Source organism: Esox lucius, chromosome 11 (genome assembly GCF_011004845.1).
Source record: "Esox lucius isolate fEsoLuc1 chromosome 11, fEsoLuc1.pri, whole genome shotgun sequence".
Taxonomy (NCBI): domain Eukaryota; kingdom Metazoa; phylum Chordata; class Actinopteri; order Esociformes; family Esocidae; genus Esox; species Esox lucius.
In genome coordinates, this window is record NC_047579.1 from 9464783 (window position 1) to 9536871 (window position 72089).

General features: G+C 44.4%; 1 protein-coding gene and 2 long non-coding RNA genes across 3 annotated transcripts in view; 1 reads left to right on the forward strand and 2 right to left on the reverse strand.

The window, feature by feature from the left end:
• Positions 1 to 19457: 19457 nt before the first annotated feature.
• LOC117595317 lies at positions 19458 to 55819 on the reverse strand. Its single transcript, XR_004576528.1, has 3 exons — positions 55675 to 55819; positions 19605 to 19723; positions 19458 to 19512 (listed from the first exon to the last, which is right to left on the reverse strand). It is a non-coding gene; the product is annotated as an uncharacterized LOC117595317 (long non-coding RNA).
• On the forward strand, positions 41037 to 41379 carry LOC117595325. Its single transcript, XR_004576536.1, has 3 exons — positions 41037 to 41075; positions 41178 to 41255; positions 41343 to 41379. It is a non-coding gene; the product is annotated as an uncharacterized LOC117595325 (long non-coding RNA).
• Positions 55820 to 67217: 11398 nt separating the features above from the next.
• The window catches only part of LOC109616257 (NLR family CARD domain-containing protein 3-like), a 54892-nt gene continuing 50020 nt past the window's right edge, over positions 67218 to 72089 (reverse strand). The window contains exon 8 of the mRNA XM_034295457.1: positions 67218 to 67508. Coding sequence (XP_034151348.1) covers positions 67477 to 67508 — 32 coding nt within the window. The 3' untranslated portion in view covers positions 67218 to 67476. The remainder of the gene's footprint in view (positions 67509 to 72089) is intronic.

Consider the following 72089-nt stretch of genomic DNA (forward strand, 5'->3'; position numbering starts at 1 on the left):
TCATGACCATAGGTGAGAGTAGGAACGTAGATTGACCGGTAAATCGAGAGCTTCGCCTTACGGCTCAGCTCTTTCTTCACCACGACAGACCGATACATCGACCGCATTACTGCAGAAGCTGCACCGATCCGTCTGTCAATCTCCCGTTCCATCCTTCCCTCACTCGTGAACAAGACCCCTAGATACTTAAACTCCTCCACTTGAGGCAGGCACTCTCCACCAACCTGAAGTGGGCAAGCCACCCTTTTCCGACTGATGACCATGGCCTCGGATTTGGAGGTACTGATTTTCATCCCCACCGCTTCACACTCGGCTGCAAACCGTCCAAGTGCATGCTGAAGGTCCTGGCTTGAAGGGGCCAACACGACAACATCATCCGCAAAGAGCAGAGACGAAATCGTGTGGTCCCCAAACCTGACACCCTCCGGCCCCTGGCTGCGCCTAGAAATTCTGTCCATAAAAATTACGAACAGAAACGGTGACAAAGGGCAGCCCTGCCGGAGTCCAACATGCACAGGGAACAAGTCTGACTTACTGCCGGCAATGCGGACCAAGCTCCTGCTTCGGTCGTACAGGGACCTGACAGCCCTTAGCAAAGGACCCAGGACCCCATATTCCCGAAGCACCCTCCACAGGATGCCACGAGGGACACAGTCGAATGCCTTCTCCAAATCCACAAAACACATGTGGACTGGTTGGGCAAACTCCCATGAACCCTCCATCACCCTGTAGAGGGTATAGAGCTGGTCCAGTGTTCCGCGGCCTGGACGAAAACCACACTGTTCCTCCTGAATCCGAGGTTCTACTATCGGCCGTATTCTCCTCTCCAGAACCCTGGCATAGACTTTCCCGGGGAGGCTGAGAAGTGTGATCCCCCTATAGTTGGAACACACCCTCCGGTCCCCCTTCTTATAAAGAGGGACCACCACCCCGGTCTGCCATCCCAGAGGCACTGTCCCCGACTGCCACGCGATGTTGCACAGGCGTGTCAGCCAAGACAGCCCCACAACATCCAGAGACTTGAGGTACTCAGGGCGGATCTCATCCACCCCCGGTGCCTTGCCACCGAGGAGTTTCTTAACCACCTCGGTGACTTCAGCCCGGGTGATGGACGAGTCCACCTCTGAGCCCTCATCCTCTGCTTCCTCAATGGAAGACGTGACGGCGGGATTGAGGAGATCCTCGAAGTATTCCTTCCACCGCCCGACGACATCCTCAGTTGAGGTCAACAGCTGCCCACCTCTACTGTAAACAGCGTTGGTAGGGCACTGTTTCCCTCTCCTGAGGCGCCGGATGGTTTGCCAGAATCTCTTCGAGGCCAGCCGATAGTCCTTCTCCATGGCCTCACCGAACTCCTCCCAGGCCCGAGTTTTTGCCTCCACAACCACCCGGGCTGCAGCCCGCTTGGCCTGTCGGTACCCGTCAGCTGCGTCAGGAGTCCCACAAGCCAACCAGGCCTGATAGGACTCCTTCTTCAGCTTGACGGCATCCCTTACTTCCGGTGTCCACCACCGGGTTCGGGGATTGCCGCCTCGACAGGCACCGGAGACCTTACGGCCACAGCTCCGAGCGGCCGCTTCGACAATGGCGGTGGAGAACATGGTCCACTCGGACTCAATATCTCCAACCTCCCTCGGGATCCAGTCGAAGCTCTGCCGGAGGTGGGAGTTAAAGATCTCTCTGACAGGAGACTCGGCCAGACGTTCCCAGCAGACCCTTACAGTACGCTTGGGCCTGCCGAGTCTGTCCAGCTTTCTCCCCCGCCATCGGATCCAACTCACCACCAGGTGGTGATCAGTTGACAGCTCCGCCCCTCTCTTCACCCGAGTGTCCAAGACATACGGCCGCAGGTCAGATGAGACGACAACAAAGTCGATCATCGACCTGCGGCCTAGGGTGTCCTGGTGCCACGTGCACTGATGGACACCCTTATGCTTGAACATGGTGTTCGTTATGGACAAACTGTGACTAGCACAGAAGTCCAATAACTGAACACCACTCGGGTTCAGATCAGGGGGGCCGTTCCTCCCAATCACGCCCCTCCAGGTGTCACTGTCGTTGCCCACGTGGGCGTTGAAGTCCCCCAGTAGAACAATAGAGTCCCCAGTCGGAGCACTTTCCAGCACCCCTCCCAGAGACTCCAAGAAGGTCGGGTACTCTGCACTGCCGTTCGGCCCGTAGGCACAAACAACAGTGAGAGACCTATCCCCGACCCGTAGGCGCAGGGAAACGACCCTCTCGTTCACCGGGGTAAACTCCAACACATGGCGGCAGAGCTGGGGAGCTATAAGCAAACCCACACCAGCCCGCCGCCTCTCACCATGGGCAACTCCAGAGTGGTGAAGAGTCCATCCTCTCTCAAGGAGTGTGGTTCCAGAGCCCAAGCCGTGCGTAGAGGTGATCCCGACTACCTCTAATCGGAACCTCTCAACCTCACGCACTAGCTCAGGCTCCTTCCCCGCCAGCGAGGTGACATTCCACGTCCCTAGAGCTAGTTTCCGTGTCCAGAGATCGGGTTGTCTAGGCCCCTGCCTTCGACTGCCGCCCGATCCTCTTCGCACCGGCCCCTTATGGTCCCTCCTGTGGGTGGTGAGCCCACGGGAGGGCGGCCCCACGTCGCCCGTTCGGGCTGAGCCCGGCCGGGCCCCATGGGGGAAGGCCCGGCCACCAGGCGCTCGCATACGAGCCCCAACCCCGGGCCTGGCTCCAGGGTGGGGCCCCGGCTGCGCCATACCGGGCGACGTCACGGTACTCAATATTTTTTTCATCATTAAGGGGGGTTTGACGGTAAATGTCTTGTTTTAACGGTAAATGTAATAAGACAGTGATCCGATAATCCAGGATTTTGGGGGTAAATTATTAGATCTACAATATCTATTTCTCGTGACAGGACTAAATCTAAGGTATGATTTTGGCAATGTGTTGGACCTGAGACATGTTGGATGAAACCCATTGAGTCAATTATGGCTTCAAAGGCTTTTTGAAGAGGATCATTGGAGTTTTCCATATGAATATTGAAATCGCCAAAAATTAGAATACTATCTGCCATGACTACAAGGTTAGACAAGAATTCTGGAAACTCATTGAGGAACAATGTGTATGGCCCGGGGGGCCTATAAATAGTAGCTATGTAAAATGATTTATCGGCCTGGTTAACTTTCATGAGTAAAACTTCGAAAGAATGAAACTCTGTGATATGTTTGAGAGTAAGTTTATATTTACTGTCATAAATATTAGCGACACCCCCTCCTTTTCGGGACGCACGAGGGATATGATCACTAGTATAGCCAGGAGGAGAGGCCTCATTTAAGGCAGTGAATTCATTAGGCTTTAGCCACGTTTCACATAAACCAATAGCATCTAGTTTATGATCAGAGATTAATTCATTTACTGCAACTGCCTTTGGAGCAAGAGATCTAATATTTAGGAGTCCCATTTTGAGATGCGAAGTGATACAATTATTTTTATTTTTGACCGAGGTGGAGGAAGGCTTTATCTTAATAAGGTTGTTTTTGTTAGCACTACCTTGTTTAACTTTTCTCAGCCTATAACGAGTCACAGTGGCAATAGGTAAAGCTGTACTAACTACTCTGGCTATGCTATTGACAGACTCCACTATGCTAGCAGGCTGGTTAACAGCCTGCAGCCTGACCTGCACCCTATCTCATGTTAAAGCTATAGGAGTGAGACTCCTGTCAATGTTCCTAGATAAAAGAAGAGCACCACTCCAGCTAGGATGGAGTCCGTCGCTCCTCAGCAGGTGAGGCCTGGCCCTATTTCTGGGAGAGTCCCAAAAAGAAGGCCAGTTATCTACAAACTCTACCTCCTGCGACAGGCAGAACTCCGTTTTCAGCCAGCAATTGAGTTGCGCAAGTCTGCTGTAGAGCTCGTCACCACCCCTAGCTGGGAGGGGGCCAGAGACAATTACTCGATGCCGACCATAGACTGTAAAAAAAATTGACGACGCCCTTTCGCTCTTTTCCATTGGTGAAAAATGAAGCCACCAGTGTCCTGATATGGCGCTGACATCTTGGACTTGCGTCTGCGCAGATAGCGATCTTGGGACCAGTTCTGCGCAGTAGCGAGCAGGAAGTAAAGCCGTAAAGCCGCGAAATCAACGGCCCCACCCCTGTGCCCCGCCCTCACTCTCCCTCGCAGAATGCGCATACCGTAATCAATCGCAAGTCCAAGTACAGTACAATCTTTGCTTGTTAAACCTAGGCGATATGTTATAGCCTAACTTACATCATGTTTAACCTTAATTTAGAATAGGCCTAATACAAAAATAATTGGTAACTTCTAGCTAACGATCACCTGCTAGCTATTAACATGGCTATTAACGAGGCTTGTTGTCTTTTAGCTAACGTTAGCTAGCCCATTACATGTATTTACTAATTAAATAGCTTATAAATGTAACTTACCGAAAAAAATTCAAAGATCGATTGGAAATGCCAGATCGGTTAGCACAATGTACTACTGAACAACCCATTATGTCCGTGTGAAATTATATCAATTATAGAAATTTAGAGATTAAATGTAAAGTTCCAATCTCCTCAGTCCTCCGAAGATTCAGTGGCTCCTCGGCTCAGATAGCTGTCAATCACAGCTGTGAATCACGACGTCACACCACCGTTTTTAGAGCATTAAATAACTAACTAAAAACAAACTTATTTTAAAAACAAACTCTTGAATTTACATTAGCGTGATACAAACTACAGTAAATGACAGAAACCAGCTTCGGAAAAAATATATTTGAAGGGTAATTTAATTGTTTAGTTGGTCTCGCATCCCATTGAATAACATGGGGAGGGCGGGGTTTATGACCTATACTGGGACCACTCACCAGGGGGCGATCGAGACGTTTTGGCTTCACTTTTCAGGGCTTGTGCGGCACGCTTGATGCCGACACATCTTTCTAGCTAATTTACACGCTGATGCTATGTTCTGCTTCGTAACCTCTGACTGTTTCATCCTAACATCGTTGGTGCGAACGTGGATAACAATATCTCTGTACTCTCTATACTTGCCAGTTTTAGACTTCGCTAGCACCAACCCCAGATTTGCGGCTACGTCGGTGGCTCTGCCCCCCGGTAAACAATGTACGATCGCCGGCTGATTCTTTAGTCTAATACTGCGTTTAATGGAATCACCAATGACTAAAGTTTTCAGTTTTTCAAGGCCACCGGTAGAACATGCCTGCCGATCATTCCCCACCGAAGACGGCTCGGGCCTTGACTCCAACTCCAGTGGGGAAAACCTGTTCAAAGTCTCAGTTGGTTTTAGCAACGATTCAGGTTTAACTGGTCGACGGCATTTCTTCCCAGTGACCAAGAGAAAGTTATTGCCCGGCTGCAGGAGCTGTGCCGGGGGGCTAACAAAACTATCGTTTCTACCTGGTGGCACTGACGCAGATTTTTCTATTTCTACACTAGCATAATCCTTGCCTGACATTTGCGTCAGAAGCCGAGCCTCTAACTCTGCTATCTTTAACTTAAGACGAACATTCTCCTCCGTGTTGTTGCTACAACAATTACAGTGATAAGGCATTGTAATGATACTTAGCCTCAGGTGTTCAGGGGTGAGTAGTTCTGTTAATTATGTCCAAAAAGAGTCCCGGTGTAGAAAAGTTGGGTAAGAGGTCAACAGATAAATATTGCGTTGGTAAAACTCTAAAATAGAATTTTGACCAATTAGTTTATATCGAGTAAATTCGAAAAAGTTTGGCAGGTTGCCAGGTAGGTAACAGCAAGCCGAGTACAGCACGTCAACAATCCCACAATGCAGTTCGAGCAAAAGTTCAGGAAGCAGGGAGATTAATGCAATGTCAAAAATTATTGTATAATGGCGACCCCTCGCACTGCCCGTATGTTTAATTGTTTAGACCACAGTATATATTCATGGAGGTGTTGCTTTGCAAGCCTTATATATCTACATTAGAAATATTTTAGGTTGTTCTTGCACCATGTTGTTTACGTTAAGGAAGAATTCTGTATCTTATAATTATGTTTAGCAATTGTGAATGTTGGGTATTGTTGCAGTGAATTTGCAGCAATTGATATTTGAACAGGCAGAGAGTGTTCTACTGCATTTAAGTTATATAACAAAACTATAATTGAATCTCTTGATTGGGTGTTCGTTTATTATATTCCTGCTAGGCATGTAATAACTATTTGGCATTTATATAGTCTTCATTTACTGATTTATGTCTGTATCACTGTTTTAGAACCACACACAAAATCCCGCTGAAACATTTATTCTAATAAATCATTTAAAAGGAACATCTTGTCTGCATTCTGATCGATGCCCCTTGATGGCCACAACCTTTTAAAGACCAGCAAAAATATACAGTCCTTCCCAGTCAACAAAACAGGATCATTATTAAAAACAAACCTGGAGATGATTGGTTATCAAAACAATACATAGAAACAGCATTGTGCTGTCTCTCTCTCACCTTGAAACTACTTTTCTGAACTCTATAGGTGGTTTCATGGACTGACAGACAGCTGGTGTCACGGTAAGGTGAGTATGTGTAAGACACGTTGTCGCGCACTTTTATTTCTATCAGTAAATAGTTATAGTTTTCTGTTCGTTGTTCGGTTTGCTTTCATAGTTTAATAAACCCACGAACGTGAGATATGCCTGCGCCTGGTTCCTTGCTCACGCAACACCACACTAGTGACAGAATGATCCACCGAAACCTGAGGAGGAGTGGCCTCTACCGCCTGAGCCTGAGGAGCAGTGGCCTCTACCGCCTCAGCCTGAAGAGGAGTGGCCTGCACTGCCTGAGCTTGCCGGGGTCTGGCCGCAACCGCCCTCTCTTGTCCCGGCCGCCCCGGCGCCCTCGCCTGTCCCGGCCGCCGCGGTGCCCTCTCCTGTCTTGGCCGCCCCGGCAACCTCCACCAGTCCGGCCCCTCCATCGGCTCTTCCGGCTACCGACGCTCCGTCGGCTCTCCCGGCTCCTGGTCCTCCGTCGGCTCTCCCGGCTCCTGGTCCTCTGCCGGCTCTGCCTCCCCGGCCTGTCCCGTCGGCTCCGCCACCCTGGTTAGTCTCTGCTGTTCCGACCCCTCGGCAGGTTTGTGCCGGTGGGGGTTCTGTACTGCCCTGCCCCCCCTCCCTTGGGCTGGGGTTCGTCCGGTGGCTGGGCCATTGGGGGGGGTCCTGTCACGGTAAGGTGAGGTGAGCAGCAGCGCCACCGTTCCGTCCATCTTCAATTTCCCATCACTTATGAACACATCCCGGACTTGTTTTGTCACATGTTTTAATAACGCACACCAGGTCCCTATCTGCTAATTTGTAAGTGTTTAAATGTTTCCCCTCTGCTCCCCAGTGTAGATCATTGTTGTTGTCATTTCGTTTGTTGGTGAGTGTTACGTTATATTGACTGTTTGAATATTGTATGTGTAAGACTTTTGCACACTTTTATTTCAGTTAATAGTTATAGTTTTCCGTTTGTTGTTCAGTTTGCTTTCATTGTTTAATAAACCCACAAACGTGAAATATGCCTGCACCTGGTTCCTTGCTCACGCAACACCACAGTGACAGCTGGGGGACCCAGAGTATATAAATAATACTGAAGGGACCCAGAGTGTATCATCATGCATTTTTTTTTTTTTGGACCCAGAGTGTTGTCTATATAAATAATACTGAAGGGACCCAGAGTGTTGTCTATATAAAAAATACTGAAGGGACCCAGAGTGTTTTGTATATAGTGGACTCATGATTGGTATTTGGATGAACTAAGAATCTCTGACACTTAACTGTCTTGTTTAAATGTGAAAATTAGAAATTTTTATTTTGTACAACTGAGGATGGAATTATTCTATTACATGCATCAATAATTAATACACACATGGAAGCCAATCTATATTATTTATTACTAAAACACCTATAGGATCAATATTAAAAACAAATCTGGAAATTATTGGTTAAATAAAACAATAAATAGAAACACCATTGCGCTGTCTCTCTCTCACCCTGAATCTACTTTTCTGAAACTGATAGGTCGGTCAATCACTGGTCCACAAGGCTGTGCTGGTCGCATTTGAGTTCATGTGGTTTCTTATTCTTTGATTGAGTTCTATATGCTTGTTTCAATTAGTGTCACCTTCCTTGTTTTTCTGAATATTGTGAACATTACCTTCCCCTGCATATTGCAATGCCTTGATCTGGAGGATATCTCTGAGGTATTCTTCCACAAAGAATCACTTACACTGACCGGTAATGTTACTTTTACCCTCCGTGCTTGGCTGTAAACAGTAGTTGCAGCTTACAAAGAAGCGCAGCTTGACGGGTGTAGCAACAGTAACTAGGATATGTGGGGATTTTGTGAAAGGTCAATTATGACTCGTACATACATTGTAAAAGTTTTTGTGAAATGTATGTACATTGTAAAGATTTGTTTTGCCTGTAATGTATTTTTTGTTAAATGTTGAACCCAAGAAGACAAGCTGTTGTTGTAGCATCAGATAATGGGAACAAAATAAATAAGAGACAATGTTGACAATCACTGACCATGACCCATGAGTTTTTATTACCTTTGATGTGTAGAAACGTCTCCCCCTCTGAAATCTATAGGTGGATTCATAGACCAGTCACTCTTCATGGACAGACAGCTGGGTACTGGAGAGTCTGGTTTATTTTTATGGTCCCTGGAAATAATACAGTTAAATGCAATTCAACAATGTTTTTGTTCATAGTGGACTGTCTTAGTAGTTTGTTGTATTTCAACACAGTGAGCCTCTCTTGCTGGACCCTTTAAATAATACTGAAGGGACCCAGAGTGTTGTGTATATAAATAATAATGAAGGGACCCAGAGTGTTGTCTATATAAATAATACTAAGGCAGGACCCAGAGTGTTGTGTATATAAATAATACTGAAGGGACCCAGAGTGTTGTCTATATAGTGGACTCATGATTGGTATTTGGACGAACTAAGAATCTCTGACACTTAACTGTCTTGTTTAAATGTGAAAATTAGTCAGCTACAAAAACAAACTGAGCATGGAATTATTGTATTAAATGCACCAATAATAAATGCACACATGGAAGCCAATCTATTTATTATTTATTAGTAAAACACCTATAGGATCAATATTAAAAACATACCTGGAAAATATTGGTTAACAAAACAATAAACAGAAACACCATTGCGCTGTCTCTCTCTCACCTTGAGTCTAATTTTCTGAAACTGATAGGGTTATCCATAGACCTGTCACTCTTCATGGACACACAGTTGGGTACAGGGGAGACTGGTCTCTTCTGCTGGATTACCCTTCAACACAACAGAGGGAAATATTCAGTAATCTTTGTACTCTGAACTCAGATGGGGAAAGCTATTCTAAAACCAAATTATAAAATGTTTACCTATTAGCTGTAATGTCATGTTCCCCAAAAATACTATTTTTAGAGGCAGTGTCCCCCTCCTCGCTCTCCCCAGAGAGACTCATTTTAGAGGCAGTACTCTTCAGTCTATCTTCTTAGACCTGTAAGCACATAAAGGAGAAAAACACACACTTCCTGGATCAAGACTCATACTGTAAAGAGTAGAAGACACAAGGTCTGAATCAGATACAAACTGAAGAATGACACAAATTACAGTACTATGATCAAATAAATAATATTCAGTAACAAACCTGGAATGAAATGATTCTTTGACTTCCCTTTACATAGATTTTATTGATAACACAGACCAACTGATTCACATCCTCTTTGAGAATGTGGGCTGACTGACTAAACTGAAGTAGCAGCACTTGATAATGACTTACTCCAAGTTGTTGTTCTCTCTGCTTTGTTCTTTGAATCATCAGTATGAAATCATTGGCTTTATTTTTTTTTGTTTAATGATTAAATGAAAATAGTACACCTCTCCGTCTGATCAAAATGGACCCTGTGCAGGGACCTGTGGTCGACATGCACAGAAATCCTCACAAACAGACGTAAGTTGTGGCATAGCTGTATTATACAATTCCACTAACAAATTAACTGAACTGTCATTTACCTCATTCTCCTCATTTGAATACATTGCTTTCAAAGCATCATGCTCCCTGACCACCATTCTTATATATCGTCCCCAAAACACAACGAATCATTTGTATCTGATCTAGCAGACCTACTCACAATCATTACTCCTTCCTCACCCCACCTACTCCTGCTCGGTGATATGAATATTCATGTTGACACACCAAACTCCAAACTTGCCTCTGATTTTATTGCTGTATTGGACTGTTTTAATATCACCCAGCACGTCCATTTCCCCACTCACATTAAGGGCCACACACTCGACCTTGTCTGCTCTGTCGGCCTTAACCTCTCAGATATTTCCCCTTCTGTTTTCCCCCTGTCTGATCACAAGATTTTACATTTTTCTTTCTCCTCCAAAATACCCCACAACACTGATAAGCGTCTAATCTCCTTCCGTAATATCAAAGCTGTCGACCCTCTCCATCTCTCCACTGCCATTTGCTCTGCACTACCCCTGGAACATGCTCCCAACAACCCTGATGATCTGGCAAATCAGTTCAACAGCGCTCTCTCTTCCTCCCTTAACACTCTGGCACCACTTAGAGCTAAGCATGTTTCATTCACCACCTCATCTCTCTGGTTTGCTCCTGAGCTCCGTTCTCTGAAGCAGGTTGGCAGACGCCTGGAACGCCTGGCTAGATCAACGGGGCTCACTATTCACACCGAAGCATACAAACATCACTTCTCTACATACAGAGATGCCCTCAGTACTGCTCGGTCCTCCTACTTCTGCAACATTATCAGTAGCTCTAATATGAACTCACATACCTTATTCTCAACAGTCAACAAGCTACTTCAGCCTCGCCATAACAACCATACCTCACATACTCTCCCTGCCAGCACTTTCCTTTCATTCTTCAAAGACAAAATCAAAAAAATCAATGCATCACTGTTAGGTCAGTTTCCCTGTTCCCTTTCTCCAACCGCTGATTACTCACTCTGTCCACCGCCTGTCCTTCGCACTCACGTTCATACATTCTCCCCAATTGACTCTGACTATATCACCAAAATTATACTCTCGTCCAAATCAACTTCCTGTTCCCTTGATCCCATTCCAGCCTCTCTCATTAAAGCCTGCCTGCCTGCACTCTGTCCCTACATCACACGCATCATTAACCTATCCCTCACCCATGGCATTGTCCCGTCCATCTATAAAACTGCTGCTGTCACTCCCATCTTAAAGAAGCCTGGACTAGATACCACCATCCTGAACAATTTCCGCCCGATATCCAACCTCCCCTTCCTTGCCAAAACCCTGGAAAGGACGGTTGCCTCTCAACTCCAACAACACCTGCTTCACAATGACCTGTTTGAACCCCTCCAGTCTGGTTTCCGCCCACTCCACAGCACAGAGACTGCACTACTCAAAGTTGTCAATGACCTCCTCATCTCTGCTGATGCTGGTTCCCTCAACATCCTGATTCTCCTGGATCTGAGTGCCGCATTTGACACCGTGAGCCACCAGATCCTCCTCACCAGGCTCAGGGGTCTGGGGTTGAGGGAACTGCACTCTCCTGGCTGCAAACCTACCTCACAAATCGAACCCATTACATCTCCCTCAGTCACCAAAAATCTGAAATATCTACAGTCACGCAGGGGGTCCCCCAGGGCTCTGTTCTGGGTCCCTTACTCTTCATTATTTACATCCTCCCCCTTGGTCAGATCCTCCGCCACTTCAACCTTAATTTCCACTGCTACGCTGATGACACACAGATTTATCTCAGCACCAAGTCTCTCACCAACCCACCTCTGGCCCATATTGAATCATGTCTCTCTGAAATAAAAATATGGATGCATCACAACTTCCTCAAACTCAACAGTGAAAAAACAGAACTTCTTCTCATTGGCACCAAATCCACCCTTAGTAAAACTGGCACATTCTCTCTCACCATTGACAACACTGTAGTTTCTCCTTCCCCCTGTGCTTGCAACCTTGGGGTCATCCTTGACTCCACCCTCTGTTTCGAGCAACATATTAAACAGACTGTCAAATCATCTTTCTTTCATCTTCGTAACATTGCAAAACTCAAATCCTCCCTCCCCCCACCTGCAGCTGAAACTCTGATTCATGCATTCATCTCCTCCCGTCTTGACTATTGTAACTCCCTCTTGTCCGGCATCAACTCCTCATACCTCCATAAGCTCCAAATGGTTCAAAACTCTGCTGCGAGGCTTCTTACTCATTCAAAGTCCTGGCAGCACATCACCCCCATCCTCTGTGAGCTTCACTGGCTCCCTGTCAAACAGCGCATTGAATACAAAAAACTCCTCCTGACTTACAAAGCCCTCCACAAACTTGCTCCCCCCTACCTCTCGGACCTTCTTCAACACTATCAACCTTCACGCTCACTCCGCTCTTGTACAGCAGGCCACCTCATCATCCCCAGATCCAAGCTACGGAGCTTTGGTGATAGGGCATTCTCCAGGGTTGCTCCCCGGATCTGGAACTCACTGCCACAATCCATCCTTGACTCTGACTCTCTTAACACCTTCCGACTCCGCCTTAAGCCATTTCTGTTTAAACAAGCCTTCCCATAGCCCCTTTGTTGTTGTATATTTTATTTCTCAGTGTTCTTTGTTTTGCTTGTTTTTGTAAAGCGTCTTTGGGTCATTGAAAAGCGCTATATAAATCCCATGTATTATTATTATTATTATTATTATTAAGTTAATATATGTATTATATTGTAATCCATACCAATGTCCTGACTAGTTTATGTCTTCCACCATGATGTCCTGACTAGTTTAATGTCTGCCACCATGATGTCCTGACTAGTTAAATGTCTGCCTCCATGATGTCCTGATCTTATCTATGACCCAGCTACAGATAACTCCAAGGTGAAGTTGCCTGTGTCTCCTCTGTTTCTTCCATTTTGGCAGGACAGAGACCATGACCAGCTCAGATCAGGAGGTCTGTTAACTCTGACCTAGAACTATGGTTGCCCTGACAGTGTAGGGCAGAAGGAAGCAGGTGTTCTTCCAGGATAACTTTGTACTTGGCTGGATTCATGCATCCTTCACAAAGACAAATCTGCCCAATTCTAGCCTTGCTACAGCATCCCCAGATCATTTCCGATCCTCCACCAAATGTCACAGTGGGTGCGAGACACTGTGGCTTGTAGGCCTCTCCAGGTCTGTCTAACCATTAGTTTGACTCGTCAGAGAAAATGACCTTACTCCATTCCTCTACGATCCAATCCTTATGGTCTTTTGCAAACTTCAGCCAGGTTCTTCTTTGCTTCTCATTGATGAAGGGCTTTTTTCTAGCTTTGCACAACTTCAGCCCTGCCCCTAGGAGCCTTTTTCGAACCCTCCTCACCGTGCACTTCACCCCAGCTGCTGTTTCACTTGATGTCATCCTACAGTTGTTGTGACATTTTAATGAGTTGACGGTCATCTCGGTCAGTGGACAGTCGTTTTCACCCTCTGCTAGTATGTAGCTTTGTTGTCTCCAATGTCTGTGGTTTGACCTTGTTCTTATGAACCGCCGTCTTTGAAACCTTCAGTATGGAAGCAACCTGATGCTCACTGTATCCCTCTGCCAGTAAAGCCAAAATTGAACCCTTCTTTTCCTCACTCAAAGCCTTTCTTTTGAACTTGTCATTCTGAATAGTTATTTCTTTATTCAGATTACCTATGAGGTACAACTTGCACTGTTTTTGCCATCCAGCTAGTCCTATTGCAAGAGCTTAGTGATGACCACAGCAGTGGTTATATGGTTCAGTTAATCACCTAATCAGTACCTCATTAGGTAAAATGAGGTGTGCCTGTGTTGGATTTTAACAGACACTGCAATGGAATGTCTGCCATACATTAGATAAAGATTAGGAGAGGTCTCTTGATTTTTTCCAGAGCTGTATATTGCCAATTATCCAAGAGTATTCAATCTTTTGAGCACAACTATAAATAATCATTAGGATAATTTAATCTGGTGTGTTAGTGCTGGGCAAGTACACAACTGTATAAACAATGTGCTTCCAGGACAAGCATTAGGAAACATGTAAACCTATTCTATTAGGTTGGTTGTTGGAGGTAAAAGCCTTGGCTTTGTTGTCAAAAATAAATGTACCTTTCAGGTACCTCAGCTTTAACCAATGTTAAGTTGTAGAAAACCACTTACTGTGAAAGGGTTATCAAATTTACTTCCAATCAGATCCTTTCTCCATCAACACTATAAAACTGCTACTTGTCTGCAACTATTAAAAACTGATCTACTTACTAGTAATTTATTTTGTTATGCTCTCTCCTATAGAATAGGTTCTGTTTCTGAAATACAAACTAATACATTACATTTTTCCAAGTATCTCCAGTTTAGAGCTCTTCATGGACACACAGTTGGGTACAGGGGAGACTGGTCTCTTCTGCTGGATTACCCTTCAACACAACAGAGGGAAATATTCAGTAATCTTTGTACTCTGAACTCAGATGGGGAAAGCTATTCTAAAACCAAATTATAAAATGTTTACCTATTAGCTGTAATGTCATGTTCCCCAAAAATACTATTTTTAGAGGCAGTGTCCCCCTCCTCGCTCTCCCCAGAGAGACTCATTTTAGAGGCAGTACTCTTCAGTCTATCTTCTTAGACCTGTAAGCACATAAAGGAGAAAAACACACACTTCCTGGATCAAGACTCATACTGTAAAGAGTAGAAGACACAAGGTCTGAATCAGATACAAACTGAAGAATGACACAAATTACAGTACTATGATCAAATAAATAATATTCAGTAACAAACCTGGAATGAAATGATTCTTTGACTTCCCTTTACATAGATTTTATTGATAACACAGACCAACTGATTCACATCCTCTTTGAGAATGTGGGCTGACTGACTAAACTGAAGTAGCAGCACTTGATAATGACTTACTCCAAGTTGTTGTTCTCTCTGCTTTGTTCTTTGAATCATCAGTATGAAATCATTGGCTTTATTTTTTTTTGTTTAATGATTAAATGAAAATAGTACACCTCTCCGTCTGATCAAAATGGACCCTGTGCAGGGACCTGTGGTCGACATGCACAGAAATCCTCACAAACAGACGTAAGTTGTGGCATAGCTGTATTATACAATTCCACTAACAAATTAACTGAACTGTCATTTACCTCATTCTCCTCATTTGAATACATTGCTTTCAAAGCATCATGCTCCCTGACCACCATTCTTATATATCGTCCCCAAAACACAACGAATCATTTGTATCTGATCTAGCAGACCTACTCACAATCATTACTCCTTCCTCACCCCACCTACTCCTGCTCGGTGATATGAATATTCATGTTGACACACCAAACTCCAAACTTGCCTCTGATTTTATTGCTGTATTGGACTGTTTTAATATCACCCAGCACGTCCATTTCCCCACTCACATTAAGGGCCACACACTCGACCTTGTCTGCTCTGTCGGCCTTAACCTCTCAGATATTTCCCCTTCTGTTTTCCCCCTGTCTGATCACAAGATTTTACATTTTTCTTTCTCCTCCAAAATACCCCACAACACTGATAAGCGTCTAATCTCCTTCCGTAATATCAAAGCTGTCGACCCTCTCCATCTCTCCACTGCCATTTGCTCTGCACTACCCCTGGAACATGCTCCCAACAACCCTGATGATCTGGCAAATCAGTTCAACAGCGCTCTCTCTTCCTCCCTTAACACTCTGGCACCACTTAGAGCTAAGCATGTTTCATTCACCACCTCATCTCTCTGGTTTGCTCCTGAGCTCCGTTCTCTGAAGCAGGTTGGCAGACGCCTGGAACGCCTGGCTAGATCAACGGGGCTCACTATTCACACCGAAGCATACAAACATCACTTCTCTACATACAGAGATGCCCTCAGTACTGCTCGGTCCTCCTACTTCTGCAACATTATCAGTAGCTCTAATATGAACTCACATACCTTATTCTCAACAGTCAACAAGCTACTTCAGCCTCGCCATAACAACCATACCTCACATACTCTCCCTGCCAGCACTTTCCTTTCATTCTTCAAAGACAAAATCAAAAAAATCAATGCATCACTGTTAGGTCAGTTTCCCTGTTCCCTTTCTCCAACCGCTGATTACTCACTCTGTCCACCGCCTGTCCTTCGCACTCACGTTCATACATTCTCCCCAATTGACTCTGACTATATCACCAAAATTATACTCTCGTCCAAATCAACTTCCTGTTCCCTTGATCCCATTCCAGCCTCTCTCATTAAAGCCTGCCTGCCTGCACTCTGTCCCTACATCACACGCATCATTAACCTATCCCTCACCCATGGCATTGTCCCGTCCATCTATAAAACTGCTGCTGTCACTCCCATCTTAAAGAAGCCTGGACTAGATACCACCATCCTGAACAATTTCCGCCCGATATCCAACCTCCCCTTCCTTGCCAAAACCCTGGAAAGGACGGTTGCCTCTCAACTCCAACAACACCTGCTTCACAATGACCTGTTTGAACCCCTCCAGTCTGGTTTCCGCCCACTCCACAGCACAGAGACTGCACTACTCAAAGTTGTCAATGACCTCCTCATCTCTGCTGATGCTGGTTCCCTCAACATCCTGATTCTCCTGGATCTGAGTGCCGCATTTGACACCGTGAGCCACCAGATCCTCCTCACCAGGCTCAGGGGTCTGGGGTTGAGGGAACTGCACTCTCCTGGCTGCAAACCTACCTCACAAATCGAACCCATTACATCTCCCTCAGTCACCAAAAATCTGAAATATCTACAGTCACGCAGGGGGTCCCCCAGGGCTCTGTTCTGGGTCCCTTACTCTTCATTATTTACATCCTCCCCCTTGGTCAGATCCTCCGCCACTTCAACCTTAATTTCCACTGCTACGCTGATGACACACAGATTTATCTCAGCACCAAGTCTCTCACCAACCCACCTCTGGCCCATATTGAATCATGTCTCTCTGAAATAAAAATATGGATGCATCACAACTTCCTCAAACTCAACAGTGAAAAAACAGAACTTCTTCTCATTGGCACCAAATCCACCCTTAGTAAAACTGGCACATTCTCTCTCACCATTGACAACACTGTAGTTTCTCCTTCCCCCTGTGCTTGCAACCTTGGGGTCATCCTTGACTCCACCCTCTGTTTCGAGCAACATATTAAACAGACTGTCAAATCATCTTTCTTTCATCTTCGTAACATTGCAAAACTCAAATCCTCCCTCCCCCCACCTGCAGCTGAAACTCTGATTCATGCATTCATCTCCTCCCGTCTTGACTATTGTAACTCCCTCTTGTCCGGCATCAACTCCTCATACCTCCATAAGCTCCAAATGGTTCAAAACTCTGCTGCGAGGCTTCTTACTCATTCAAAGTCCTGGCAGCACATCACCCCCATCCTCTGTGAGCTTCACTGGCTCCCTGTCAAACAGCGCATTGAATACAAAAAACTCCTCCTGACTTACAAAGCCCTCCACAAACTTGCTCCCCCCTACCTCTCGGACCTTCTTCAACACTATCAACCTTCACGCTCACTCCGCTCTTGTACAGCAGGCCACCTCATCATCCCCAGATCCAAGCTACGGAGCTTTGGTGATAGGGCATTCTCCAGGGTTGCTCCCCGGATCTGGAACTCACTGCCACAATCCATCCTTGACTCTGACTCTCTTAACACCTTCCGACTCCGCCTTAAGCCATTTCTGTTTAAACAAGCCTTCCCATAGCCCCTTTGTTGTTGTATATTTTATTTCTCAGTGTTCTTTGTTTTGCTTGTTTTTGTAAAGCGTCTTTGGGTCATTGAAAAGCGCTATATAAATCCCATGTATTATTATTATTATTATTATTATTAAGTTAATATATGTATTATATTGTAATCCATACCAATGTCCTGACTAGTTTATGTCTTCCACCATGATGTCCTGACTAGTTTAATGTCTGCCACCATGATGTCCTGACTAGTTAAATGTCTGCCTCCATGATGTCCTGATCTTATCTATGACCCAGCTACAGATAACTCCAAGGTGAAGTTGCCTGTGTCTCCTCTGTTTCTTCCATTTTGGCAGGACAGAGACCATGACCAGCTCAGATCAGGAGGTCTGTTAACTCTGACCTAGAACTATGGTTGCCCTGACAGTGTAGGGCAGAAGGAAGCAGGTGTTCTTCCAGGATAACTTTGTACTTGGCTGGATTCATGCATCCTTCACAAAGACAAATCTGCCCAATTCTAGCCTTGCTACAGCATCCCCAGATCATTTCCGATCCTCCACCAAATGTCACAGTGGGTGCGAGACACTGTGGCTTGTAGGCCTCTCCAGGTCTGTCTAACCATTAGTTTGACTCGTCAGAGAAAATGACCTTACTCCATTCCTCTACGATCCAATCCTTATGGTCTTTTGCAAACTTCAGCCAGGTTCTTCTTTGCTTCTCATTGATGAAGGGCTTTTTTCTAGCTTTGCACAACTTCAGCCCTGCCCCTAGGAGCCTTTTTCGAACCCTCCTCACCGTGCACTTCACCCCAGCTGCTGTTTCACTTGATGTCATCCTACAGTTGTTGTGACATTTTAATGAGTTGACGGTCATCTCGGTCAGTGGACAGTCGTTTTCACCCTCTGCTAGTATGTAGCTTTGTTGTCTCCAATGTCTGTGGTTTGACCTTGTTCTTATGAACCGCCGTCTTTGAAACCTTCAGTATGGAAGCAACCTGATGCTCACTGTATCCCTCTGCCAGTAAAGCCAAAATTGAACCCTTCTTTTCCTCACTCAAAGCCTTTCTTTTGAACTTGTCATTCTGAATAGTTATTTCTTTATTCAGATTACCTATGAGGTACAACTTGCACTGTTTTTGCCATCCAGCTAGTCCTATTGCAAGAGCTTAGTGATGACCACAGCAGTGGTTATATGGTTCAGTTAATCACCTAATCAGTACCTCATTAGGTAAAATGAGGTGTGCCTGTGTTGGATTTTAACAGACACTGCAATGGAATGTCTGCCATACATTAGATAAAGATTAGGAGAGGTCTCTTGATTTTTTCCAGAGCTGTATATTGCCAATTATCCAAGAGTATTCAATCTTTTGAGCACAACTATAAATAATCATTAGGATAATTTAATCTGGTGTGTTAGTGCTGGGCAAGTACACAACTGTATAAACAATGTGCTTCCAGGACAAGCATTAGGAAACATGTAAACCTATTCTATTAGGTTGGTTGTTGGAGGTAAAAGCCTTGGCTTTGTTGTCAAAAATAAATGTACCTTTCAGGTACCTCAGCTTTAACCAATGTTAAGTTGTAGAAAACCACTTACTGTGAAAGGGTTATCAAATTTACTTCCAATCAGATCCTTTCTCCATCAACACTATAAAACTGCTACTTGTCTGCAACTATTAAAAACTGATCTACTTACTAGTAATTTATTTTGTTATGCTCTCTCCTATAGAATAGGTTCTGTTTCTGAAATACAAACTAATACATTACATTTTTCCAAGTATCTCCAGTTTAGAGCTCTTCATGGACACACAGTTGGGTACAGGGGAGACTGGTCTCTTCTGCTGGATTACCCTTCAACACAACAGAGGGAAATATTCAGTAATCTTTGTACTCTGAACTCAGATGGGGAAAGCTATTCTAAAACCAAATTATAAAATGTTTACCTATTAGCTGTAATGTCATGTTCCCCAAAAATACTATTTTTAGAGGCAGTGTCCCCCTCCTCGCTCTCCCCAGAGAGACTCATTTTAGAGGCAGTACTCTTCAGTCTATCTTCTTAGACCTGTAAGCACATAAAGGAGAAAAACACACACTTCCTGGATCAAGACTCATACTGTAAAGAGTAGAAGACACAAGGTCTGAATCAGATACAAACTGAAGAATGACACAAATTACAGTACTATGATCAAATAAATAATATTCAGTAACAAACCTGGAATGAAATGATTCTTTGACTTCCCTTTACATAGATTTTATTGATAACACAGACCAACTGATTCACATCCTCTTTGAGAATGTGGGCTGACTGACTAAACTGAAGTAGCAGCACTTGATAATGACTTACTCCAAGTTGTTGTTCTCTCTGCTTTGTTCTTTGAATCATCAGTATGAAATCATTGGCTTTATTTTTTTTTGTTTAATGATTAAATGAAAATAGTACACCTCTCCGTCTGATCAAAATGGACCCTGTGCAGGGACCTGTGGTCGACATGCACAGAAATCCTCACAAACAGACGTAAGTTGTGGCATAGCTGTATTATACAATTCCACTAACAAATTAACTGAACTGTCATTTACCTCATTCTCCTCATTTGAATACATTGCTTTCAAAGCATCATGCTCCCTGACCACCATTCTTATATATCGTCCCCAAAACACAACGAATCATTTGTATCTGATCTAGCAGACCTACTCACAATCATTACTCCTTCCTCACCCCACCTACTCCTGCTCGGTGATATGAATATTCATGTTGACACACCAAACTCCAAACTTGCCTCTGATTTTATTGCTGTATTGGACTGTTTTAATATCACCCAGCACGTCCATTTCCCCACTCACATTAAGGGCCACACACTCGACCTTGTCTGCTCTGTCGGCCTTAACCTCTCAGATATTTCCCCTTCTGTTTTCCCCCTGTCTGATCACAAGATTTTACATTTTTCTTTCTCCTCCAAAATACCCCACAACACTGATAAGCGTCTAATCTCCTTCCGTAATATCAAAGCTGTCGACCCTCTCCATCTCTCCACTGCCATTTGCTCTGCACTACCCCTGGAACATGCTCCCAACAACCCTGATGATCTGGCAAATCAGTTCAACAGCGCTCTCTCTTCCTCCCTTAACACTCTGGCACCACTTAGAGCTAAGCATGTTTCATTCACCACCTCATCTCTCTGGTTTGCTCCTGAGCTCCGTTCTCTGAAGCAGGTTGGCAGACGCCTGGAACGCCTGGCTAGATCAACGGGGCTCACTATTCACACCGAAGCATACAAACATCACTTCTCTACATACAGAGATGCCCTCAGTACTGCTCGGTCCTCCTACTTCTGCAACATTATCAGTAGCTCTAATATGAACTCACATACCTTATTCTCAACAGTCAACAAGCTACTTCAGCCTCGCCATAACAACCATACCTCACATACTCTCCCTGCCAGCACTTTCCTTTCATTCTTCAAAGACAAAATCAAAAAAATCAATGCATCACTGTTAGGTCAGTTTCCCTGTTCCCTTTCTCCAACCGCTGATTACTCACTCTGTCCACCGCCTGTCCTTCGCACTCACGTTCATACATTCTCCCCAATTGACTCTGACTATATCACCAAAATTATACTCTCGTCCAAATCAACTTCCTGTTCCCTTGATCCCATTCCAGCCTCTCTCATTAAAGCCTGCCTGCCTGCACTCTGTCCCTACATCACACGCATCATTAACCTATCCCTCACCCATGGCATTGTCCCGTCCATCTATAAAACTGCTGCTGTCACTCCCATCTTAAAGAAGCCTGGACTAGATACCACCATCCTGAACAATTTCCGCCCGATATCCAACCTCCCCTTCCTTGCCAAAACCCTGGAAAGGACGGTTGCCTCTCAACTCCAACAACACCTGCTTCACAATGACCTGTTTGAACCCCTCCAGTCTGGTTTCCGCCCACTCCACAGCACAGAGACTGCACTACTCAAAGTTGTCAATGACCTCCTCATCTCTGCTGATGCTGGTTCCCTCAACATCCTGATTCTCCTGGATCTGAGTGCCGCATTTGACACCGTGAGCCACCAGATCCTCCTCACCAGGCTCAGGGGTCTGGGGTTGAGGGAACCGCACTCTCCTGGCTGCAAACCTACCTCACAAATCGAACCCATTACATCTCCCTCAGTCACCAAAAATCTGAAATATCTACAGTCACGCAGGGGGTCCCCCAGGGCTCTGTTCTGGGTCCCTTACTCTTCATTATTTACATCCTCCCCCTTGGTCAGATCCTCCGCCACTTCAACCTTAATTTCCACTGCTACGCTGATGACACACAGATTTATCTCAGCACCAAGTCTCTCACCAACCCACCTCTGGCCCATATTGAATCATGTCTCTCTGAAATAAAAATATGGATGCATCACAACTTCCTCAAACTCAACAGTGAAAAAACAGAACTTCTTCTCATTGGCACCAAATCCACCCTTAGTAAAACTGGCACATTCTCTCTCACCATTGACAACACTGTAGTTTCTCCTTCCCCCTGTGCTTGCAACCTTGGGGTCATCCTTGACTCCACCCTCTGTTTCGAGCAACATATTAAACAGACTGTCAAATCATCTTTCTTTCATCTTCGTAACATTGCAAAACTCAAATCCTCCCTCCCCCCACCTGCAGCTGAAACTCTGATTCATGCATTCATCTCCTCCCGTCTTGACTATTGTAACTCCCTCTTGTCCGGCATCAACTCCTCATACCTCCATAAGCTCCAAATGGTTCAAAACTCTGCTGCGAGGCTTCTTACTCATTCAAAGTCCTGGCAGCACATCACCCCCATCCTCTGTGAGCTTCACTGGCTCCCTGTCAAACAGCGCATTGAATACAAAAACTCCTCCTGACTTACAAAGCCCTCCACAAACTTGCTCCCCCCTACCTCTCGGACCTTCTTCAACACTATCAACCTTCACGCTCACTCCGCTCTTGTACAGCAGGCCACCTCATCATCCCCAGATCCAAGCTACGGAGCTTTGGTGATAGGGCATTCTCCAGGGTTGCTCCCCGGATCTGGAACTCACTGCCACAATCCATCCTTGACTCTGACTCTCTTAACACCTTCCGACTCCGCCTTAAGCCATTTCTGTTTAAACAAGCCTTCCCATAGCCCCTTTGTTGTTGTATATTTTATTTCTCAGTGTTCTTTGTTTTGCTTGTTTTTGTAAAGCGTCTTTGGGTCATTGAAAAGCGCTATATAAATCCCATGTATTATTATTATTATTATTATTAAGTTAATATATGTATTATATTGTAATCCATACCAATGTCCTGACTAGTTTATGTCTTCCACCATGATGTCCTGACTAGTTTAATGTCTGCCACCATGATGTCCTGACTAGTTAAATGTCTGCCTCCATGATGTCCTGATCTTATCTATGACCCAGCTACAGATAACTCCAAGGTGAAGTTGCCTGTGTCTCCTCTGTTTCTTCCATTTTGGCAGGACAGAGACCATGACCAGCTCAGATCAGGAGGTCTGTTAACTCTGACCTAGAACTATGGTTGCCCTGACAGTGTAGGGCAGAAGGAAGCAGGTGTTCTTCCAGGATAACTTTGTACTTGGCTGGATTCATGCATCCTTCACAAAGACAAATCTGCCCAATTCTAGCCTTGCTACAGCATCCCCAGATCATTTCCGATCCTCCACCAAATGTCACAGTGGGTGCGAGACACTGTGGCTTGTAGGCCTCTCCAGGTCTGTCTAACCATTAGTTTGACTCGTCAGAGAAAATGACCTTACTCCATTCCTCTACGATCCAATCCTTATGGTCTTTTGCAAACTTCAGCCAGGTTCTTCTTTGCTTCTCATTGATGAAGGGCTTTTTTCTAGCTTTGCACAACTTCAGCCCTGCCCCTAGGAGCCTTTTTCGAACCCTCCTCACCGTGCACTTCACCCCAGCTGCTGTTTCACTTGATGTCATCCTACAGTTGTTGTGACATTTTAATGAGTTGACGGTCATCTCGGTCAGTGGACAGTCGTTTTCACCCTCTGCTAGTATGTAGCTTTGTTGTCTCCAATGTCTGTGGTTTGACCTTGTTCTTATGAACCGCCGTCTTTGAAACCTTCAGTATGGAAGCAACCTGATGCTCACTGTATCCCTCTGCCAGTAAAGCCAAAATTGAACCCTTCTTTTCCTCACTCAAAGCCTTTCTTTTGAACTTGTCATTTTGAATAGTTATTTCTTTATTCAGATTACCTATGAGGTACAACTTGCACTGTTTTTGCCATCCAGCTAGTCCTATTGCAAGAGCTTAGTGATGACCACAGCAGTGGTTATATGGTTCAGTTAATCACCTAATCAGTACCTCATTAGGTAAAATGAGGTGTGCCTGTGTTGGATTTTAACAGACACTGCAATGGAATGTCTGCCATACATTAGATAAAGATTAGGAGAGGTCTCTTGATTTTTTCCAGAGCTGTATATTGCCAATTATCCAAGAGTATTCAATCTTTTGAGCACAACTATAAATAATCATTAGGATAATTTAATCTGGTGTGTTAGTGCTGGGCAAGTACACAACTGTATAAACAATGTGCTTCCAGGACAAGCATTAGGAAACATGTAAACCTATTCTATTAGGTTGGTTGTTGGAGGTAAAAGCCTTGGCTTTGTTGTCAAAAATAAATGTACCTTTCAGGTACCTCAGCTTTAACCAATGTTAAGTTGTAGAAAACCACTTACTGTGAAAGGGTTATCAAATTTACTTCCAATCAGATCCTTTCTCCATCAACACTATAAAACTGCTACTTGTCTGCAACTATTAAAAACTGATCTACTTACTAGTAATTTATTTTGTTATGCTCTCTCCTATAGAATAGGTTCTGTTTCTGAAATACAAACTAATACATTACATTTTTCCAAGTATCTCCAGTTTAGAGTTACCCACCTGGTTGTCTCAAAAAGGATCCTGGGCCAAAAAAGAACAAAACTACTTTCAGTTTCATCTTAGTTTGTTCACCCCATCCTGATGAAGTGTTGCATTAGTATTCCTCACTAGATGGCAGTAAACTGTTGTACTCTAAAAGTAGAATGTATTTATTGATTATAATCCTGCAAAGGCTGAAACATATTGAAAAGTCAGTAACAAGTTTCATTGTCTCCATTGTTTAGTAGTGTTGTCTTTCTCTGCTCTCTTCAGCATTGTGTCTTTGTGTTTAATATAACAAACAAAAGCACTATTAGATAACCATACAAAAGTGCCTCAAACTAACTTAGTCTACAATACCAGTCACTGAGGCAGCTAGATGAAAAAAATTATCCTGCCAGTTTCTGACCAGCCTAAATGTTTCTGAAATAATGCATGTATTCTCAGTAACAAGTAACTGGGTGGGTATATTGCTGAATTTTCATAAACTTTTGTGACTCTTTTAATCAAAAGTGAGACTTAACACCATGTTTCACGGTTACTAACATTGTATTGTTTGTGAATTTGATGGTGTTACCATTTTTGTTAAGAGTTTGAACTGCAACTGCTAGCAAATACTAGTCAGGTCCAATGTAACAGTGGACAGATGTTCTGAAAGAAAGACAAGGGCACTGGTAAGCTTCTCACCCTTAAAGTGGCAGCTGGTTGACCAAAAAGTTAGTTTGAGTAACTGTTGTACAGTTACATGATGGTGCTTTAATTTATGTTCTACTACAAGAAATTGTCAGTGGAAAACATAATTTATTATGGCAGCAGTTCTCAAACTAGGGGTCGCAACCCATGTGTGTTCGCCTGATATGAAAATGGTGTTGCGGGAGAATTTCCAAAAGACTACGTTTGGGTGTCTGGGTGACTAAGGCTATGTGATCATTAGAAAACCCTTTTGCAATTATGTTAGCACAGCTGAAAACTGTTGCGCTGATTAACCCTAGAAGTGCAGAGCCATTGACACCTACTAGAAGTGCTGTCAGGGGTCATTTTGACCCAAGCCTGTTTTGAATGGGAGGGTGTTGCTGACACACAATGATCGGTAGATGGCGCATCTTACGCGCCAATGATGCGCCGGAAGAAGGACATTCGACCAAAAGGGACTTCAGTGCTTTATTTGCTGTAATGAAGCCTAATTTCGCATCATTATTATTAGACAAACACGTTTTAGTCTGTTATTTGTCGCATCAACTATGATCAACAAATGAAAAAACTTGTAAAATATTTTGGCAAATTTGGTCATTTCCAACCATATTTCCTAATTAGATAATGCCCATTAAAATGGATATATATATAAATATATGTTGTCTCATTGCATATAATGGTGAAACATGTTTTGCTTAGTCACATCACCAAGTCTATTGTTGATAAATACACGATGATGTGGACATGTTATTTAATCTTTTAGGCTATCTATATGCATTAGCAATGCTATTATTTGCTTCACGATTTTCAACTGTGGTTTGGTCTCTAACCTTTACAAATGTGCGCACACAAACCCACACATAATTTTTTTCAGTAGGCCTAAATCATCCGAGCCTATAACTTTCCACAGAGCATGTCAAACACGTTTGTGCTCGCATGGGCTATTCTGCTAATTGAAATAAAAAACTAAGTGTAAACTCTGACTTAGACTATGTTCACCAAAAAAATACCATAACGCTGTTAACCTAAAATTATCTCCAATATGAAAGACTGTGCTGCCTGAATTTTTCAATAGTTTTATCAATTGAGTTGGCTCTATACAGCTTATTTTGCATCAGCTTGGCAATAGGCTACCGGTAAGCAAACGTAGGCTACTGATCTACGTCGATTGATGAAACCTTTGAAAATAGTTCATATATATCATTATTACATAAGGATCATTAAGCTGATATAAAAAGTCTACACACCCCTGTTAAAATGCCAGGTTTTTGTAATGTAAAAGAGTGAGACAAAGATAAATCATGTCAGAACTTTTTCCACTTTTATTGTGAGCTATAATGTGAAAAATGAAAAATAATGGTTTATTTTTGTCTCATTCTTTTACATCACAAAAACCTGGATTTTAAAAGGGGTGTGTAGACATTTTATATCCACTGTATATTGTGATATACATTGGCTGTACATTGTGCAAGGTGATGGGGCATAGACAGCAACAATAATTCAAAACCACAGAGACATACTGACAACTTTTTGTTGTGAAAACTGAATTGGCAGTACAATTTCTTAAGCGTTTAGTGCTATGAAGTAGTGAGTGTGTGGCTGGAGTTCACTATGTAGGCTACACAGCATGAGTGGTTGCACGGTTTGGTTGTTAGCGTATTTCCTTACAATGTCCTGAATAGTACAATTTGCCATGATATTGAAGGAACCGAAAAATTTCAATTCTATGTCTATTTACACATTCAGTGATTCTTCATTATTTATTATAGACATCTATACCTACAGTGGGGAGAACAAGTATTTGATACACTGCCAATTTTGCAAGTTTTCCTACTTACAAAGCATGTAAAGGTCTGTAATTTTTATCATAGGTACACTTCAACTGTGAGAGACTGAAACAAAAATCTAAAATCCTGAAAATCACATTGTATGATTTTTAAATAATTAATTTTAATGCATTTTATTGCATGACTTAGGTATTTGATCACCTACCAACCAGTAAGAATTCCGGCTCTCACAGACCTGTTAGTTTTTCTTTAAGAAGCCCTCCTGTTCTCCACTCTTTACCTGTATTAACTGCATCTGTTTGAACCCGTTACCTGTATAAAAGACACCTGTCCACACACTCAATCAAACAGACTCAAACCTCTCCACAATGGCCAAGACATGTGGACAAGAGCTGTGTAAGGACATCAGGGATAAAATTGTAGACCTGCACAAGGCTAGGATGGGCAACAGGACAAGAGGCAAGCAGCTTGGTGTGAAGGCAACAACTGTTGGTGCAATTATTAGAAAAAGTTCAAAATGACGGTCAATCTCCCTTGGTCTGGGGCTCCATGCAAGATCTCACCTCGTGGGACATCAATGATCATGAGGAAGGTGAGGGATCAGCCCAGAACTATACGGCAGGACCTGGTCAATGACCTGAAGAGAGCTGGGACCACAGTCTCAAAGAAAACCATTAGTAACACACTACGCCGTCATGGATTAAAATCCTGCAGCGCATGCAAGGTCCCCCTGCTCAAGCCAGCGCATGTCCAGGCCCATCTGAAGTTTGCCAATGACCATCTGGATGATCCAGAGGAGGAATGACAGATGGTCATGTGGTCTGATGAGACAAAAATAGAGCTTTTTGGTCTAAACTCCACTCGCCGTGTTTGGAGGAAGAAGAAGGATGAGTACAACCCCAAGAACACCATCCCAACCGTGAAGCAGGAAGGTGGAAACATCATTCTTTGGGGATGCTTTTCTGCAAAGGGGACAGGACGACTGCACCGTATTGAGGGGAGGATGGATGGGGCTATGTATCGCGAGATCTTGGCCAACAACCTCCTTCCCTCAGTAAGAGCATTTAAGATGGGTCGTGGCTCGGTCTTCCAGTGTATCAAATACTTTTTCTTCGGCTGCTTGGTGCCAATATACATCATGCAATTTGAATGCCATTTCCAAACAAGATAAACCTGACAGGACAGTACTCATAGGCAGAGTATCCACCCCCTCTCTCCTGACCCTCTAACTAAAATCACCCAATACTTCCAGAAGTTGTCCTTGTCCCAAACGGGGCACAACAACTCCCATCTCCCCCTCCACCACACTTGTATTGTGGTTAGAACCTTAAAAATTCAATAGCGTCTGAACCAAAAAACGACTCCTCCACCGAGTCAGAATATAGCACTTTTGTTGTCATGGCACACTTTTCGTCTACGCTATTGAATTTCAAAAAGGCGCGTTGCCGGTGTTTTGCTGATGGCGGCTATAATGTCGTACAGCCAGCGGGCCACCAGATTTTGCCTATTTTCTCCTGATCTCAATTTGCATAAGCTAATTTGCATCTCAGGCTGCTTTACACCACTGCGTTACGCTGGTGACTAGCCGCCGAAAAGAGGGCGTGCGCTTTAGTCTGCTGTATCTGCTTGTGTTGCCATTTTTCCCGGCAGAGATGTTATTGCACCCCTTTTATTCTTGCACTGATTATTTGTATTATTTTAATATTGTAAAATCTTAGTGTACAGAATTCTGGTCAACATTGGTAGTTTATAAATAAAATAGACTTTGACTATTGCACTATTGCTTGTGTAAAGGACCTTTGTGTAGACAGGTACAGTAAACACATCTCGCCATTGCTTACCATAATATTTTCACGAACTAATGGCCATTTTCACTACATTGTACAAGCTCAACTCGTCTATAGCCTTGACATTAATGCTTCATGGGGGACAGTTCTTTACTGTGTTTAAACACCGCCGTGTCTGTAGATGGCGTTATAGTAGCGAATTGCGCATGTGTAAGGCAAGACCTTACACATGCGCAGGACAGTCGCCATTTGGATTCCACGCTGTAGTACCGCGAAAACTAGAAGGAACATTCATTTTAGCGACTTGGTTCTCTCGTCAACTCTTGTTCAAAGTGTATAAGCTATATGCTCTGAATTGGACCCTACAACATGTTGATTATCATATTGTTTTACTACAATTTGATGAACTCCCGAAACAAACGAAAATCAATGATTCTTTTGGACATCAGACCGAAAATTGTTGAATGCCGAGTCACCTACATCTATGGTGAGTTCTGTTCTGCGATATTATAAATAACTAGTGTTAAGTGTTGTTAGGATACTGAGTAAGAACGTAATGACTGTTTTGTATTAAACAATAACGGTTTGCAATATTATATTAACATTCAAATTCTTTAGTCAAGTTACTGTAGCTGAACGCAAGTTTTAAACCATTGGCGGGAAAAAGAGTTAGAGAAACTGAGCTTGAAAAAACAGCTTTGTGCTGAGATTAAATACCTACAGTAACCCTTGTTTATTCGTGTGTCCACAAGTTTGGTTGCTTACTATTTTGTGTTTCTTCGTTTATCCTCAAGTTCGGATATTTTGTGCTTCTTCGCCTATCAACAGTTGAACAGGTATGGTAACATCGTTAGCTAACTTGTCTAAATTGTGTTTCTTAGGTGTTGAAGTATAACACTTCCCCGAGTTGGTTTGTTGGAAAGGAGAATAAAACACAGGGAGTCAGGGCAATTACCGTAGTTATATGTCCATTTATTACAGAAGCTTCTGGAGACACGTGTCGCCGCACAATGTCTAAGGATCAACATTCAAAACATCATTTTTATACTTCTACTACGCCCAAAAAGATAGAGGCGTTAACTTACAAAGTGTGTGCCATTGGCCCAATCCCAGTTTTATTCCTTATAGGATAACTGCAAGTATCTTCTTGTCTCCTCCTGGTATCTGTCTGGCCTGTCAGACTATGTGTGTGTGTCTCTGACCTGTGACCTGTTTCTCACAAAACAGACATACTAAATCTTTCTCTCCCCGGCAACTGCTTAAACAGGGTTTCCTATTCTCCTACTTGCTCCTTCAGTTTCGGTTCATATTACAGACATTTAATATTTTGTTTCATTGGTTACAACAGCTTATAACAGTTCACTAACTTATATAATCAATACATCTACATTGGTTACAACAGCTTATAACAGTTCACTAACTTATACAATCACTACATCTACAATTCCCCCTTTTGATCTCTCCCCAGAGAGATCACCCCTATTCGCCAAGCTCCAGTTCTCCCGGGTCATGCTGCTCCAGTAGAGGCATCAGCATCCCTGATGGCGATCCTGGAGCCTTCTCAATGGCTGTAGAAATCACTCTCATGGCAAGCCCTCTTATGCATGGGATACAACAAAACCCACAAGTAACCATTATAGCACCAAATGTAGAAAGCGATAAAAGAACAGACATTATCAAACCTTTCCACTGGCCGAACATCGAGATCATCCATTCCTCCAGCGGATTATCTATCCCAGAATGCTCGTATGCGACCCCTTGACATAGTCCAATTCAATTCCCCAAATTTCCTCAAACGGGTGTCCTCAGGTGGTGTCGCTGACCTCTTCGCTGGGGGAATGAAGACCCGATGCCAACCTGAGAAACCTGTATCAACACACAACACACATATCATTATTCTACCAATTCCCATATACTACTTCATTCTACTATCATCTCCCCAGACCTTTCTCTGTAACCCTGTCATCTTGGTACGAGTGGTATGAGCCACTCGGTGTCCTATACCCCCTTTAGTTACAGTATTTTTCAGTTCTTTCCCCTAAGAGTCTATTCCCCTGGCGCCGTCCTCTGTCTCCTTCACTCGCTCGTAGTCCTGCCGTGTCCTGGGGTCCGCTCCTGGCACCGGTCCGGCTGGTGCTGGTCCTCCTTCAGTCCACACTGGGGAAAGCTCCTCCTTCCCGGTTTTGATGAGGTCCGTTGACGACCTTCCTGGCTCCTGCGCTGGTGTACACTGACTCCAATGGTACCACGTCTCTCCTTTGTCCCTCAGGCGGACCGCATGACTCGTTCTCTCCACCACCTGATGAGGACCCGTCCACCTTGGCTCCGACCACTTTCGCTTGATGACCTTCAGCAACACCCACTCCGCCTGGGGCAGGTTCTGATCCAGCGGTTGCAGGTCCCTCCGTTCTCCGACTCTGTTGGTGAATTCTGAAACGAGAGCTCGCAATTCATCAAAATACATTCTGTGATCTTTGGGCCACTTTTCCCCTTCCGGGACCGCAGGCCCCGCGGCTGGTCCTGGAAACTGTCTCCCCGTCAGCAGCTCGTATGGGGTGAACCCAGTGGTCTGAATTAACGAGCATTGAATCTTCATGAGTACCAGTGGCAGTGCATCTACCCAGTTCAATTTAGTCTGTGCACATATCTTAGCCAACTTGTTTTTTTAAGTTCTGGTTCATCCTTTCTACCTTTCCCTGGGACTGTGGATGGTACACAGTGCCAAAAGCATGTTTTAGGCCCAATAAGCTCTCTACCTTCTGTAAATCACTGTTCTTAAAGTGAGTCCCATTGTCTGACCTGATTTTCTCTGGGAAGCCGTGTCTGGGAATGTACTGGTTCACTAAACACTTGATCACTGTCTGACTGTCCTCCCTTCTTGCTGGCCAGGCTTCTGGCCACCCTGTGAACATGTCCACACACACTAACATGTAACGGCACCCCCGTACTGTTTCCCCCATGTCAGTGTAGTCTATCACTATCTCTTGTCCAGGTCTCGTCGTCATGGGGAACGCCCCCATCTCAGGTTTGATCGTCGGTTTAGGATTGGGGTGTGTGCAGATGGTGCATGTCCTAGTGTAGTTACGTACCATGTCTACCATAAACGGGTTCCTCAACATCTGTGCTGGCCCTACATGGCCCAACCCGTGGGCTTCTGCAAATTTATCTCCCCGCATGGCTGGTGGAAGTATTACTTTACCGTCTGGCCCTCTCCAGAGCCCGCTCGTCTCTGTTGCCAAATTGTTTTCTCTTGTAGGGAAGCCCCCTTTTGATGTCTCACTAGCTCGTCTCTCTCAGAGCCTTCTCCCCCCTTTTTCTGAAACAGGACCCCGTTCATGACTCATCCTGTTTCAGAAAAATCTAGAAAAAAGGTGTTGTGTAGTCTGGTATGGCCAGATCAGCTGCGGTGGCTAGTTGTTGTTTCAGCAAAATGAAGTCCTTGTCGGCCGGGCAAGTCCAATCGAGAGTGGCTTTAAGTTTACGCATTCCCTGCTCCTTAACTAGCGCTCTAAGTGGCTCTGTGAGCCCTGAATAGTTTGGGATGTAATTCCGGCTATACCCCGTGAGCCCCAGGAATGATAGCATGTCCTGAACAGTAGTGGGTTTAGGATGGTGGAGGATGGTTGTGCGGTGAGCTGAGGAAAGCCCCGCTCCCTTCTGCGAGATTACTCTGCCCAGAAAGGAGACATGCGTCCTTACCAGCAGTAGCTTTTCTTTTGACACCTTCAACCCTTTCTCAGCCAGTCTGGTGAGGACCGTCATTGTAGCTTGGATGCAGGCGGCCACCGTCAGGGCCGCCATTGTCGCCCCTATGTGTGAAAGAAAAAATATCACGAAGTTCCTCTGCTAGTGGGAGACAGAAAAAACATTAGCCAGGTCAATGCAGGTGAACCATTTTTACATCTTACAGCTGTGTGAGTACCATACGTTTGGCGCCTGAGTGAGTGTCCAATCAGTACATTTGACCGCCCTTTTAACCATGGGCCCCAGGTCTTTTGCTTGGTGTTTAGGATGCAGGGCCTACATGTATGAATTTAGACCCGACCTGCCACGTGTCCCCACACACTACATCCCCAAACCCCTCTCTATACACCTCATCGCCCTGCCGATCATAAAATAGGGTTACATGTGGGGGGTCTGGCAGAGGAAAGTACGGCTCGAGGAGGGAGACCCACGGCCTCCACTTGAAGTCGATGTCCCGTCTGGTAACGTGACAGTTAGTCCATCTGGAGAACACAAGATATTAGCCCCCAGTTTTATCAACAAGTCTCTCCCCAATAAGTTCACTGGTGTGTTTGCTGACACCACATACGGATGGCTGAGGGCCTGTTTACCCAGTATCGTTTTAAGAGGAAATGTCACTGGCAAAGTCTGTCCCACTCCTTCAAACCCCACAACTTCCACTGTCTTGGAGGATAGTAGTCCTGTGACGGGAGGGGCGGTGATGGTGGAAAAAGTGGCCCCTGTGTCAACCAGAAAGGAGAAGTCCTTCCCGTCGACATTCAGGGACAGCATAGGGTCTGCCCTTCCCCCGCTGTCCCCTCCCCCCCCTGTAGACCGTCACACCTGGTCCCACCCTCCCTCATAAGAGAGTGGGTATTGTCCAGGTGCGCTAGGTGGTGGGACGGCGTGTGGGTTGGGAACTGGAGCTGCCCCTTGGTTTGGGTATCCTCTGCCCCCTGCAGTGTTCTGTGGGCAGTTTCTGGACCAGTGGTTCGGGTCACCACACGTAAAGCAGACTCCGTACTGGACTTGGGCTCCTGGAGCCCCTCTGCCTCTACCCCGCCCCCTCCCCCTACCATAACCTCCCCTCCCTGATTGGTAGGGCGCGGTGAATGCCCCCCGGCCACCGTGAGGTTGGGGTGCCCATGTGGGAACAGGGTATAAATCGGGTGTGTCAGGTTCTCCTGAGCCTAGAGCTGCCATCTGTCTGTGTTTCTTTTTCCCTTCATTGAGCCTCCCTTTGGCTTCACCCAGCTGTAAGCGCAACAGGTTCTCTTCCAGTCCCTGTATCTGTTTGTCTTTCTCTGTCTCCTCATCTTTTGCCCTCTGTAAATTATGTACTATGTGTCTTTCCCATACGTGTGATTCACTACCCGGCAAGTCAGGATTTGCCATCATTGCCTCTTTTATTTTCTCTGGAGGTCCCTCTAAGACCGGCCTTCTAAACCACGCCTGCTGCAGACCCCCCTTCCCCGGGTGGTGCCCTGTGTGTTTGGCCCATGTGTCCTTACATGCTTCTAGATACTGTCTAGGGTGTTGCTCTTTTTCCCAAGGTAACTTGGGCATCGGGGCCCCAGCGGGCAAGGGAAATCGTCCCCTCAGGGCCGTGGCTATGCGCCCGACCACCTGACTGAAAGGAGTGTCGTCAGGGCTCCGCCTAGTGGCGGCCCCTTTTTCTATCTCAGTCATAGCCTGGGCGGACATGGCTCGGGCGACTACTGCCCTCCAGTCCCCCAGTGCCAACATTTGACCAGCTGTGAGTTTATCAAATTGTGACAACCATAGTCCACCTCCCTCTCCCATCGGGGGTAATTTATCTACCAGTGCCTGTACGTGTCCCAGCCCCAATGGTTTATATCGCGGTTCTCCGCCTCCCACTCTAAAGAGAGGCAGCTGAAACCCAGCGCAACCAGCTTCCCCTGCTTGTGACCACGTATACATTTTATTTTGAGTCTTTTGAATTGATTCTACTGTGTCATGGTGTAGTTTATGTTCTGGTGGGGGCGTACGCGGCAGAGGGTATACGTCTACGTCTCCCTTACTCCCGTCTCCACTACTGTCTGTGTCGGGGTCTTCGTCTGAGTCAGTCCATCTCCCTACTGCTTTGCCCGTGAGTACCACCCGTCCTCTATGTGAATTCCCTTTTTTCTGCCTAGTTCTGGTCCTTCTTACTGTGTCACTATCGTCCGACCCCAACCTTGAGTCCTCACCTAACCTGCCTTTAGTACGGCCTGATCTTTTCTTTATGGCCCCTGTAATCTCCTCTTGTTTATTCTTTCCTAGTCGTCTCCCCTTCTCGCTCCTCTTTCTCTGCCTTTGCCTTGAACGGTTTCACCTCCCCTCAGTGTCTGTCTCGCTCTCTGACTCCGCCTTCCTACTTAATTTTCTCTTATCTTGCTTTCCTGTGACTTGAGTTATGGGCTTGCTATCCTGTGTGTCTAAAGACAATATACCACTCTGTAAACGTAAGACTGGATATAATGGTGCCTGGCCCGTACCAAGCCCCAAGTCATCTTCATATGCTGGGGGTTCTATCTCTCCTCCCTTTTTCTCCTTAATTTTCTGTCCCTTTTTCTCTTTGTTCACATGGTCTACGCCCTGACACCACACTGCTAATTTACACCATTCTTTTCTGTGCTTTTCCCATTCCTTCTCCTTTTCTCTATATCTCCCTCTCTTGACCAAATTGGCTGTTTCCTTCTTGTCTCTAACTCTATCTCGATTTTTGGAACACTCCTTCTCCTTATTCCACAAAATAACATGTAATGGTCTCCTTTCCTCCATCCTTAATCCTGCCTCACTCACCACTTGTCGCAATTTCTCTTCTATCCCTTCTTTTTCTTTCTGAATTGGGTCCATCCTGCCTACAACAGTCATTACATTTGCCACCTGTATCCCCAATTGTTTCCACTTTCCCGTGCCTGGACACCGCCCATCGTCATCAACTTCTCTCACACTCCCCGTCCATTTCAACCTGACTTACGTTACTGTGAGTCCCAGACTCAGAATAATTAACAAATGATTAACGGGTACCTGACCCAACACTTTTTGGGACTTGAACCCAGTTCTCTTATACAGAATTTGGGGAGCTCTAAAACTCCCCGGGACTCCAACCCAGATACAGAATTTGGGGAGTTCTAAACCTCCCCGGGACTCTAACCCAGATACAGAATTTGGGGAGTTCTAAAACTCCCCGGGACTCTAACCCAGATACAGAATTTGGGGAGTTATAAAACTCCCCGGGACTCTAACCCAGATACAGAATTTGGGGAGTTATAAAACTCCCCGGGACTCTAACCCAGACACAGAATTTGGGGAGTTATAAAACTCCCCGGGACTCTAACCCAGATACAGAATTTGGGGAGTTATAAAACTCCCCGGGACTCTAACCCAATACAGAATTTGGGGAGTTATAAAACTCCCCGGGACTCTAACCCAGATACAGAATTTGGGGAGTTATAAAACTCCCCGGGACTCTAACCCAGATACAGAATTTGGGGAGTTATAAAACACCCCGGGACTCTAACCCAATACAGAATTTGGGGAGTTCTAAACCTCCCCGGGACTCTAACCCAGATACAGAATTTGGGGAGTTATAAAACTCCCCGGGACTCTAACCCAATACAGAATTTGGGGAGTTCTAAACCTCCCCGGGACTCTAACCCAGATACAGAATTTGGGGAGTTATAAAACTCCCCGGGACTCTAACCCAATACAGAATTTGGGGAGTTATAAAACTCCCCGGGACTCTAACCCAATACAGAATTTGGGGAGTTCTAAACCTCCCCGGGACTCTAACCCAGATACAGAATTTGGGGAGTTATAAAACTCCCCGGGACTCTAACCCAATACAGAATTTGGGGAGTTATAAAACTCCCCGGGACTCTAACCCAATACAGAATTTGGGGAGTTATAAAACTCCCCGGGACTCTAACCCAATACAGAATTTGGGGAGTTCTAAACCTCCCCGGGACTCTAACCCAGATACAGAATTTGGGGAGTTATAAAACTCCCCGGGACTCTAACCCAGATACAGAATTTGGGGAGTTCTAAACCTCCCCGGGACTCTAACCCAATACAGAATTTGGGGAGTTCTAAACCTCCCCGGGACTCTAACCCAGATACAGAATTTGGGGAGTTATAAAACTCCCCGGGACTCTAACCCAGATACAGAATTTGGGGAGTTATAAAACTCCCCGGGACTCTAACCCAGATACAGAATTTGGGGAGTTATAAAACTCCCCGGGACTCTAACCCAGATACAGAATTTGGGGAGTTATAAAACTCCCCGGGACTCTAACCCAATACAGAATTTGGGGAGTTATAAAACTCCCCGGGACTCTAACCCAATACAGAATTTGGGGAGTTCTAAACCTCCCCGGGACTCTAACCCAGATACAGAATTTGGGGAGTTATAAAACTCCCCGGGACTCTAACCCAATACAGAATTTGGGGAGTTCTAAACCTCCCCGGGACTCTAACCCAGATACAGAATTTGGGGAGTTATAAAACTCCCCGGGACTCTAACCCAGATACAGAATTTGGGGAGTTATAAAACTCCCCGGGACTCTAACCCAATACAGAATTTGGGGAGTTCTAAACCTCCCCGGGACTCTAACCCAATACAGAATTTGGGGAGTTCTAAACCTCCCCGGGACTCTAACCCAGATACAGAATTTGGGGAGTTATAAAACTCCCCGGGACTCTAACCCAATACAGAATTTGGGGAGTTCTAAACCTCCCCGGGACTCTAACCCAGATACAGAATTTGGGGAGTTATAAAACTCCCCGGGACTCTAACCCAGATACAGAATTTGGGGAGTTATAAAACTCCCCGGGACTCTAACCCAATACAGAATTTGGGGAGTTCTAAACCTCCCCGGGACTCTAACCCAATACAGAATTTGGGGAGTTATAAAACTCCCCGGGACTCTAACCCAGATACAGAATTTGGGGAGTTATAAAACTCCCCGGGACTCTAACCCAATACAGAATTTGGGGAGTTATAAAACTCCCCGGGACTCTAACCCAATACAGAATTTGGGGAGTTCTAAACCTCCCCGGGACTCTAACCCAGATACAGAATTTGGGGAGTTATAAAACTCCCCGGGACTCTAACCCAATACAGAATTTGGGGAGTTCTAAACCTCCCCGGGACTCTAACCCAGATACAGAATTTGGGGAGTTATAAAACTCCCCGGGACTCTAACCCAGATACAGAATTTGGGGAGTTATAAAACTCCCCGGGACTCTAACCCAATACAGAATTTGGGGAGTTCTAAACCTCCCCGGGACTCTAACCCAATACAGAATTTGGGGAGTTATAAAACTCCCCGGGACTCTAACCCAGATACAGAATTTGGGGAGTTCTAAAACTCCCCGGGACTCTAACCCAGATGAACCTTTACACACAATAAGTACTTCGAGGTGCCCCTAAGTCCTCGGGACTCTAACCCGACTGGTTGCCGAGACTCTAACTCGCAACTCTCCACCGTCCCCGTCGGGAAGTGGCGTAGGGTAGTCAACCCTAGAACGATTAACGGGCCTCTAACCCGACTTAGAGTGAGACTCTAACTCACACACCGGTAGCGGGCCTCTAACCCGACTTACAGTGAGACTCTAACTCACACACCGGTAACGGGCCTCTAACCCGACTTATAGTGAGACTCTAACTCACAGACCGTTCCCCTGACCCCCTGAATTTAAACCAGCCTCCCAATACGTTTTCCACAGGTCCACAATTTAGTTCATAGCCAATATGCAGATTTAGATATAACAGGCTCTGCTTACCTTTATCATGAGCCGGCTCGGAACCTGTGAATCTCGCGTAGGTTGTCTGGACAAGATCGAATTCCTTCTCCTCTTTCCAATCCCGGACGAGCCCCCAAATTGTTGAAGTATAACACTTCCCCGAGTTGGTTTGTTGGAAAGGAGAATAAAACACAGGGAGTCAGGGCAATTACCGTAGTTATATGTCCATTTATTACAGAAGCTTCTGGAGACACGTGTCGCCGCACAATGTCTAAGGATCAACATTCAAAACATCATTTTTATACTTCTACTACGCCCAAAAAGATAGAGGCGTTAACTTACAAAGTGTGTGCCATTGGCCCAATCCCAGTTTTATTCCTTATAGGATAACTGCAAGTATCTTCTTGTCTCCTCCTGGTATCTGTCTGGCCTGTCAGACTATGTGTGTGTGTCTCTGACCTGTGACCTGTTTCTCACAAAACAGACATACTAAATCTTTCTCTCCCCGGCAACTGCTTAAACAGGGTTTCCTATTCTCCTACTTGCTCCTTCAGTTTCGGTTCATATTACAGACATTTAATATTTTGTTTCATTGGTTACAACAGCTTATAACAGTTCACTAACTTATATAATCAATACATCTACATTGGTTACAACAGCTTATAACAGTTCACTAACTTATACAATCACTACATCTACATAGGGTATCAACAAGTTAGAATTTTATAATATGTGCTTACTCCTTTTTATCAACTGATACGTAACGTTGGCTAGATCGTGTTTCTTTGTTTAACAACATGATATACTCTTGGCAGTAAATTTAGATAGACTAGCTTAACCTGGACCTGTTGCAATTCCTTTACTGAGGGTCTGTGTATCCACATTGTTCTTAGCTAGTGTCTTATGCTGCCGGGTTTTTAAACCTCTTTTCTAAACATTGCTTTCAGGTGATGACGTTTTCTGTAGTTTTGTTCCCGGAGGAGGAAGACTGTGTGGCAGCAGTTCCACGCCAGATATGTGAATTACATGTTGATCTCGTAATTGCTGCAATGTTTACTTGGTATCACCATATTTACCTGTTCACTAACTTATATGTTGTTTTTTTTTTTAGGATGGAGCAAGCACAGTACTCTAACCCATATAGCAAAAAATATCCGCACGGCTTCTTTTTGCCGCTGGCCCTAAGCAGTCGGCTATAGGTGCGTCCTGCTGGCGGGGATGAAACGTTTGCCGCCGAATACGTCACTCCCATTTCTTGCGAGATTTCTTGACTGCTTCATTTTCTCTGGCGGTTGCCTGGGTCTAAAGGACCGCGGTCCTCCGGCGGCAAGACGCTTTTAAATACAAGGCTACTCTCAAAATCGACCAGCCATGTTGGTTTGGACACACATTCGCATCAGTTCGTCGCTCAATCGCGAGTTACAGCCTGCAGTTTGCTAGCTAGCAAAGTCATCGACTACCATCGTTTAAGTAAGTACATGTTTCCTTTTTGTGTAACGCAATATTATGTTTACATTGTTTTTAGTTTATATATTTAAAATGTGTAGTCATCTTTGTTCTTGCCTAACTATCTAAATTAGCCTTGTTTAAGCAATGTTGCTAGTACATGTAGAATTTTAACGAGCTATAATAGGTAGCAAAAGCTTTACATCTAGAAAGACTAAGTTTAACTTTTAGTGTTTTCTTACAAAAATAACGATGTATATATGTTGTTTAAATTATTTTGTTTTCCTGAACAAGTATGCTGCTAGTCCAGTAGCTAGAGTGGCTAGTAAGTGTTAGCTAGCACATGCTGTTTTGCCTTTGTTACAGTACACACTGTGGCTAGCAAGTTTTGTGCTGTGTTGCTACTGTACTGGATTTAAGGCGATTATGATTTCTAATTCTGTGAACTGCTGTACTTTTTATGTTTGAGGAAAATTCTGTGTTCACTTGAATCACAACACTCGGTGAATACATTTTATTTTTAACAATTTCACTGTTCCACATTTGGCTGATAATGTTTTCCCCCCACAGTATAGCTACTGTATATTTCTAACGTTAACAGTCCGGTTTTGTTCATGTTTTCTTGCAGATACCTTGGCCAGAGCATAACCGGTTATCTTCACCCAAGAGACCTACTGTTGGTCAATCGTTTTGGTTTTAAAGGTAAATACATTGTTAGTCACAATGTCTAGTTACTGGGACAAAAAGAAAATAATATTGAAAAGAGTTGACAGGGACAAACAGGACATTCACTTGAGTCACTACATGCTACAGAAGTTGCATTGATTCCAGAAAACCAGGAAAATGTTTAGCCATCTGTAGACTTCAGAGCTGGTATGTAAAATGTATTGCTGTGATGCTTAATTTGTGATCCTGTAACTAAACTATACACTTTGTTAGATTTTCACATTTCTGTTCCCTCTTTCTCAGAACCAGGTTTCTCCCCAGTAATCCAGACTCCACTTCACAGAGCCAAGAGTTTGAGTACAAGTAAGTGATGTTATTTGTGACGTTTTTTCTCCTGGAAACTATTGCTTCTATTTAAGATTAGGAATCCTTTTATCCATAATCTGTTTTTCATTAGGGCACTTGACTTTCTGGATAAAAGGTGTCGAGATGTGTTGTACATATCATTAGCTTTGCACAGTTCAATTATTGTTTCATTACTGAATATGCAATCTCTGCAGTGAAATTAAAGCTGTTATGTTTGTTCCCCCAGCTCGTCAAGTACTAAGCATTACACCCCCAGCAGCAAATTTTCCCTGGCAGCATATGGGTGAAAACGCTGGAGGTATGTAATACGTTGCGCTAAACTAAGTTTTACATTTAAGTCCAATTCATTAAATGTATGCAATTACTTCAAACATATTTTTACGTCAATGATTATCAATAGGAGAAAGTCATTGCTTTGTTATTGGCCCTTGGACGCCCCTGGCATCTTGTGTACAGCACAACGTTTTCAGCTATAAAGGTATATTCTAGGCCTATGTCTTATTGTCCAGTGTTTTAACAGTATTGAAAATATTGCCTTTAGTAGTTATTTTATTTTTTTATGTAGATTTCCAGTGACTCCAGAATGAAAACCAAGCTCTGAGGGAGGAGAACCAAGCCCTGAGGGAATGCAATGCACAAGCAGGTGAGAACGTGCACTCTTTCTTAAATTTTACTTTTTTGTGTGTAATGTAGGTTCAGAATTACCATATGCCTTTGATTTTGTAGCTTTGGATGACAGCGGCTCACTTCAAGAGCAGGTGAAGCAAGTAGGGACAATGTTGAAGACGTTTGCTCTCACTGGGCAATCAGGTACAACTTGCAAACCACACCTGTGGTTGTTAGTTTAATACCTGTACATGTAGTAGACCTAGATATAAATGTCGTAGTTTAGTATTTGAGGGACCAAGACTGACTACTTTATTCTTTTATTCTGGGAACCCCTGTAGGTGCGTTACCTGAAAAGAGCATCTGACCGTGAAGGCAGAAAAAGCCGCACAGCTGAGAAGGACCCACAGCCGACCCCTAAAACCTAGGCTGACTACTGACACCCCAGCATCACTGAACTGGAACACTTTCTTTATCCTGCAGTCAGTAACATCAAGAAGCCAGAAGTGCCAGACTACACTCACCAAATCCACCCTGTTTTTTTTTTTGTATTTTAACTTTATTATTGGCTTATTTCATTCCGTCTTAACGAGTCTATTATAGTTTGTAAATCCTATTTCATACCTGTTACTTGATATTGCACATTAACTAGTACCAACATTCTACTTTCATTTCATCACTGTGCTTAACTGTTATTCTATTAATAATAGCTTGGAAATACTATTTCGTACCTCTGATACTTGATATTGCACATTACCTGGTACCAAATATTCTACTTACTCTGTTTTTAACATCAGCATTTTTCTTTCCATCACAGTGCTTAACTGTTATTCTATTGTTAAATATAGCTTGTAAATCCTTATGCCACAGGTCAGCATTGCCGTTATAATGGTCTGTTCTACACCTGTTTTTACCTCTGTATTTTTGTCAAGTTTTGTTTATCACAGATACAAGAGACACAGATCTTATTGCAGCACGGTGTAAATCTTGTGCTCCAGGTCAGCAATGCCATTATAATGGTCTATTCTACTCTTACCACTTTTACCACTTTTCCTATTGTTAGAAATGGCTTGAAAATGTGATATACCTCGATTTATTTGATATCCTGCACATTCTTTGGTACCAAATATCCTCATTACTTATGTTTACTGGTAATTATTTTCATCCCAGAGCTGACCTCTTTATATTATTAACAATTATTATGTTTGTGTTATTTGCTTGTACATTACACACCAAATTTAATTGGAAACCTGCATGTTCTGTAGTGTGTATTTATATGTATAATTTTCTTCCTGTTATTTATTTCAGTGATCTGACACATCTTGTTTGAATGACAGTTACTGTACTTTGAAATGTGGAATTAAAACACAAAATTAAAAGCACAAAATTCTGGGCCCTGTACATAGGCGGTCTCTGAGGAACCCTCCCCACTTTATTCAAGATTCAAAAATTTTTGAGGGCCCCTCTACACATTAGGGCCCTATATACTTAGTACCCCTTTTACCCCCAGTCCAATGCCCCTGTATATATATATATATATATATATAAAAGCGGCAGATCGCTCGTTTGCGATTTAGACATTCTGACGCTTCTACTGTCTCTGGAGGACCGCCTCCGGTCCGCCGACTCATTGCTATCTGGGAAGGCACCAGAGAGGTACTCCAAGCCACCATAGAGGATGGCTACATTGGTAAGTGTGGGTTCATTCACTTAACCCAGATGCTTAACTTATTAAAGCATGTTGCTTCTAATTATATTTGTCATTTCAATTCATTTTTAAGGGCAAGAAGGCAGAGGTAGGGGGAAGTTTTAGCTCTGCACATGAAAGTAAGAATGAACATTTTGGTGGACACCGAGATTGGAATTCTGATTGTAAAATAACCAGATATTTAGGACTGAATAATTAAATGTCTGTCTTTACTTTCAGAACATTTGGAGATCAAGAGGCTGACTGAAGAGAAGGTCGAGCTGAGGGCACAGCTGACTCTACAATCAGGTAAAAACAAGACAATAGTTACGCTAGCATCTTGTCATAATGAAACTGCATTTGTCTTGAATGTCATGCAATTCTCAATCATGTCAGACCATTTAAGTATAATATCTGATTACTGTATTACAGGAGCCATAAGGAAGAATCTTTCCAACCGGGATGCCACTGATGAGGCTGTCCAGAACCAGGTCCCCAGGTACCAGAAAGGGGCAGCTGACCGTGCATGTGGGAGATGTCATGGCGGTACAAGGGACCTGCCGTGAATATGAATGACATCTCCAGCACAACCAATATTGCTGCTAAGCTGCAGTACTGTATTTTTTTTTTAATGCTGCTATGTACAGTGTTATATATATGATTGCATTATCATCTTAATATATTTATCGCTCTGTGTGAATGTTCTTAATTCTGACTGTAGTTGTTGTGTTATGCCACCATTCATAAGCTTATTGCACTGATGTATCTGTGATATTCAATAACTATCGATTGCTGCTAATTCATACTTATGTATATTACTGCCATTCTTGCCCTTGTTTATTTTGTATTGTATTATGTTTATTTTGTACTTTCACATTCAAATTCTGTAATTTTACTATCTGTGGCTGGAAATATTTTCTTGCACTATTTGATTTTGTAACACTTTTATTTCAATTCATTTGCACATGTTTATTTTGCATGCTTGCTGTATAATGCATGTTTTTTTGTATGCATCTTGCACTATTTGAAATATATAGTGGTCCACTGGCGTGTTGCTTGCTGGGAGATTGTAGCCCATCCTCCACCATCATGGCACACATTTCTTAGATGCTATTACATTTTTAAGGTTCTAACCACATTATAAAACAATATTTTGGAAAAACGAAAAAGTCAAGAAAGAAGTTGATTTATCCATTGAGAAGTGTGGATTGTATTCCACCTTTACTTTATCGTTTTGTTGTCATGTTACACTTTTCATAGACACTATTGAATTTCTCAGGCTAAAGTAAAAACTATTCAAAACAATTTCCAAAAACTAAAAGCCGTAGATGCATGGCAGCCCGTCTTCCCTGGAGGCACACATTCACCCAGAGACCAACAATGGTGCTCACAGGTGTGTTAAACTACCTTTAATGTCTGCATTACGTTATATTTGTCAGAAAGCTCATGTGAGGTCTGAGTTAAGGGTCAATCATTTATGTTGCGCTGCATGTGTTATGTAGACAGTAGTAGCTTTTATCTATTGCATATTCGTATACTGTATAAGTGTATTTGCTTAAGATCAATAGCATTATTAGTGTTTGATTAAAGTCCAAGCAGTTATATTAGTCAGCTTTCATTCACAGTCAGTGTCTTCATGAGTAAGAGGATGGGTGGCAGTGACATTTTTACTTGTTGGGCAGCCTCAGAAAAGAACAAAAGTAAGTTGAGAGCAGTGAGAAAATGAGTACCAGTCAGAAGATAGAAGGGTACAGTATTACAAGCCATATGTCAATGTCATACCCAGTTAAATAGGACACTCTACTTTCAGGAGAAATGGTTTAAGATTATACTTGTCTCCATTACAGTCCCTCTGTCAAGGGCGTCCTCTGTTTCTATTGTGCTAAATATTTTGCAGCACAAAAGTCTAAACTCGCATCAAAAGCAGATTCAGCTTTTGTCAAGAATAGCTCTCAAAATTGGAAGAAGGCCCTGGAGAAATGTAGTGCACATAAAGACAGCAAAGTGTCACAAATTAGGTGTGACGGATGTGACTCCATCGGATTCAGGAGCCAAAGCCTGTTAATGTGCAACTTTCACGTGAGCTTGAAAGACTGCAGCAACAAGCGAGAAATCTTTTGAAGATTGTTGGAGGTGTGAAATACTTGGCGCGACAAGTGTGATGGCAATTTCTAAAATCCAAATAGTTCTATGAAAATGGTAGGCAAGACAGGAAAAATCAATTGCGCAATAAACGGAGAAAGGATGCAGGTTACAAGGTAACAGTGAATAGTTTCTAAATAAACAGTGAATAGTTTCTAAATAAAACATAATTTCGACAGTATTTATTACATAGAAAAAGGGGTGTGGTAAGATGCTGCCATCTGTCTCATGTCAATCAAACACATTCCCTTTGTTCTATCACACAATCCCCACCTTATCCTTCCTGCCATAATGTTTACTGTAGTGTTTACCCAAAGGGGCCAACTGACCTTACTCCCCCTGTTGTGTATCTTCTCCTATCCTGTCCTAAAACCCATTGATCTGCATCTGGACAGACAATAGATGCCCCCTATGCAAATACCAGATCCCCCACATTCCTCTACCTATCTTAACAGTGGGACTCAGTCCTTTACTCAGTGAGAATACATTGTATAAAGAAATTTCCACAACACAAGATAAGGCATTTCGAGGCGCTGATAAGGAGAGTGGGAATTTCAGCCAGCTTCTAAAGTACAAGGCAGAGGGTGATGTGGAGATGACGACCAAATATAGCCAAGATGGCATTTGATGTGATGATGCGTCTAGGACAACTTCTGTCCCAACTTCAAGGACAAACCTACGACGATGCCACAAACAGTGCTGGACGATTGCAAGGGGTCCAAGCCATTGTGAGGAAAGAACAACTGCTGGCTTTGTATTGTCTGTGGTCCACACTGTGTGAACTTTGTTACGCAGGTTGCCTGTGTAGCCTCTACAACAGTAAGAGATCCAATGGGTCTGGGGCATGAATTGGGGGGCTTCTTTAATCAGTCTGGCAAGTTCATGGTGATTTTCCAGGAAATTGCTAATTCATAACATGGTTTCACCTCATTGAAACATCTCTGTCCCACCAGGTGGACTGTTCGCCCCTATGCAATCAGTTCTCAGCCAGTATGAGTCTGTGCTGACAGACTTGAAGAAATGGCAGTGTCAGATGCAGCTCATCTGACACTTCAACTGAGGCTAATGGCCCTCATGGAACCTTTCCAAAAGGGAACACTGTGCTAGGCCTTGTAATGGCTGAATAATGTGCTAGGCTTGTAATGGTTGAAGAATGTGCTAGGCCTTGTAATGGCTGATGGGGGTGATGGAGTGCCTGAAAACCTTCCTGCAGCTTAGGTAACAGTTTCAGGCATGTTGGAGGCTGTGGTCCAGGTCAAAACAAGCATGCAGGACAAGCAAATGCAGGAGCATTTTGCTTGTGTTGTTTGCATAAGCAACTGCTATGGCAACAAAGTTGGACCTACAACCTATTCAGATGCCTCATATCCACAAACTTACAAGGCATTACACTTTGTCAGGTTGCAGCCCATATCCATCCAGATGCCCAGTCTTTCTACAGAGCCCAATTCTACAACATCTTAGACAGTGAATGCTCAGTTCATAGAGAGGTTTGATCAAGCTGGATTCAACAAGCTGCAGCTGCTTCAAAATGTGCTGCTATGTGGAGATATGGACAATGTAGACTAATGTGGGTGCAGCTGGCCATGTTTGGGGCTAATTACACGTATCTAATGAGCTCAGATGTTGCTAGCATTATTCTGGAAATGCTGCCAGAGGTGAGAGGACTCTTCAGTCAGGCGTAAGCTTTAGTAAGGCTTCTGCTAATGTAAAAAAAAATTACTTAAAAGTTAATCCCATCAGTAAGTGATTGTTTAAATATTACCCCCCACTCCCCCCAACCAACTTGGTCCCACCCCTCAATGTTGACTTCATGGCCATGGCTATATGATTAACACAGTCTAATGTGTGGATTGTCAGTTCCTGCTGCTAATTTCATCCCAAGTCAAGTGCTGCTATAAACACACAATGAAAAACCCTAAACACAAACAATATTTGTATAACAGCACTCATAACATGCTTTTATTAGACTTTCAGTAGACTTTCAGTGGATTAAATTAACTGTCAGTTCAATTAATTCAATTCAAATAAAGGGTTGGCTACCATCTTCGCCCCATTGCCATATCCTTCCTTTATGTAATTATTGAATACTAAAAATAAATCTTTATTTTTTTATGTGATGGGGTGTGAAATAATTACAATTGAATTACAAATGTTTTTTTTTTTATTAATCAGCAGAATGGAGTCATCACAATCTTTGAAAACTGAGCCTACAACTGGGCTGTCGCAATTATTACATAACTGCCTCATCATAATTATTTGAGCCAGATCGCAATTATTTTGCACTATATTTTGATTCCAAAATCATATGTTTCCCATCTGAATAAGAGACTTTAGCCCAATGTTAGAAACGTCTCAACAAAGCCATGTGAATTATCTCTGTTTCTATTGGATGTGTAGCCCCCGTGTCACATGCTCTGTGGAAATGTATCGATTTACTGAAACTCGTTTGCTTCTTAATTTCAATATGTTTAACCTCCCTGTGTCCACATATGAGGACACTATTTTTATGCTTCCTGCACCATGTACTTCATTCTGCTATGTCACGCAATAAAATGCAAATTAATTATTTAATAATCATACAATGTGATTTTCTGGATTTTTGTTTTAGATTTAACAATTTAACATTTAGATTTAACATTTAGATATAAATTTAGATTTAGATATAACATTTAGACTTAACTATAACAATTAGATTTAGATATAACATTTAGATTTAACTATAACATTTAGATATAATAAATATATATAATTTCTGTCTCAAATGTGAGGAAAATGCGCTTAATGTGAGGAAAGTGAGCAAAATGTTGAAAATGTATCAGCTAAAAAATTGTAACCGAACTTTTACATTCGACACCCCATTGTAACGTAGCGTAATTATGCAACATTATTATTAGACAATTACGTTGTCGCATCCATAGACATAATAAAGAGTAGAAGCCGCATTGGCTGTTGGGCGCGAGAAATACGGCCGCCATCTTTGACCGCTCATACTCCTATTTGCGTAGCAGCAGAAGCAACGATGCCAGAGCACTGTGCAGCATACTCCTGCTCATATCGGCGGACCATCGAAAGCAGGGCTCGGGGGATTACTTTTCACAAGTAAGATTTAACTATACCGTACTATTGGTTGTATTTTGTGACTAGAATATTACCAGAGAGTTGAGAAGGAGCAAGGATCTTTCATATTACTGTACTGAAATCGTATCCAGCTAGCTAGGCTATATTTACTGCACCAGCCGGTGTTCACCCAGCGAACTGAGACTTGATAAGTCATATTCTATAACACTGACTTAGATTACAACTGACTCAAGAATGCTATTGTAGAAATAAAGCAAATATTACAGGTATAACATTGGCCAGCCAATTTTACACAAGTGGCACAGACTGTATCCTATATATTTATATAAATAAAAGACGGTATTATCATTGTTAGGCAGTACTAGCTTAGCTAGTAACTTAGTATTTTGGTGGTAGCTTCACTATTTCCAGAATCAAGTAACTTTTCAGTAGTAGTAACTCCTTTATTTACCAAGTAGCTTGGCCACACAAGCTACTTTTCTTGTCATGTGAAATTAGCACAACTTAAAGTAGCTTCCTATGTAATGAACTAGCCTACTGCTGTGTTTGTGTAACTTTTTTTTTTTTTATATATATTTTTTTTGTGTTTTGTGTTACTTAGCTTGCTACATTTGACTGGGTGGTAGCTTTTGTGTAGTGAAGCTTTATTCATGACAGAGTAACTAATAGCTTAGCTCACTGCAATTTCCAAGTAACTTGCCCAACACTGTGTATTATTCATGTGTAATTCACCCTAACAAAAGTAAGTTACCTCTCATGTCTCATACCCACCACACTTAAAAAAAGGCAACAGAACATCTGATAGTAGAATGGTTTTCAAACAAGCTTATTTTTTAGTTCAGCGGTATGTGCTCACCTACAGGTTCAGCCAAGATCAATTGGAGCTCCTATTTAATTCAATCAGAGCGTCAGGTAGGGTTGGTGTTCTTTTAATTACAATTTGGAAAATATACCTAATGCATTTCTTTATGTCTTGTGAGTAATGTATGTATTGTGTGCCTGTTTTCCATACAAGGTGGCTGGAATAACAATCAATCAATCAAATGTATTTATAAAGCCCTTTTTACAACAGCAGTTGTCACAAAGTGCTTTACAGAGACACCCGGCCTTAAAACCCAAGGAGCAAACAACAGTAGTGTTGAATTTCAGTGGCTAAGAAGGTCAAATTTTAGGAAGAAACCTAGAGAGGACCCAGGCTCAGAGGGGTGACCAGTCCTCTTCTGGCTGTGCCGGGTGAGATATTAAGTCCAATTGGAATAATAAATACATTTCTCTGGGCTAAATCCAGAGTCTATTTGATTTTAGACTAGGTCAGAAGTATGACCAGGTGGACAAGGACAGGGACAGCAACGGGCCCCCCAAACCAGGTAGTCCGCAGGTGTGGACCAGGACCTCATCTCCTCCTAAAATTTAAAACGGGAGGAGACTGAGAAAAGTTAGTAGTGCATTCCTCATATTCCCCAGCACAATAATATAGCAGCGTAACACCTTGGAACTGAGACGGGGGGGTCCGGTGACACTGTGGCCCTACCCGGGGGAGGCCCCGGACAGGGCCCAACAGGCAGGAAATCAATCCACCCACATTGCCAGGCATCAACCAAAGGGACACCCACCAACCGCAACCCCCCTGAATGAGGGCCGGGTATTGCTAGCAGCATAGCCAGTGACTCTTCCCCCGAAGGGCATTGGAGGGAGGGCATCCCAGTGGCGACGAGAGCCCACCTGGCAAGACAGCAAGGGTGGACAGTATCAAGCCTACAGGTCACCTTCACGCCCCCGGGCCAGGCTACACCTAATTATAAACCGTGCTGCAGAGATGAGTTTTTAGTAGACACTTGAAAGTTTGCACTGAGTTTGCATTTCTAACCTTAATTGGCAGATCATTCCACAGGAGGGGAGCTCTATGAGAAAAGGCCCTGCCGCCAGCTGTTTGTTTAGAAATTCTAGGTACAATTAAAAGGCTTGCATCTTGCGATCTAAGGTTACGTGTAGGTATGTATGGCTGGATCATTTCATAAAGGTAAGTCATGTAATGATTTATAGGTTAAGAGTAGAACCTTAAAATCAGTCCTAACCCTAACAGGCAGCCAGTGTAAGGATGCTAGGACAGGAGTAATGTGTTCAGATTTTTTTGTTCTAGTTAGGAATCTAGCAGCCTTGTGCAGCACTAATTGAAGTTTATTATTTTTATTTTTATTAATTTGTCTGGGTAACCAGAGAGAAGAGCATTGTAGTAATCTAGTCTAGAAGTAACGAAAGCATGGATTAATTTTTCTGCATCAGTTTTTGATAGAAAGTTTCTCATTTTTGCAATGTTTCGAAGATGAAAATAAGCAACTCTATAGACATATTTTACAATCCATCTGCATGCCAGTTCCAGGCCATCTTCCGCCGCCTGATGGTTCGGTGTGGTGTCTCACCTGTGTAAAGCACTATATAAATATATATTTTTTTTATTTTTATTATTATTTTAATAAGGTGCTGAGTGCTGCAGAGAGGGTGATCCGCCAAGCTTCACCAATGCCAGCTCCTAAGGTTTCGACAGTCACACACATCGTCCGGGAGGAGATTGGAACAGAGGATGTTTTTCTGCTTGGGGAACACATTGAGGAGACTCAGTTTGGCATCGACAACCATCATTCTGACTTGTTGTCATTGGTTGTGTCTGTGTTTCTCAAAATAAGGCTGCACCACATTACCAAAGTCACCTCTCTTGAACTGCAGAAAGGGAGCACGAGGAAGAAGCTCTGTGAAACTGTCCTCTTTCAGGGGTTTTAGAGCGTGTTCGTGTGTGTGGTTCCACGAAAATCCAGGACTTTAATCCTAAATTCCAGCGTCCCAAAACTAATTCTAAGCTTTACATCTGTACTTTAACCTTACTCATCACACATAGTATCTTTATGTCTGTCATCATTCTGACAAGATTAACACTGAAACTGAAAGCAATGGCTTAAAACTGCCTGGAAACAGTGGTCTGTCACATTTTATGTGAATACTGTTGTTGAGTCTGTAAATAAGTGTTGTTGGGTCTGTAAATACCTCTGTTTGTTTGTGTTTCATGAACTCTAGCCTCATGGTGTGTGTCTCCAGGAATCCAAATGTTGGTCTCCTTTGCCTTACACTGGGTTTGTGAGATTGTGTTTAATGAAGTTTATCTTTAAATTGTCTTTGTGTTTGTCTTAACCCTGATCTCTTTCCCTCTGGGTTCTGAAAAGCACTTGTAACTGTGTTTTGAAAACTGCTACATTAAGTTTGCAGACTTTTCAAGGGAGTTTCAACAAAGTAAATGTGCAGTTTAAATGAAAACTGTCACTTTTAATTGTATCCTGCTATTTTAGACTGGGACCCATGTGTGTATGTTGGGAGGGGGGCTGTGAAATGAGAGTGAGAGAAATATATATATATCTGACTTTACTGCCACTATTTAAACATTAGGTGTTTCAATCAGAATGATAGTCAAACTGGAAATGTCCCTATTTTTCTCCCTTTTTGGAGATTATGTTCACAGTTTTGATCTTGGACGTCTGGTCCCTTTATATCATATATCAGAATATTCTATTACTGTTAAGCCCATTATCAATATTAAAATACGCCGAACCATGTCTCCTGTATCATAGCTACATGTATGACCTTTGCAGCAAAAAAAAACGTGTGAAAATCAGTAAGGTATTCACTGAGTTATGATTAATTAAATGCGCTGACAGCTCATTTCACCCGCCAAAACCGATTACTTTGGCCCTCATTTATCATTCTTGCGTAGAAACGGGCGTATATGTTGGCGTAAGATTTTGCTTACACTCCTCTCACCGCCTGATTTATGAATCTGTGCGTACCTTTAAAATCCAGGTGTACGCAATACCTGCCCTTGATAAATGCTGCGGCTGAAAACGATCGTCATTAGAATAACACGCCCCTATATATTCAAGTCTCCGCTTCCCCCACGCCCTCATTTTACGCCATGGACACACGGAAGACGGCAAAAAAGAGAAACTTCTCTCACGTGGAGATTGAGACGATCACCAGGGAGGTAGAAAGAAATAAAATTGTTTCATTTTGCAGTTTAAAAAGCGGAATAAAAGATGATGTGATGTGGAGTACCATTCATTCACATTAATAATTGCATGACAATTTGTAATATTCGTCTTATTATTTCATGATATTTATTATTAATGACGTTTATTGTTATTTAGAAGAAGAATGTCGTTATTATTATTATTTCTATTATTATTTAAAAGAAGAAGAATGTCATTTTTATTATTTTGTCAGTCTGAATTATATTTTGGTCATTAAAAGCCTTTTATTACGGAACCCAGTCCGTGCGCAACTGCCGGGCCTAACCCTGAAACGTCATGTAAAGCGCACAGGCTTGCATCTGAAGGAATACATATAAATCAAATGCTTTGGAAAGTCACACAAATTAAACCTTGAAGTCCATGTTGCACAAAAATAAACCCTGAAGTTTGTAATTATGTTGTTGTTTTTTTTACAGTGGGTCATAATATATCATATCTTTTAGTTTGTCAGTACTTTAGGATTTTTTTTCCTGCGCATTTCCGCACTAACTCAAAACGTGCTCCTGAGCTGGCGTAGGATTTGAGAGTGCCGTACGCCAACGTCCATATTGATAAATCTCAAAGTCACCGTGGTTTTGGGTGTACACGCTGGAGATTTGGTGTACGCACTTTTGATAAATGAGGGCCATTGAGTGGAGCGGCGGACCGGTCCAAGATGGCGGCCCCACGGCTCTTCAGCGCCAGTAGGCAGTAGCGGTCGATGCGGTGTCTACTCTTTATTATGTCTATGGTCGCATCAACTCTTCGCCGGATTAACACCGGGCGCTTCTGCGGAGCTTTCCGGCTCCGATGAGGTTTGGTTCCGTCCTCCAAACATTATTATACCCCACCGGGAGCATTTCAGAAGCGCGGCGCTGCGAGGGAGCTGTATTGGCGTGATCGCGAGATCAATAAACAATAATATACTACTTTGCCTGTCCGATGTTGACATCATTTTGTTTTTGTATTTTTTCCTTGATTTTGAGGGTTCTACCATGACGTTCTTCTATAATTCCAGAATTGTAAAACATATAGGCAAGTAACAAAAGCTTAAAATCAGACAGTCACATTTTTGTTAAAACTTACATAAACTAGGCCTACCTGAAACGCATCTGTACCATATGTAATTAATTATTGATATAGCAAATAATATCTCAGAGGTCCTGTCCTGCGTAATGCAAGTTTACTGAACATTTTAATGGGTTTTTATGATGCATAAATACTGAATGGCTCTATACAAGCAGGCTAGTTTTCAAAATCACATAGGCCTATTATAAGGAAGAAAATTAGGTTATAATACTCACTTTCTGTTCTAGTTAGGATTCTAGCAGCCGTGTGCAGCACTAATTGAAGTTTATTTATTAATTTGTCTGGATAACCAGAGAGAAGAGCATTGCAGTAATCTAGTCTAGAAGTAACGAAAGCATCATGGGACGGTTGAAACACCTTGAATTCCTACAGAGACAAGCTAGAGTGATTACATTCACTCTGCACATGTTCACTTAGACGGTCTTCTTGCTTACAAAAAAGGAGCAACATTTGAAACTCTTAGAGAAATCTACCAGCAAAAGTGTTTTTTTTTAGGTAAAAATGTAACTTTTCTATCAGATGTATTTTTTGGATACTCTCCTGAGATCAAATATCTAGGAATCCAAACAAATATTAGAATCACTGTTTTCTAAGCTAAAAATAGAGATCACTAATGTGTCAATCTAGCTGTCAGACTAGTACACGTGAGGTGAAAACATTGCTGGTGAAACAAGGCGTTACAACCGTGCCAGAACTTTCCTTCATATTTTAAAAACCCTAAATGCCTGCATAAACTAGATCAAATGCTAAGTTAATGAATCAGTTGCATGCTAATGTGCCAAAATCAATTCATTTAATATTATTAACATCGCGTTTTACCGTCTGTATTGAATAGTCTGTGTTGAATGCTGGACAGTTGGAAGCATTGAGTGACCCAGTCTGTATGTGATAGCAGTTATTCATGAATGTTGAGAATTTTCCAGTCAAGACTTAAGTACAAGTAAAATTATATTTAGACTGTAAAAGGTGGCATTTAGCACATTTCTTACAGGGAGTATCAGCCTTGCATCAAATTACGCCCCCCAAGCATGAAACCGTACAGGACGTGTTTAATTTTCAGCGTGGCTATATTGACAAAAACAGATTCCTATGGGATCGAATGTTGGGCTTTTTAAATTGGAAATCGTGCAATTAACATGCTATGTGGCATGTATGAAAATGCTGAGCAGCCCCAGTTGATTTTGGATCAAAATGGCTAAATTATCCAAGAGACTTTGAAAGAGGGTTCATTATTTGTCGCACGGATGGGAGGAGTTTCCTCACAAAGACTGCTCAACTGGCCAGTGTTTCAATAGGAACAGTGACTAAAGTTACATCTGCATTTACAGACGAAAAACATAATCTATTATGGCAGCAGTTCCCAAATAGTGGATAAGTGAACTTAGTTATTGTGGGTTACTGTGTGTAAATAAAGACATGTTTTATGGGTTTATATTTCAGTCTGTAAGGCAACAAAAGGTGAACATTTTGGAACGGATGAGGACTTTCTATGTAGATCTGTGGGACAGATATCAGTAAATAGGTTGAGCGACAGGAATTAGGCTCCTTAATTATGGTCTAAAGCAGTGATTTTCAAACTTTTTGTCCAGCGACACACACTTTCAAAATGACAAACCATCGCGAACCAAATGACATGAGAAAGTGTTTTCACACATACCGTTTTCCTATCATTATATTAATTATTTGTAGGAATATTAACAAAACTCGTTCTAATTGTCAGGAGTAATAACACAACATACATTTTCTTTTCTCAATATTGACAGTACTGTCACAGACCTGTGTATTATAAAAACATTATAATCACCAAAATAACCAAGATCAGACTTTGAAAAACACTGGTCTAAAGCGCACATCCATGGCCGTGATGCTCGTGCATTACTGCGATAATAATAATAATACATTATATTTTTATAGCGCTTATTTAATTATGTAAGAGAAAAACTGAAAATCACTTTCCCAGACGAGAACGTCAATGTAGGACGTGTCAACAAGAACAGCCCGTCGAGAACTACACAGAGAGGGATATTAAATATAGTAACCCCTCATTAAGTTTTCTTACATTTTCTTCGTTGCACATATAGTATATAACATGACCGACTTCAATAACAAACATTCCCCTCATTCCTCTTAATTAGCGGTGCAGTTAGCCAAGTCATGGCGAATGACGAACGGATGAAAACTCTAAACATCCTACAGATCATACTTCGCTTCTTATTAAACAATTAAACTGTGAAACTTACTGGAAGATGAACGCACACAAATAGCGCAGTCCTTTCTTGGTTTCGGAACGAACTTGATCTATTTCATGTCTTTAAACCGTCCACAGAAGTTTAGTAGGGAACTTTTTCTAGGGATGGTGGTTCGTGAACCAATAAAATAAATAGTTTCGAGTTTTTATTTCCATCAGCGTCTTGTGAGCAACATGGGATGGGCGGAGTAAAAGGCCAGCAACAATTGCAAATACACAGTGTCCCTTGATTTTTTTTTTGTATTTATTTACTCTATAGAGTCTCCTGAACATTTCCTACAATACATTCACAGAGGCGTATATCATAGTTTTTTTCTGTATAGCGCAATATGTATTTCAATTTCCATTGAGTTACATTGTGGCCAATAGGATCTAGGATGGGTGGAGTAAAAATGCCAGCAACAATTGCATATACACAGTGCCCCTTGATTCTTTTGTTGCATATAATTACTCTATCCACTCTCCTGAACATTTCCTTCTATACATTTTTACAAAATCAATTAATTGCATATTATTAACATCGCGTTTTACCGCGGACATTTATCTTAAAGGCAAAATCCGCGCAGATTACAATTCACAAATGTATATAACAATGTGTAAACAGAAAATACAATTTACAAATGAATGTAACATCCACACATGTCTCATGATCTGCAAATAAAAAACACGATCCACAAATATATTTCACTACACATAAATACATTCCTTTCTACTTGTACCTCAAAGCAAGGATTTGAACATATGAAAAATGATTTGGGATTATCCCTTTGAACAGTAAATTCACTATTTACGGATCAAATTATATTTGTGGATTGGTTCCTATTTGTTTATAAAAAATGTTATGCTAAATAAAAATGTACAATTGCACAAATTCTACAAATACTTAATGATCTGTTAGGGTATTTGTGAGTCACATCTGAGTTTGTGGAACGTATCATATTTGTGTATAGCAAACGGTGTTTGTGTATTGGTTCCTGTTTGTTTTAAGAATTTTGAACACATTAGATTTGCAAAAACGATTTTTACTTGTCAGGTTTGGGGACAACACGCAGGGCTGCCCTTTGTCGCCGGTTCTGTTCGTCATTTTTATGGACAGAATTTCTAGGCGCAGCCAGGGGCCGGAGGGTGTCAGGTTTGGGGACCACACAATTTCGTCTCTGCTCGTTGCGGATTATGTTGTTGTGTTGGCCCTTTCAAACCAGGATGAGAATCGGTGGGGATGAGAATCAGTACCTCCAAATCCGAGGCCATGGTCCTCAGTCAGAAAAGGGTGGCTGTGATGGTCCCTTCCTTAAGGGGCTATTCCGCTGCGTGTCTTCTGTGTTTCCTTGTCTTGTCCTTGTATGTGTAATGGTCCCTTCCTTAAGGGGCCATTCCGCTTCGTGTTTTCTGTGTTTCCTTGTCTTGTCCTTGTATGGTCTTTCCTGTTCTTGTTTCTGTTCAACGTTATATTCAGTTCACCTGTGTTTTAGCCCCCACCTGTTTCTGTTTTCCTCGTTTTCTCAGTGTATTTAGTTCAGCCCTTTTCTCCTTGTCCTTGTGGGTCATTGTGTGTGTATATGTCGTGTACACCTGTTGTGCCTGTTGTGCCTGTTGTGCCTGTTGTGCCTGTTGTGCCTGTTGTGCCTGTTGTGCCTGTTGTGCCTGTTGTGCCTGTTGTGCCTGTTGTGCCTGTTGTGCCTGTTGTGCCTGTTGTGCCTGTTGTGCCTGTTGTGCCTGTTGTGCCTGTGCTCCTGCGCCATTGGACTTTTTGTAGTGCCCGGCACTCATTTACGTTATTCCTTCGTTTGTTTAATAAAAAGGGGAAACCCTATGGACTTCTGCATTTGCCTCCGTCTCCATACCTAACAGCGTGACAGAATGACCCACCCGACCAAAAAGGAGGCAGCAGAAGTGGACGGTAGGGGAACTCCTCGGATGGCCAGATTCCGACTCCGAGGAGGAGGACCCCTACCGTCACCCCCTGGACCGCTGGATTCCCCGGTGGCCATCCCCCAGCGTAAGCCCGCGTCAGCCACAGCAAAGCCGACCCAGAGACCCATTCCGGTCGGCACCCAGTCTCATTTCCCAGGTTCCCCGAGCGGCCTGGCGTGGTAGCAGGCTGGCCATTCGGCGTACCCCGCTACCCACTCCTGTCCCGCGGTCAGCCCAGGGCCCTACTCGTGTCCCGCGGCCTGCCCCGGCCTCTACTCGTGTCCCGCGGCCTGCCCCGGCCTTTACTCGTGTCCCGCGGCCTGCCCCGGTCCCCACTCCTGTCCCGCGGTCAGCCCAGGTCCCTACTCCTGTCCCGCGGTCAGCCCCGGTCCCTACTCCTGTCCCGCGGTCAGCCCCGGTCCCTACTCCTGTCCCGCGGCCTGCCCCGGTCCCTACTCCTGTCCCGCGGCCTGCCCCGGTCCCTACTCCTGTCCCGCGGCCTGCCCCGGTCCCTGTTCCAGCTCCGCTACCGGTCCAGCCCCCTGCTGCCCTGGAGAGGCAGCCAGCGCCCCCTGCTGCCCTGGAGAGGCAGCCAGCGCCCCCTGCTGCCCTGGAGAGGCAGCCAGCGCCCCCTGCTGCCCTGGAGAGGCAGCCAGCGCCCCCTGCTGCCCTGGAGAGGCAGCCAGCGCCCCCTGCTGCCCTGGAGAGGCAGCCAGCGCCCCCTGCTGCCCTGGAGAGGCAGCCAGCGCCCCCTGCTGCCCTGGAGAGGCAGCCAGCGCCCCCTGCTGCCCTGGAGAGGCAGCCAGCGCCCCCTGCTGCCCTGGAGAGGCAGCCAGCGCCCCCTGCTGCCCTGGAGAGGCAGCCAGCGCCCCCTGCTGCCCTGGAGAGGCAGCCAGCTCCCCCTGCTGCCCTGGAGAGGCAGCCAGCTCCCCCTGCTGCCCTGGAGAGGCAGCCAGCTCCCCCTGCTGCCCTGGAGAGGCAGCCAGCTCCCCCTGCAGCCCAGTGTCCGCCAGCTCCCCCTGCAGCCCAGTGTCCGCCAGCTCCCCCTGCAGCCCAGTGTCCGCCAGCTCCCCCTGCTGCCCAGGGTCCGCCTGCTCCCCCTGCTGCCCAGGGTCCGCCTGCTCCCCCTGCTGCCCAGGGTCCGCCTGCTCCCCCTGCTGCCCAGGGTCCGCCCGAGCCGCCCCTGGAGGACTGGTGGCCCGAGCCGCCCCTGGAGGACTGGTGGCCCGAGCCGCCCCTGGAGGACTGGTGGCCCGAGCCGCCCCTGGAGGACTGGTGGCCCGAGCCGCCCCTGGAGGACTGGTGGCCCGAGCCGCCCCTGGAGGACTGGTGGCCCGAGCCGCCACCTCCTCCCGCGGCGCCTACTCCTGCCCAGGCATCGCCGCCTGTCCCGGCCTCAGCGGCGCCCTCGCCTGTCCCGGCCTCAGCGGCGCCCTCGCCTGTCCCGGCCTCAGCGGCGCCCTCGCCTGTCCCGGCCTCAGCGGCGCCCTCGCCTGTCCCTGCTCCACAGCCGGCTCCTCCGCCAGCCCTTGCTCCTCAGCCGGCCCCTGCTCCACAGCCGGCTCCTCCGCCGGCCCCTGCTCCTCAGCCGGCCCTTCCGCCGGCCCCTGCTCCTCAGCCGGCCCTCCCGCCGGCCCCTGCTCCTCAGCCGGCCCTCCCGCCGGCCCCTGCTCCTCAGCCGGCCCTCCCGCCGGCCCCTGCTCCTCAGCCGGCCCTCCCGCCGGCCCCTGCTCCTCAGCCGGCCCTCCCGCCGGCCCCTGCTCCTCAGCCGGCCCTTCCGCCGGCCCCTGCTCCTCCGCCGGCCCCTCCGCCGGCCCCTGCTCCTCAGCCGGCCCTTCCGCCGGCCCCTGCTCCTTCGCCGGCTCCTTCGCCGGCTCCTTCGCCGGCTCCTCCGCCGGCTCCTCCGTCTGGTCCTCCGTCTGGTCCTCCGTCTAGTCCTCCGTCTAGTCCTCCGCCGGCTCCTCCGCCGGCTCCTGCCCCGGATCCTCAGCCGGATCCTCCGCCGGTCCCCGACCCTCCGTCGGCTCTCCCGGCCTCTGACCCTCAGCCGGCTCTCCTGGCTCCTGGCCCTCAGCCGGCCCCTGGCCCTCAGCCGGCCCCTGGCCCTCAGCCGGCCCCTGGCCCTCAGCCGGCCCCTGGCCCTCAGCCGGCCCCTGATCCTCAGCCGAGTCATAGACCTTCGCCGGCTCCCCCGGCCGCCGGTCCTCCCCTGGCTGCCGGTCCTCCCCCGGTCACTCTGGCTCCCGGACCTTCGCCGGCCTCCCCGGTTCCTGACACTCCGCCGGTCACCCCGGCTCATGACACCCCGCCGGTCACCCCGGCCCCTGAGCCTCCGCCGGTCACCCCGGCCCCTGAACCTCCGCCGGTCACCCCGGCTCCTGACACCCCGCCGGTCACCCCGGCTCCTGACACCCCGCCGGTCACCCCGGCTCCTGACACCCCGCCGGTCACCCCGGCCCCTGAACCTTCGCCGGTCACCCCGGCTCCTGACACCCCGCCGGTCACCCCGGCTCCTGACACCCCGCCGGTCACCCCGGCTCCTGACACCCCGCCGGTCACCCCGGCTCCTGACACCCCGCCGGTCACCCCGGCCCCTGAACCTCCGCCGGCCTCCCCGGCTTCTGGAACTCCGCCGGTCCCCCCGGCTCCCGGAAACCCGCCGGTCCCCCCGGCTCCCGACGCCCCGCATGGTCCCGGCCCGCCTCCGACCCTCCCTGGTCCCGGCGCTCCCTGCTCCCGCCGCCCGGCTGTCCCGGCTGTCCCGGCTGGGTCTCCTGGGTCCTTGGGGCCGCCGGATCGGGGCTCTGCTGGGGGTCCTCCTTGTGTTCCGGTCCCTGGTCCCAGTCCTGGGGCCGTGTCTCCGCCTTGGTGCCCTGCCCGTCCCCCCCTTTTGGCGTTTGGGCGCGTCCGGGAGTCCGCGCCTTTGGGGGGGGGTACTGTGATGGTCCCTTCCTTAAGGGGCCATTCCGCTGCGTGTCTTCTGTGTTTCCTTGTCTTGTCCTTGTATGTGTAATGGTCCCTTCCTTAAGGGGCCATTCCGCTTCGTGTTTTCTGTGTTTCCTTGTCTTGTCCTTGTATGGTCTTTCCTGTTCTTGTTTCTGTTCAACGTTATATTCAGTTCACCTGTGTTTTAGCCCCCACCTGTTTCTGTTTTCCTCGTTTTCTCAGTGTATTTAGTTCAGCCCTTTTCTCCTTGTCCTTGTGGGTCATTGTGTGTGTATATGTCGTGTGCTCCTGTGCTCCTGTGCTCCTGTGCTCCTGTGCTCCTGTGCTCCTGCGCCATTGGACTTTTTGTAGTGCCCGGCACTCATTTACGTTATTCCTTCGTTTGTTTAATAAAAAGGGGAAACCCTATGGACTTCTGCATTTGCCTCCGTCTCCATACCTAACAGCGTGACAGTGGCTTGCCCACTTCAGGTTGGTGGAGAGTACCTGCGTCAAGTGGAGGAGTTTAAGTATCTAGGGGTCTTGTTCACGAGTGAGGGAAGGATGGAACGGGAGATTGACAGACGGATCGGTGCAGCTTCTGCAGTAATGCGGTCGATGTGACACAAAGGGGGCACAAAGTCACGAGTGACAAATTCTTCTCCTCTTATGAACTCAGCCAGCAGCTACGTACTAATCAGTTTCTCCTAATTAATAAGGTTATTTAGGTAAAAAAAAAACACTATTGTCAAAAAAAACTTTTGCTACAACGGATTAAAATATTTCAACAAACACAATTTAAGAAAGAAAAATCACATCAAAAACTGATCCATTTACGTCGCAATTAATTAACTATCTAGCGTGGCAAAATAGTACCGTTAGGTAGCAAAACTTGCTTTGTCTTGCATGATTGTTTCTCAATATAACTGGATACAACTATGGCAGCAATATTGATCGCTACTTCTAAACGAAGAGAGAATAATGTGTTTTAAATGAGAAGTTATTTAATTAATATAGTGTGGATGTATAATGTATAAGCTGTCAAACTGTTGTGAGCATTAAACCAAAATATTGAATGTATGTAGCATAAGCTGAAACTGAAAGTTGCAAGTAGAAAACAGAAAATCTTATTTAGGCTGTTGCTGGGGTAGGAGAGCAGACTGAGACTGTGTGTCTCAGACGAACAGGAAACAGAGGTGGACAGATGAATACCACACACACAGTCTGGGCAAGAGTGGATCAAGAATAGGCACAGGACAGAAACCACAAGAGACGGTTGGGCTGTATTTACACAAATAAGGTAAAGAACAAACTGGACCAATGGCACACATACTTGGCTCTCTCCACCCCTGCTTTGTACTATAAATAATACTTGTGTGACTGCCAAATCTTTAGACATTGTGCGGCGACATTCTGTCTCCAAAAGCTTTTGTAATAAATGGAATATACGGTATGGTAATTGACCTGACTCCTGGTGTGTTATTCTCCTTTCCATCAAACCAACTCGGGGAAGTTTTAGACTTCAACAATAGTCAAGCAAACAAACGACTGCATTGTAGCTTCACCGTGCATTCCTCTAGAGATCTCACTATCTCCTTCTTTCTACACTCTGAAATAATTAGATTTGCTCAGATTACTATGACAGTGTGATCTTTGATCTGTCTTATCAGAAAATACCACAACGGGACGATTCCATATTTTACGGGACGGGTGTCCCTCGTGGCATCCTGTTGAGGGTGCTTCGGCAATATGGGGTCCTGGGTCCTTTGCTAAGGGCTGTCAGGTCCCTGTACGACTTGGTCCGCATTGCCGGCAGTAAGTCAAACTTGTTCCCTGTGCATGTTGGACTCCAGCAGGGCTGCCCTTTGTCGCCGGTTCTGTTCATAATTTTTATGGACAGAATTTCTAGGCGCAGCAAGGGGCCGGAGGGTGTCAGGTTTGGGGACCACACGATTTCGTCTCTGCTCTTTGAGGATGATGTTGTCGTGTTGGCCCCTTCAAACCAGGACCTTCAGCATGCACTTGGACGGTTTGCAGCCGAGTGTGAAGCGGTGGGGATGAAAATCAGTACCTCCAAATCCAAGGCCATGGTCCTCAGTCGGAAAAGGGTGGCTTGCCCACTTCAGGTTGGTGGAGAGTACCTGCCTCAAGTGGAGGAGTTTAAGTATCTAGGGGTCTTGTTCACGAGTGAGGGAAGGATGGAACGGGAGATTGACAAACGGATCGGTGCAGCTTCTGCAGTAATGCGGTCGATGTATCGGTCTGTCGTGGTGAAGAAAGAGCTGAGCCGCAAGACCTTTGGGTCATGACCGAAAGGACAGGATCCCGGATACAGGCGGCCGAAATGAGCTTTCTCCGCAGGGTGGCTGGGCGATCCCTTAGAGATAGGGTGAGAAGCTTGGTCACCCGGGAGGAGCTCAGAGTAGAGCCGCTGCTCCTCCACATCGAGAGGGGTCAGCTGAGGTGGCTTGGGCATCTATTTCGGATGCCTCCGGAATGCCTTCCTGGGAAGGGGTTCCGGGCCTGTCCCACCGGGAGGAGACCCCGGGGAAGACCTAGGACACGCTGGAGGGACTATGTCTCCTGGCTGGCCTGGGAACGCCTCGGTGTCCCCCAGGAAGAGCTAGAGGAAGTGTCTAGGGAGAGGGAAGTCTTGGCATCTCGGCTTAGACTGCTGCCCCCGCGACCCGGCCCCGGATAAGCGGAAGAAGATGGATGGATGGATTTGTACTTGCAATCTGTTGAGACAAATAGAGTTCTCTCTTCCCTAGCTTTCTTTACACCATCTTGTCCGGTGCTCCAGCCAATCAGGCACTTGCCTTTAGACTTACGTCAGGTCTTGGTTCGAGTGCTACAGAGTGTGATTTTTCCTGAAGTCCGGATAAAACAGCAACCATGCAGAAAACTAGTAAGCTGTTTATATAAATGTTATTGGAAGAAAGGGCTTGATATCTACTGTAACCAACTAGCTATTTGTAAGCTTGACTCAGATGCGTTTTGTTTTGTTTTGTGGTTCAGCTCTACGTTGCACAACTACTTCAACCAAAGTTCAGACAACATGGAATGATATCCTGACGCTTCAGATTCCTATTGACACTGGAGCATCCAAAGTGTGTTTAGTCTTCAAGCAAATACAACAAAATGCAGGCATATGCAATGTGCATATATCCATCTTAAATAAATAATCTTTCCAGCTTCATTTGGACCACCACATGACCTACCTGATTTTGATTTATCTATAAATAATAAATCTATATAGATTCTAGAGTTCCCGCGTTGTTTAAAATACAACCTAATGACATTTGCAGTATGCAGGGTTTACAGTATTGTAGTCTATATATAACATATACCTGAGTTAAGGGCTTTGGTTAGGCACTGTTATTGAAATTCTTGAACTACATTGGAGAAATGTCTGCCTTTCTATTACCTGGTGTGTAACTCTGGTCTTTGTTTGTGACCCACACGTTTGCATAATATAAGAGCATCATTAGGTACTCTGACCATCTGTTTATCTGCCTAAACCAACAAGGGTATCTGTCATTTATTCCTTAGGGGAAGTAGGACAATTGGCTAATTTGGGTTAACATTATGGCAGGAAGGATAAGGTGGGGGCACATCCTGATTGAAATATGTTCACAGGTGTTTAAATGTTGGATGGTGCACGTGGAAGTATTCGCCTGATAACTTAGGATTCATACTTTAATAATTTCCTAAATGTAATCCGAGTGATAAATTGGAAATTGGTACAATGATGCTTTCTTAATTTGGTAAAAAATGGTCTTGTGGTTTCATTATAACAGGTTAAAATATTGTGTTTCTCTCTCCTTGTATGGAGTAGTAGAATGAAGAACCACAAGGTGATAGTCTTTAATGTTAAGAAAACACGCTGTTTCCCATGACAACTGGATTTGCATCCAATATAGTGTAAAAGAAAATGTAATCGGTCTTGAGTCCAAAGTTCTATAAAGGTTTTTAAATGTTTAAACAGATAAACAGAGAACACTAATGGTCTGTTAATTACTCATGTCACAGCATAATGACTATAAACTCATAACTGCTAATGTAATATAAAATAATAACATAAAAATATCATATTTCTTAACAATTTCAAATAGTCATAGCCTGCAACAGAGAGTAAAATAGCTAAAGCCTGTAAAATTAGATGTCCTATTTTAAATGTTGAATTGGGTTTGGTTAAATGATGTAGTTTCACTTGGTTTGTATTTACAATGATAACTGGGATAATACTTGTGTTTTAAGACCAACGTCTGATACTCGTTATTGGAGTTTAAATTCTGAAATGGTTCACGGACAAATGGACAAATGGGGTAGATTGATGTGACTGTGTTTAGAGATCTAGGTTGGAGTATCCTGGGGATCACTCCCTGATTGTTCCTTGATTTGAGTGACTTCATGCATCCGTTTCCTGTAAACTTGGCCTTTCTGGAGAGTTTTCCACCCTGCTGTTACTGTGTTGATGAGATAAGCATTTTCTTTTTACAAACAGCCACGATATTAGGTGAGTACTAACTCTGAACCTTCAGTTAACGTAGGATGTTGGCTAAGTTGAAAGCGTGATGTCTCGTACTACAGATGGCTTGAGGATGTCAGATGTTATTGTGTGGAAACTTACGTTTCATGAACATTTCACACGATCCATTTGGCCTTTATGTCCTACCAGTAGTGGGTAAAGTCCTTGGCTCCAGGGAGGTGGGGCAGACCCTCTGGGATGGCGTCTACCAACCTTTCCCATTCACTCAAAGTAGCTTATTACTAAGGGTTACATTTGAGTGTTCAGACTGGTCTCACCTGTGGTCTTTTTCCCAACATGTGTATATTCAGTTTTGGGATAATCAAACATTAAGTGCAAGCTATATATATTTTCCTCTCAATAGATTTCATGTTGGAATATACAGTGGATATAAAAAGTCTACATACACCTTGTTAAAATGCCAGGTTTTTGTGATGAGAATGAGACAAAGATAAATCATTTCAGAAGTTTTTCCACTTTTAATGTGACCTATAATGTGAACAATTCAATTGAAAAACAAACTGAAATATTCTAGGGACAAAAATGAAAAATAAAAACCTTAAAATGACCTGGTTGCATAAGTGTGCACACCCTCTTATAACTGGAGGATGTGGCTGTGTTCAGAATCACATTCTAACTCATGTTAAATAGAAGTCATTACACACCTGCCATCATTTAAAGTGACTCTGATTAATCACAAATAAAGTTCAGCTGTTCTAGTGGGATTTTCCTGACATTTTCTTAGTTGCATCTCAGAGCAAAGGTCATGGTCCGCAGAGAGCTTTGAAAGCATCAAAAGGATCTCATTGTTGAAAGATATCAGTCAGGAGAAGGGTACAAAATAAGTTCCAAAGCATTAGATATACCAAGGAACACAACGAAAACAGTCATCATCTAGTGGAGAAAATATGGCACAACAGAGACATGGACTGGATGTCTCTCCAAAATTGATGAAAAGACGAGAAGAAAACTGGTCATGGAGGCTTCCAAGAGACCTACAGCAACATTAAAGGAAATGCAGGAATGTCTGGCAAGTACTGGCTGTGTGCTACATGTGATAACAACCTCCCGTATTCTTCATATGAATGGGCTATGGGGTAGGGTGGCAAGACGGAAGCCTTTTCTTATAAAGAAAAACATCCAAGCCCAGCTGAAGTTTGCAAAAACAAATTCTCCCAAAAGCACAAGTTATTAAGTAGGAATACAATGTAAAGTCTCTGAATAGTTTTGAATTCTGACAACAGAACAATGTAATATATGCTACACCTATTCAGGAAAATTCATGGAAGGAGGATTGTTCCAAATTCCTCAAAATCAATTGCATTGACAAATAAATAAAAGTTAGACTACAACAGTCAGGTACAGTAGGCATGACAATATTATTTTGATGAAATAATGACAAAAAAAGCTATATAAAAATCCACATGTTTAATTAATATTTAAAACAATGTAAATTTTTAAATTTTTATAGCCTAGACAATGATCTTTTTGTCAAAGAAATCATAACCATGCCGGTTTAAAAAAAGAATTAGTGATGGGGCAACTGAGGCCAGCAAACGGGGTTCAGTAAATTATCTGATCCTATAGTGTAACTTCTAGCAGAGCCTGCTGAAACGCTCTTTTGCACGCATGGGCTAGACATCCTAAGGAAACTGACATCGTTTGCATGGTATTTGTTGAGATATTTCTAACATTGACCTCAAAATCCCTGAGTCAGATTGGAAACATATTAGATCAGGCAATTATGTAGGTAATAATTGCAACTGCACTACAGTAGGCCTAGGTATACAGCAAATGCTCAGTTAGATGCTCAGTTCGCAAAGATTGTGAAAAGTTCATTCTGTTGACTAATTTAAATAAAGAACATTGGTTGGATGATAGAATTTGTGTTTTATTGCTGTTTAAATGTAGGCCATTATACAGTATAGCTTTTTAAAACATATGTTTGTTAGCTATTCTATATGGCTGCAATTTGGGAATTTTAAAGGCCATATTGGCTGATTTGATAAAACAAATGAGTTGATGTAACAAATCAAGCGACTGACACATTTGTCGATTAAATGTAATAGAGTAAACTCTGACAGCCTATTTCAGGTTTTCAAGTGAATTTGCCAATTGTCATGAGATGTGTTTTTCTACCATGCCGCACTTCAAAACTATGATCGTTATTCAAACGTTTAAACAAATAGTCTTTATTTCTGTGTAGGCTATTGGTGTTTGTCTTTATAATTATACCAGTGAGGGCCCGACACACCCAACCTACACATCCTATCCATACCGCAAAGCAAAATCCTCAGGACTAGAGTTAGTCCAGCTGTCAGGAACCAGACATTACTGGAGACTCGCTGCACCCTGGGGAGTAGAGTCCTCTTGCCCCTGCCATGTCCTTTAAGCCACATTCAGTCTCTGGGCTCTAATCAGTCTTTATCGCTGAATCACTTTCAAGTGTCCTGTACCTGTCTAGGAATTGAGAAGATGAGTTACTGCACAGTACACAATCAGATATTTGTCCATTACATCAGCTTGTTGCTTCCTGTTAATGCATTAGAACACAACCCTACCAAACAAAAAAACCTGTATATCCAATGTCTTTCTGCTTCTGTTGTCTAAATAGACTACAACAGTTGTAAACAGTAACAGAATAGTTAAAACATTAAAGTATTTAATTACGTTAAAGTATCATTGTCAAAAACAGTTCAAAACCATTCACAGTTCATAATCTGACCAGATTTTATCTGAAACTACAATCAAAGTCACCAGGAATGTAACTCCGGTTATATGAGTGGGGCGTAGCCCCCTAGAGGGATGGAAGGAGCTATCTCGCCAACTCTCTCGCCAGCTATCTCGCCACATTTGCATACACGGACGCGGCAGGAAGGTTTCTAGCAGGCAAGTGGTGGTGAGCGTTAAGAACGGTTGTTTGGCATGCAGATTGCGCTAATCCAAGATCTGCCTCACTCCTCCCGTTCTCTTGGGACCAGGAAGTAACAGGAGTAAAAACTGTCCTGTCTGAGATCCTCAAGGACCTTGGAGATCGCTCCTTCACTCAACAATTCCGTAAACTCTGACATCACCGTCTCCACTATCCCGGAGAAGGGGGGTGGAGCTGAGCGATACTGAACAAGATGACCCAGTCTGATCGTTGGATCGAGCCAGGCTGACATGGTACAGTGATGAAGCCACTCCCAATAACGCTCTGAGAGAGGAACAGCATGCAGTTGACGGGCATTTGTCAGGAAAAGTCTGAATTTCCTCTCTGCCCCTCCCGCCGCCGAGCTCCACCGGAGAGGAAGAGACACGGCCCAAGGAGGGAGAGAAAGGAATGAGAAAAAATAGGAACCAGGCTGGGAGGCAAACCAGGGTCTCCCATGCAACAGCCGAGGGCACTAACAACTGAGACATCTCACTGTACAAGAATCCTGGCATTTGCATATACGGATGCTGCACCCTGAGTGGGGATACATTGCTAGGAAATGCCAAGCAGTGCAGACGGGAATGAGGGGCTTAGAGGGAACAGGTAGTGAGACGGAGCAGAGAGCCGACGACGTTACCTGGCGTTTGATCCAATCATAGCGAGCGGGTTGAGAAGCCACCACGGTTACGTCTGTAACCCCAAGTGAACTCTCTGGACGCTTGGTAGCCCGCGAACGGCGGGAGAGAGAGGAGCCTGGCATTTGCATACGCGAACGTTTCACCGACGGTGAGTGAATGTAAACACGGTCGTGCCGGGCAGAACTCTGAGAGTAAACACGTTCTGGACTGGCAGGCAGCGGAATGAGAGACGCCTCTGAACCCGCTAGCAGGCTCTTATGTCTGTTAGAGGTGGAGGGTAGAGAGTATAGAGTAGTTATACCTATAACACACAACCCTGAACATTGTTAGCATAGCTCTTACCATTACACTGAATAGGGAAGGGAATAGAGCGTGCACAAGCAAAAACATTAAAAGACCTGCAGGCTGCAGAGTGAGAATGAGGGATAATGCGCTCACTTGCGCCACTGCTCATATCCAACGGGGCAGACATAGAGACAGAGAGAGCTCTCGCTGAGTCTCTAATGGCGGGCAATGAGCAGAGGGCGTGAGGCCGAATGAATAGAGCGGCTAGCCAGGGGGAGGTGGCGAGATAGCTCCTTCTGTCCCTCGTCGGTCTTCTTGAAACAAGCTATGGCAGAGTGAACAGCGTCGCCGAATAAGCCCTCCTGGGACAGAGGTGCGTTCAGGAGGGGTGAGCGATCAGCGTCGGGTGAGGAGGACAGAGACAGCCACAGGTGACGGTCTCCGACCACAGAAGAAGCCACTGTGCGTCCGGCGCAGACCGTCTGGTCCTGGTCAAGGTGGAGGAAAGCCTTTAGATTACCCACTACCTCTTAGACGCAGAGGAGGTGAACGGTCTAAAATATGGGAGGTCGCCGACGCGAGGAGAGCAACGTTGTTCGCCGCGGCCAGGGCCTGTGAACCCAGAACGGAAACATTGTCCCATAGCTGCCCCGTGTAGCGGTCCTTGGTGGATGGCAAGGTAGGCTTCTTCCCCGACCAGCCCCTGGAAGGCAGGAAATGCACGGCAAACTCTGGCTCCAAAGGAGGGATGGCCGAGCTAATGGGAGTCTGCCTACCGTCAACCATGGTGAAGGTGGCGTAGGATTTCTCGGGAGCTCTGGCGGAAGCTGGAGGGGACCAGGAACCCTCGGTGAAGGCTTTAAAACCACGAACCTCAAGCGCAGGGGGGTCCACCAGTTTGACACGTTCCGCCCAGGAGCTGAAGGACATATCGGAAGGTTCCTTTGGCGTCGGCAGTGGAGATAGAGGCAGCTGGATACGTAGCGCTGCTCTCTCAGTCATGCCCGTAAACTCCACGCGGAGAGGGGGCGGGCGGAAAGAAGCAGCAGAAGAGAGGTCGTCATCTAGCTCTCCCCGGAGAGAGTCAGGGGAGTCGGGTCCTGCGAAGGAGCGTCCTCCTCAGACATCTCGTCATTGTCGCTGTAGAATCCAACACGGGGAAACATCCACTTCCTGTTTGAAAAAGCCTGCCTGCCTTCTCTACACGTGTAGAGAGGGACAAAGCAGCACAGGAAGAGCAAGCCGGTAGGTCGGAGAGACCCTCGCGATTGCGTGAGCCGGTCCCAGGCAGGAAACACCCGAACGGTGAGGCTCCTGATCTGGTGACAGGTCAGCGCTACGGCATGCAGCGGCAAGAAACTTCTTCCTGGTTCTTTTTTCTGGTCGATTTTTTTATAATTTACACAAATATTTTTGATAAAGAAACACGACCATCCGCCGCCGCTACAGTAATTAAAAAGGCCATCGACGGCATAAAAATAAATAAACATTGATTTTAGAGATCAGAGTATCGATACAAAATTGTGAAAGAAATATTTAAATCGTAGTAACGGCACAGCACTCATTTCAATAAAAACATATGAATAATTTCTATAAGAATTATCCCAGAAGTTACCATCATGATAACACACTGAACTTTTTAACAGACCTTTGTATTACCAAGTTTTCCAACTGTATGTCAGAGGTAAGTCCCAACTACATCACAACAATAGTACCCATTCTTTAGCACAATAACGTTCACATACAAATGAAATGCATGCTGTCTTGCTTCTCTGTGACAGATGCCATGCTATCTTATGAAGGCCAGCACAATATATTGGTTCCTCTTCCTGGCTAATTCCCTGTGACTAACCTGCTCTAACACACACATGATCAATACGTCTCATTTGACTAAAATGACATAGATTATATGCATACGTTACACATAGAAGATTAGTACTTAGTACTTCCATACGTGATTATACAAGTTTTGATCACACTGATTGTACAGATACAATTGTCCTGTTATGTGTACTGTGGATAAAGACCAATGTTGGTGTGATGACTCCTAGGAAATAGAGAAGTTCTGTTTAAGTTGGGATCAGAACATAACAAAACACTATGCCTATTTTCACAGTGACATTTTTGACGCCATGTTTTCCGTGACCTACATTGCCGGGGAGACGGTCATCCAGCAAGGTATGTCAGCCATATGTCATCCAGGAAGTTATGTCAGCCATATGTCATCCAGCAAGGTATATCAGCCATATGTCATCCAGCAAGGTATATCAGCCATATGTCATCCAGGAAGTTATGTCAGCCATATGTCATCCAGCAAGGTATATCAGCCATATGTCATCCAGCAAGGTATATCAGCCATATGTCATCCAGGAAGTTATGTCAGCCATATGTCATCCAGCAAGGTATGTCAGCCATATGTCATCCAGCAAGGTATGTCAGCCATATGTCATCCAGGAAGTTATGTCAGCCATATGTCATCTAGCAAGGTATGTCAGCCATATGTCAGTCTTAAGGGGGGTGGGGTCCTTTACACCCAGTGTAATAGAAATGTAACACAGGTTCTATGCTTCTGGGAGTTGGTACTGTCCGCTCACTGTTCCCTCTGACACAATGGGTCATATGTAAACTGTAGTTGTTGTCTATATCAGACAAGTAATATAACAGATATTTGCCAAAGGGTAATCTTTGTATATTATCAAAGGTTTCCCTTTGATAATATATGATCAGGGCTTTATTAAACCACCGTTTCCAGTCCTCATGCTTCAGATGTTGCTGTTTTTATTTTATTTGTCCTGCCACTTTATCTAGTAATGTCACTAATGCACTTTCTTTTTTAAATACAAATATCTGTGATTTTAAAAGGTCTAATCATGAGGAGCCTATCAGAGAACAGGGTGAATCTGTTACCATGCAGCTTGGACCCATACATTTTTACAGATCTAATCCAGTTAATAGAGAAAAGGGGCCCAGGTTGTATTTGGGATTGTACATAGTGAACTACTTTTAGCCCAATGACCCTTATCTAAAGTAGTACACTATGAAGAGAATTTGGGTGTCATTTAACAAGAAACCTGTCAGCCATGGAGCTGTTGGTTTGACCCAGGACCATTTTAATATTGTGTTTATTATTATTATTATTATTATCATCAGGACTATACAAGGTATGATTTGCTGGTTGTTTTCTCAAAAAGAAATTCCTT